Below are 72,089 nucleotides of genomic sequence, written 5' to 3'. Positions count from 1 at the left end.
CCACATCGCTCACCTGAGCAACAATTGCCTTAATTCTGATCAAATTAGCATTACAGTATCAAAATATCTTGACAACTGAGTACAGTAGATCTTGCTAAAAAAAATTGAAAATCTGCCAATTTTTATCAACCTCTTATTTTTTGGTAAATACCAAGCCCCTTTTGTTGTTGTACCTGTAAGAAGATTTGTCTCTATTCCTATATACCCCCCCCCCCTCCCCCCATTTCATGGCCCCATTTTTCTCTAGGGAATCATGGTTTCATCAGACTTAAATCTGCATAACCTTTGCTTTCACACTAAGTACTGAGTTTTGAACCGAACACTTTCCCAGAATAGTTTTAAAGATTTTCTCTTCATATTCCTATGTAAAAATTCAAACCGCCATCACGGTCCCGCCCTACCACTAGGGACTGTGATTTTGCAAACTTTGAATTTACACTACCCGAGGATGCCTCTACACAAGTTTAAACCCTTTCTGGCCAAAAATTCTTTAAAAAGAAGATTTTTAAAGATTTTCTCTATATATTCCTAAGTAAAAATTCATCCCCCATTGTGGCCTCACCCTACCCCTGGACTATTATTTAAACAAACTTGAATCTATACGATCTGGGGATGCTTCCACTCAAATTTGGGCTTTCCTGGCCTAATAATTTTGAGAAGAAGACTTTTAAAGATTTTCTCTATCTATAAAAATTCATCCCCCATTGTGACCCCGCCCTACCCCCAGGGACCATGATTTGAACACACTTGAATCTACACTTCCTAAGGATGGTTACATGCCAATTTGAGATTTCTTGGTCAAATATTTTTGAGAAGAAGATTTTTAAAAGATTTTCTCAATATATTCCTATGTAAAACTTGATCTCCCAATTGTGGCCCCACCCTACCCCCGGGGATCATGATTTGAACAAACTTGAATCTACACTACCTGAGGATGCTTTCATTTCAATTTGAACTTTTCTGGCCTAATAGTTTTTGAGAAGATTTTTAAAGATTTTCTCTATATATTCTTATGTAAAACATGATCCCCCTATTGTGGCCCCACCCTACCCCCGGGAACCATGATTTGAACAAACTTGAATCTACACTATCTGAGGATGCTTCCACTCAAATTTGAGCTTTCCTGGCCTAATAGTTTTTGAGAAGACTTTGGCTCAGGTGAGCTAAAAAAGGTTAAGTTTACAATGCAATAAGTTGTTAAAGTTGGTTTCTGGAAGAAGAGACTTTGAAAATTTTCTTAATAAATATTGAATTTTTTTTTATTTTAATCTTTAGTTTTAAGATCTGTGTACAAACATAGAATTGTGAGCAAATCTCTGTATCTTGCTTATAATTCGAAGCTTAACACTCAAATATGGTTAGTAAATAGAAATTGTAAACAATTATATAAAACATAAGAAACATGCACTATAACAAATAAAGAACACAATTTATTTTTTCGAAATGAATCATATATATACATGTACATGTATATACCTACATATTTCCGACAGCGATATCAAACTCTATTTAAACTGAATAAACTCGAGAAAATGCCGAGCATCTCAACAAAACCTATTGCATTAATATACCATTACGCAAAATATAATGCCGAATTACCGATAGAATGAATTGTATTTCAGTACTTTTTTGATACATCAGATTTTGCTTAATTTGCGCAGGTAAACAGTTAACTGTTTGATTTTTTTGATTTGATACGTAAAAATCACGAAATACAGACGATAGTTCCCAGGTAACAAAGCATAAATAATGAAAACGAAACGAAAATCAGAACAAGCTAACACCAACGTCATGTGTGAAAACTGTCAACGCATTGAAATATTTAGCCTCAATTTTCTTCACAAAATCGGCACAAATACATTTTGCATGTTTCAAAACTCTCCCTTCATTCGCGAACTGTTGCACAACAAGCAAATTCATCATAGTCAGATCGACCCTTTTTCGTATAATGTCATGGCTGCTTTAAACAAAGAACCTCGTTTTAGATGTATGGAATACGAGTCTTGGTAAAATGGGTACGCAAACCTGGGCCGTGGCAAAATAAAAGCCGGGGCAGATCGGCAATCGTCAATTCCAAATACGCATTATTTTGCAGCAATATTTACAGCAAATACAAATATACTGGTCCATCAAATATCCTGAAATTTTAATGAGATTGGCAGATTAATAACTGCCAATCTTTTGTTTTGCCCAGGCCAAGTCTTGTCTACCCATTTTACCGAATGCCGAATCCGAAGCTATTAAACTGATTGAAACACACCTTTCCTTTATTATTATTTTCGTAATAACTCAGATTTGAAACATAATTAGACCTTAATTTTTGCAATTTATATTTTCCTTCCCATAAGGATAATTTATGCTAAACAACGTTGAATTGGAATCAGTAGTTTTTGAGAAGAAGATTTTTTAAAATGCACCCCCCTTTTTTTTTACAGTTTCAAGGTTTTCTCCGCTTTGAATACAGATCTGACTTTTATTTCTGCAATTTATATTCGCCCTCCCATAAGGATGCTTTGTGCCAAATTTGGTTGAAATTGGATAAGCGGTTTTAGAGAAGAAGTTCAAAATGTAAAAAGTTTACAGACGGACAGACAGACGGACAGACGGACGGACAGACGGACGGACGGACGGACGGACGGACGACGGACAAAAAGTGATCAGAATAGCTCACTTGAGCTTTCAGCTCAGGTGAGCTAAAAACAGGACACGAGCCTTGTTTTTATGACGAAGAATTGTAAGCCCTGTATCTTCCTTAAAACTCAACGACTAGCACCCAAATTTCATTTGATCATTAGAAATGCATCCCTTAAGCATTGCAATTAATAAAAACAGAAAAATAAAATTTGACCAAAATCGTGACCATGCCCCTTTGATAATGATATTATTTATTTCCTTATAATGATAGAAAATTTTCGTTTACACCGAAACAGTTTTAAAATAGCGCCAAAACCACCGCCTATTTTACAGCTTATCAGTTTCCCCTAAACACATGTTCCTCCTAAACCATGGCTCAGATAATGGCCCCTTTAGCCAAATGAATTCAGCCACACTTGTCTTTGATGTTCTTATTAGCTCCTAAGAAGTTATCATTGACAAACAAACATTTTGCATTGTCAGTTAGTAGAATACTTATAAAAGATAAATTTAGTTAAGACATAAAGACAAAAAACCTCCATCTGGATGTACATGTATTTATATAAATATATTTGAGAGTGTTTTAATACTATTAATTAATTTATAAAATCTATAATCTATTACTTTTCAACATCAATGTACAATGTACAATATATAGAATAAGGAAAATGAAAACTGTCATACAATCATTAAATCGTGTCTGATCTTTAAAAAATTGCAGGTGCACATCTTCAGATGGTGATCAACATATGTAAAAATGTTCAGACTGTTCCATGCAGTAGTAAAAAATATATAGGGGGGACAAAGTTGCGTCTACAGACAGACAAACAGACACAGTTGGACAGGGTGAAATCAATATACCACCTAAACTTCGTTTGCGGGGGTATAATTATGTCAGCATACATAACAAAAACTATGTAAACATGCAAGATAATTATGTTGACATGCAAGTTACAAATCTTTTAGGGAATCTGATTTTTATACGGGTAAAATCACCTACTAACGCCCGTATCTGACATCATAGATGCAAGTTGCAACAAAATTATGACAACATGCCGCTAATTTACGTCAACGTGCGTGATCATTATGTAACATTCAACTTTTGTTTGTTGACATGCGGCTTATTGATGTGAACATGCAAGTAAATAATGTTAACATGAAAGGTATTTATGTTAACATGCGAGATATTTATGTCAACATGTGCGAAAATTAAGCTGATTTGCGACTTATGTATATCCACATGTAGGCTAATTATGTTAAAATGCAAGATTTATAACTTGCATGTCAATATAAATATCTGGCATGTGGACATAATTTATCTTGCATGTAGATGGCAAAAATATGCCACCTTACAAAGGTTTACATAAAAGTCAGCTAAACTGTTTACAAAGTTTTCGACAATATTAAACGTTTAATCTTTTTACATATTAAAAAAAAAAAAAATAAATAAAAACTAGAGCAAAGCTCGTTGCAAAGCAACGAGTGGGTTTTCCTTATTGTCGAAAGTAACGCTAGAAGTACCTCTCAGAAGCAGAGTTCTTAATCTAGTAACACAAGTAACTTAAGTACAAAAAGATAAAAAAAATCGAATGATTCTTGGTACGACTTAACAAAATCCGAATGGTATTAAGTATGAATTAACAAAAAACATTAACCTTTTCAAGAACGACTTAACAAAAAAATCCGAATGTGTTTAACTACGAGTTAACAAATTCAAATAAACTACATTTAAGGTACAACTTTACCTTGAACTTATATCTATTTTCTTAATCCAGAATTCAAAATTTAAATTTCCGTAAAAATCAATTTTTTAATGCTTATATCCCGCATTCAATTGTCCGAATTAAAAAATGGATTTCAGTTTTAAATTGAGGTTGATCAGCTCTTTTAGCATTTATAATTAATGACAAAATATTGCTCTGGGAAAACTTATGCTTTTGAGCCTTCCTGGCCCCTAACTTAAGGGACCAGCCATATTTTTTATATCAAATAAAAGGTTTCGTAAATATAAACACATTTTGTTCAACAAGTGTTCAAGAATTGTTGACCGTTCAAGTTATATCTGAGACACTGTGTTTTAGGGACCGAACCCTTAAACTCCTTAACAGGGCCACCAACAAAAAAATTTGTTTAAAACATAATTCTGAGCAACTTTTCCTCTACATTGCTTTTTCAAAGGGTTGACCTTTCGTACTGTGTGCTTGTTGCATCATCAATTGTCAGAAACTTATTGATGTATAGTTTTTCCTCTTATTATACCTCTGTGAATATTTTCTATGTAAAATTACTATGAACCAGACAACATTGAAATGGTGAACATTTGAAAGGGCACCGCTGATTTTATTTCAGAGAATTTTGCTTTGACCTTGACCTATAACTTGAAATTTTTCCAGCTGGCATAGAACTTCTAATTCAATTTCATTCCCCCTAATTACATACAGGCATTTTTGTGCAATCTTACCAAGATTAAGCATATCTTGGAAATAATCTTCAGTCTAAAGCTAATTTTAAAAAGACCTGCTATGACCTTCACATTGACTTGGTTCAAGGTCATTTCACGCCATTAACCAATAAGCTCTGTTTAGGTAAAATATTAGCAAAAAAGGGGCTTAAAGGAGAGTATATACATGTATATGCTCTTAAAATATATGGATTTCTGCGTGATCTGATATGATCTTGACACTTGATCTACAAATATTATTCGAGGTCACTGCTTATCTTTTGATCAAAGGCATCATTTGGGTGAAGTATGAGCCTGATTGGAGCAAAATTGGAGATAAGATATACTCCGAACGAGGATTTTTTTTTATATAATTCTGCTATGACCTTCACAGTTTACCTTGAAAATAGGTTCAAGGTCACTACACACCCTTTACTCAAAAGCTCTGCTTATGTGAAGTCTTAGCCAAATAGGGGTTAGTGGAAAGTTAATATGCTCTGAAAAAAGGATTTTTGCATGATCCGATATGATCTTCACCCCTTACCTAGAAATTTCATTCAAGGTCACTGCACATCGTTTAACCATAGAGACACTCTGTGAGTATTAGCCAGATTGGACCAAGAGGAGAGAAGATATGCCCCAGACAAGGATTTTATATATATAATTCTGCTATGACCTTAACCTTATACCTAAGAACATGGTTCAAGGTACCTGCACATCCTTTACCCTAAGGAACCCTGTGGATGAGGTATAAGCCAGATTGGGCCAAGGGAAGAGAAGCTATGCTCCGGTCAAGCAATCTCTGATTGACAGACGGACAAACTGATAACTAGAAGGCGCCCACATAAACATGCTTTGTTATCTAATTTGAAATAGTATCCATGCTATATGCCCATGGTGAATAGTCATCAAAACCATTCATCAGCAGAATTCGATTTCCCTCCTTTTTAAACTAATACGACCTCTGACCTAATCAGATCGCTGCAATAAATACACAGTTTGATAACTCTAATTTGTTTATCATCAAGAAATTCTGTATCGCTGACAAATAAAGTTTTCTTTGGTATAATAAAATACAAATTAACTGACTATTCGGACAATAGCAAGTTTATTGTCCCACTCCATAGCAACTATTTCCCTTGGCTTTGCCTCATGAAATACCGGTAGTTGCTGTCTTGGGGGACAATAAACTTGCTATTGTCCTCATACCCAGTAAATAGGTATATAATATCCCATCCACCTACATTTCATGTTATATAACCTGTGTTTGTAACCTTCAATTTCACTATGTAAAGTCAACACAACAGTCATAGCCGCAAGTTTCACAATTTATATATTTACTGCTTCTCATGTACTTAACATTAGGGGCCTTAATATTGCTTACTAATTCCAACAAGAGGGACCTTAATATTGCTTACCAATTCCAACAAGAGACATCCCTCTAACCAATGATAATCATTAAAATTCATTTCATGAATCTACGCAACACTGATAAACCTTCAAGTACAGTCACTCTCAATTTTACAAAAATATTGACGGTACTTTATCCGAAACTGTTCCTTGTAACTTTAACTTAGTACACTAACATTTTATGAAAAGACGGTTTGTCTTAGAATAAGAAAGCTAATGCAATTCTGAGAAAAAGAATACTGCCAATATTGCCAATATTGCCAATTCCAATGAGGTTTAATAAAAATATGGCCATTTAAGTGAACCCACCATTTCCAATTTCCTTTAGTAAACACAGATTTATAGGGTTCTCCATAGTAAACCAACTTTACCTGACCTTTTAGAGGTCAATTGTTGTTCAAACACCTTTAAAAAGAAACCTTATTCAATACAACATACATCTACATGATATAATAATGATAAAAAGCTTCACATCACTTAGAAATGCCCTTACATGTATACCCCCCCCCCCCCCCCCCCATCTTTTGATTTTCACAAAAAGTAATGGTTTGAAATGTTTTACCTAATTTTATGAAACTTGTAGCAATTTCCTTGAGTAATTTCTCACACATATTTGAAAACAATCATCAATGATTCTAAAATTTGATCTTTATTTGTTAATTGTATGATTTGTATCATTTTAATTAACAAATAGACAGCTGTCCTGCTTGTGATTTCTTGTTTTCATGAAAAAAGTAAGCTAACAATCATATTTAGTGAATATCTAATCTATACTGTTTTCTAGTCTCCTTCTTACCTTGCTAAAACACTAATTTACAACCTACAAGTTAAACATTTGCCTTTAATTAAAATTAAACACACCCAGGTAGCTGGAGACAGATCGAGTTGATTTCCATGAAAAATGTTCAAATTTGACATGTTTTTCTACTTCTTTTATGCTAATATACCTTAGAAAGGTAGAAGTAGGTTGTTTCTGTTCATTTCAAAAGTAATTATCATAGCAGATGTTATTTCAAAGTCAAATGTACATTTACATATCCTACACGTAATCTTAATGCAGACAATTGGAGGGGGGGGGGGGGGATTTTTCAATTATGTAAACACATCTTAATTTCTTTATGAAATAAAAAATAAAGGAAACATAATTGCATACCTTTATTGAAAAACAAATTTTCACAACAATTATGAATTTTTTTAAACAGCCTTAATTTTGTTTTTCATAATTTCTTATCAAACACAAACCTCAACATGGCATGATGCTTTCTTAAAGTTCCATTATTGTTCTTGCATTATCCGATTTAATTTGAATTACCAGTGAATAGTCTGTAGACCACAAGGAATATGCATGTGGATAGAGGTGACAGGTTAACCTCAAGAGCTGACCCACTATAATCAATAGGTACCGGTAAAAGCCATGTGGTGCCATGTGGTAACAAGAGTCCGTTTTGAGCTGAAATCAAAAAGAATTGACCATGCAGTGTAATAAGTATGACATATCCCAATACATGACATAACATTTAGGCAAGACAAGATCAAAAACTTGCATATCAAGTCATAATATAATATTAAAAAATGTTCTTAGGTATAGACGCTTATCAAATTGAGAGAGAGATTGAGAGAGAGAGAAAGAGAGAGAGAGTTTATTACTTGTAGTGCAACAGTCAATAGTTCAATTCGTAAATTACAAAGGAATATTACCCATCCGAACAGCGTCACAGTACATGCATTAGCTTCTGGTATACTATGTTTTATCAACTCTACTGGTTTGGTTTTTTTTGCAAATAAATTTAGCAAGGGTTTTGTTTCATTTCGCAGTACAGTTAAGGCGGTCAATAAAAATATGGGCAAATTTTTGTGATGAAAACACGTATACTTTAGTTAAACTCGCATTTCCTTTTTAAAATCAATAACAGTCACTCAAATGCAATATATTTCTAAAATATATATATAACAGTACAATATTTTATGTTCATAGTGGTCACGTGATATGGCAGTCGCATGGTACAAGCAGATGTATTTGTGGTTTTGAGGTCATTTAAAAAATTCAATATTGCAAGGGCAGAATCATGTCAAAATTCACAACTGAATTATGAAATAACTTGATGTTATATCGCAGATTTTGAAAAACGGTGCGAACTTTTTAAGATAAGAATATTTGTTAGTAGAAACCGTAATTTATAATGCATATGTTGAATAATTTTGAAGGTCACAGGGTTAATTTCATTAAAAAAATAATTAATTTGTAAGATTTTACAAGGATCGTAGGAGTTTTTAAGTTACATTGCATATTTCAAATTCACATGTAAAAGTTTGTCGGGATCAGGTAAGTGTATGCCCTTGCAATTAAGTGATTTATTTAGGTACTCAGATTTTAGATATACGATATTTTATACAAAACCGAGGTGGCTTCTTTATAATATGCATACTTTTAACAAAATGAAAATAAGACTATATAGGTAGCATTCTACTAATAATAATTTTAAACAAAATATTCATTTATAGTTTTCCGTTAATGTATGACATTTATTTTTCTTCGCTATAAAACTGCACGATAGCCTTCAATGATTTAACTTAATGCGTCATTTTGAAGCATATGACGTCATATTTTGTAGTACAGCGAGAACGACATCTCGCTTATTTTTCAGTGTGTACGATATAACGGACATCAAAATTGTAAGTAATAGGATTTGTTGTTTTTAATAAAAATATTAGTATAAGTTAATTTTACTAATAAATAGATTAATAAGTACTTTCGAGGTTTGTAATATACTGTGATGTCATAATGCACATTTCCCGTACTTTTTGTCTGAACGGAGTTTATTGACAGCCTTAACTGTGCTGCGTTCTTATGAATTACATGTTTTTAAAACAATACTATGTGTAATTAGCATAAAACATGTATGAGTAAACTGAATAAAGAATTTTTAATAGATTATTTTTCACAGAATGTGGTACATTACATGTATGTCAATCTTTATAAAACTAGTGTATATTTCGTGCGCCATAATTTGCAAGTTTTTTGTAAATATCATTTACTTGCATGGTAGCTATATATGGTCTAACCCAAATTTTCTTCATAAAGCTACAGCTGTATGTACCACATATATGTTTTGTCACAAGTATGTACATTTAAAAAAAATACCCAAATTCCAACAGTTGAAAGTAACTCGATGAATTTTTCATTCTCTGATAAGTTCAATGTGTTTTGTCCGTGCATATATTATTAGTCTGCTGCAACAGCAGCCAACCAGTGGTAAGTTAAATCCACTAATAAGAAAGTTTGTGGTTTAGGAGCGGGTAAATTGTGTATGCATAATGTAGCTGACACTGACTTGAATGCGACGCTGTCAAGAAAACCACACCAAATAATATCAAGAAACATAAATATTCACTTAAATGTATTGTGTTGTAAAGTTAAGGTTTTAAACACTAAGTCTTATTGCATCTTGCAAAACATGTGATGACTCTTAATCATCTGTTATACATGTATATCTGATATATATGTACACGATGGGAGAAATAATGACGGAACAGACTGGGATTCGAACTCTGAATCTCTAGTCAAGTTCTCTATTAACTGAGCTACTTGTATCTGGCACCGGTATTCAAACCAGTCTGACCATCACATTCCTCCCCCCTTATATGATCTTCACCCTCGAAGATCGATCACCCCTGGCTCTTCCCCTGGTAGGAGTTAACATGTAATTTCCAGGGGTTGGTCACAGCACCAATATTGTAACGGGATGGGAGAAATAATGAAGGACAAAACCGGGATTTGAACCTGGGCCCCCTGAATCTCAAGTCAGGTGCTCTAGCTACCAACTGAGCTATCTGGCACTGGTATTCAAACCAGTCTGACCGTCACATATATTAAGAATTATTTTAAACAATGGTGTTCAATAAAATATAACACTTGCAACCTTCAGTTTTTGTCGTTAATTAATCAATATTGGCATGCAATCAGTTCTTTCCGAGTACCATTTCTCACCAGTGCATTGTTACGTCATTTTATCAACACATAAAATTATATATGAAAATATGATGTAACAATGCACCAGCAAGAAATGGTCCGAGGCGAGAACTGCTCGCACGCCAGTACTGCCAGTATAGTCAAATTAAAAAAAGAGAATATAAAAATTACATTTAAAACATTAACAAGGACAATTTAAGTACACATCATAATTGCTAAACAAGAAAAATTATGTGAACGAACAGGTACAGTGGTATGCATAGTTCTAACTTGTAACCTACATGTACAAGTACATGTACCGGGTACCCGTTGGTCTGCTAAACCTCTCTAATGATACAATGATCAGCATCATAAAAATATTAAGTCATGTTTTAACTCTGAAGTATACCGGTACTATTTATTTACTTGATGTTTAGTCTACAGGGTATTTACGTCTACATTTTGAGTCTTCCGCACAAGAATATATCATATGTTTCTAATTAGATCCTGCTTTGAATTTTGAGTTGAAAATTCACAATCTGTTTTTTTTTAAATAGATAAATTCGGTCATCCTTTCCAGTCTCCCATGAACCTCGAGCGAGAAATATTTGTACATAACTTCATACGTGATGCACATAACATAAGAAAATCTATGTACTAAATATATTTGTATACTGTATATGTATGACTTTAGCCACATGTGGATTTTGTCAATAAATTGAATTGTAATTCAAACAAAATTCTGGTAAAAAGAAACGAAAAGAAAAAACAAGTAAAAGGTAAAACATTTGGGATTAAACTCTGTTAAAAGGATTTATATTGTCTGGACTAATAAAATAACATACATCGGTGACAGTGTACACGTACTTACATGTACATCTATAGACTAAATGTTAACTAGTTTACATGCTGACATTTTAACCAATAAAGACAAGAAAGTTCAAACTTTAAAATGAGTAAAAAGACTTACCTTCTTCAGTAACATCCACATAAATCTTTTAAATGTCCATCTTTTCTCTTTTATTACTCGTAACTCTTATCAGCTTAATATCAACAGCTGATCAATGTAAACGTAAACACTGTGACTGTCAAAATTTCTTCGTAAACGATTTAAACAAGTCTGAAAAATATATCCCTCCTTAATATACAAATACGAAGTAGTGTTCCGGGTACATGTTCATGTGATTCACTGTGGATTGAAAGTGTACATGAACGTACAACATGTACGACGAAAAAATACACAACTTCTCTTCTGCGTTTCGGCATCCATGGCTCTGTTTTTCCCATAATGCCGTTCGTCGCTGTTTATATTTGGGGTTACAGACAAGGTGGGCCACAGATATTTGCTCTGCGCGAACACTTAGCACGTTTAAATAAGTAGTTGTGTATGTTCATTGCATTTATAAATGCTTTAGATAAACAGAATAAAACCGTGAAATTTAATCAGAACAATAACAAATCGTTCGCTTGTGTGTCTATGTAGACAATTAACTCGTTCATGTACGATTCTCGCATATTTGTTTTATGAAATTACAAATAAATATAGCACAGAGCTTGTTTAATTTCATACCAAATGACAAAATTTAACTTATTAAAAGTAATCTAGTTATTTTTTTTTCATAAAATGATTAAATTTTTAGCTATAAGAAAAAGACGTTTTTGAGGTGCTGATATTTTGCATAAAATATCAAAAAACATTGTCAATGATATTAAATAGGCACTTATGAACTCATTCCCGTATATAAGTTAATATGGTCAGAATATCGTTTCATATGACCTTTAATTGCATTATTTGATGGGTAAGAATACTGAAATATGTTCATTAATTCATCGCTCCCTTGCGATCTCATACAAAATACACACGCTTTAGATTTAGATGCAATAGATTAAAGCTCACCACACGGGATACAAAAAACTATGATGGAAAACTTCTGTCCCCTTTGTAAAAGTTAGTTTTCTATCAAATATGTCGACATGCAAGATAAATATGTTGGCATGCAAGATAGTTATATCAATATGCAAAACAACTATTTTAACAAGCAAGAAAATTGCATTCTGATAAGAAGTTAAAAAATACAAAAACTACAAAAATGTTTAACCGCCTCTCATTGTTGCGTTAGAACGCGATATATTCTCATAAATATATTGTTATATATGAATTTTTTTAAGGTTTAGCCATTTATTTATGACAACAAAATTTATTTAGTGACACCATTTCGACATGTTTTTGACGTCTTAAGCACTTTAATATGTTAAAGCCGAATTCCGCAATGTCGCGCTAAAATAATGTGTATAAACTATGACGCCAAAATTAAATGTCGCATAATGTATTGCAACATAATTGTGTTTGGCGAATTCACCATGGCGACTTATCTAAGTTAGAGAGGAATTTTCACTGAAATTTGAACGACTAGAATAATTACATGTAGTTTACCGATAGAATGCCATGATATGGTGAAGGGATGGTAAACTCCCTAGATGCTTCAGAGTTTAAGCTCTGGTTAAGACCATATACATGTATACAGACTGAATTTAACTTATTTCATTTTAAGAAAAACATTTCTTATATCAGGTACTATTCATTTAACAATTCAAAAACTGCATTCTTTGGGTTTTGTTACATGTATATCCTTTTTCGTTACCATCAAATAATCTCAGCTATTAAGGTTCCCAACTTAAAGGTTTAGTCTTTCCTTTTGTTTTACTTTTAAATTGAACTTTAAGAAGTATGTAGAGCATTCGGAAATGCATATTTTTCTCAGTAATTTAATATTTAATCTTTCAAAAGCACTTCGAATTATGTAGAATCATAATTAATTGGGTATATATAAAACTCTGTAACTATACATTTATACAAGAATTATTTGAAACCTAATTAAAATCTACAAAACGTTTCTTCGTTTTGTATTACAAATTTAGTTTAACTAAAATCATGTATTGAATAAAGTATTTACTAAAATAATTTAAAAAAACCTGTTTAAATCTTTGTTGTATCATATTTGTTTTATCTTTGCATTCGTTTATTTACACTTTAAAGCTGTTGTTTTTTTTATTCCTAAAGAATGTGCCACGCCTCTGTTTCTCACGCTTATAGAGCTTTGCAGTTAGCTATTACGTTTACTGCACTATATTATTGTGTTTATAATTGACATTAATTCGACATACTTAAGTTGACATTCCTTGTGAACAGACAAGGAGTCATCAAAACATGGACGCGAAAGCTTCACAAATTATACAATTTCAACATAATAAATTTTCAATATAAAAGATAGCGAGAAAATATCCACGCATTTATCTAAATGCGACAAAATTATAACGCAAAATAATAGTTTGACTTAATCAAAGTCAACAAAGCTTGAAATGAGCGGTTAAATCATCCAAAATATTTCGATTTGTATGTTTTTTCTTTGTACAAGTCGACATAATTTTGACAATATATACATTTTATAGGAAGATGACACTAATCTTAATTTGCCGTTTAGAGCTTAAACACAACATCAAGAGGCGGTTATACGTTTCTGTAAAAAAACACCAAATATCGCTAACGTGACTGCCAACATGTAAGATGCTACCTGTTTTTGTCCACATGCAACTTTGCTACGTCAACACAAACTTATTTATGTTAACATGCAACTTAGATATGTTGACATGCAACTTGTTTATATTAACATAACTTACTTGCATGTTGACAAAAATAACGTACTTGTTCATATTAAAGGGACTTGGACACGATTTGACTTAAAATTTTCAAATTTCATTTTTCCATTTTCAATGTTTAATATGAAAATTATAGAAGTTTATAATGCTATGTCAAAATTTGAAAGTCAAATATCAAGTTATACGCAAGATACAGAGTTCATAAATCTTTGTTTTGTAAACAAAGCTCGAATATTGTAATTTATACATGTGTTGTATTGGTGTAAGTTTCGATCAAATGTATCTTTCTTTTGTTGATAATAGTATTATGAATATATTGAATTAGTTTAAATTGTTTTTACATGTCATGTTGTCCAAGACATGGTAATTCTCTACATTACATTTTTGTAAACAACTACACTGTATAGGACTCGAGCTTTGTTTACATAACAATCAATTCTTACCTCTGTATCTTGCTTGTAACTCGACTTTAACATTCAATATTTTGGTCAATCATTTAAAATGCACACCAGTTAACCATTTTATACATAAAAAATAAAAATAAAATTTTTGATCTCAAATCGTGTCCAACTCCCTTTAACATAAACCACTTACATGTCAATATAAAAAAGTAGCAATAAGCATGTTGGGAGTCACATGTGGGCGATAGCTCAGATCTTCTCTGATTCTTATTTGAATAAAATTTTCGTGCATGTCAACATAGTTATGTTGCATGTTGATATAATTATCTTGCATGTCAACATATTTTTCTTGCATGTTAACATTCTTGTTAGAAAAATAACTTGCACGAAGGAGACAGAGGGATGTCATCATACAAAATGATGAACAATGTTGATAAATTATTCTCAATCTGAACGTTAAAATCTCCGAGACTAATTTTGCTGCATTTTAAATCTTTCCTTGCAGATCTTCTGTTTATTATTTTTAAGTATTCAATCAAAGATTTCACTTCTGCAAGATAATATTCTAATGTATTGACTCTTGTGAAATGGATAATTCTGGGTTATCATACCCGTTTATGTACATGTAAGTTTGTAAGCTTGAGTTGGTTGTCTGCTTTTCTGTTTTCAGAGTGAATAATTGCAAGTTCTGTTAATCCATCACTATGATTGGCAGTCCTTGAAAAAAAAATGAGTTATCAAAATCTTTGTAGAGCAAATATACAAAATGGCATAAAACGATAATATACAATTTTTAATTATAGATTTCCTTGATTATTTTCTTATTATCTATTTTATATCATTTTAATGATGTTTCTGGATACTGTAAAATACAATGTCCTTACATAGTGTTTTGGAAATCGTTTTGCAATATCTAAATAATTCTAGAATTCATTATTGACTTGCAGTCAAGCAGTTACAAAGACTTAAAGTATATCACTTAAAATATTTAGTTAAATGATTAAAACATATTTTTAAAAACTCATAAATACCTGCTTTGAATCTTCTTCTGGTTTCAAAACGTTTCTACAAAATAAGAAAAAAACCCATACTGTTAGAAAACAAGCGACATGCCTGGATTTGTTTTATATAATTATGTTGGTCTTTTTACCATTATTCAAGACCTCTGATTAGCATTCTTTATGTTATTTGTTCATTGACAATTTTTTTCTTATTTTCCTTGGGACAATCTGTTTTGTCCCATACCTCTCAGTGTGTAGATAGGGCTTATTTCTACTCCATCATCGGAAACCATAAGAAATACAAACTTGGTGCTTTATACGAATGTTTTTAGTTTTCTCAGAGGATCCTTCAATACATGTAAAAAATCATACCGAGTTAATCAAATTTAAAGCTCCCTTCTAGTAGTATTGCCCTGAAAGTTTCTCAGTTACAAATGTACGAAAAAACACAACTTGGAAGCATTCATCATAGAAGCATCGGACCACTTCATAGGGAAACGTCTATCATCGCCAATCAAAATGACAAAATCAAAGGGCAAAATTAATTAAAAACCTGAACATTATTGAGTTTTGATACATTTCTTTACAAAAGTGGAAAATAATATAGTTGTAGAATGTCTAAAAATAGAGTCCTTAAGCCCCTACCTTGACATGTTATAGAGTAATTATCCCAGCTCATTGTAAGGAATGCTTTTTATCGCTATACTATAAAACCATAAAAGATGGAGACTTGTTACTTTTGCTTTTTTAAGTTTCCCATACGCTGCCTTTACCCTTGATATTTGAACCATACTTCAAAGACTGCGTACCACTTCCTTGGTCGATCAAAATGGCATTAATGTCCTGGGCTGCATTTTACAATGGAACTTATGACTCAAGACCAAATTAATGAAAGCATATTTATAAAAAACTAAGAAATGTATGAAATATAATCACTGAAATCAAAATAAGAGTAAATAAATGGTTCTACATTAAGTTTGTAAGTCAATGAGCATTCCATGAGACTGAAAATATTTACAACTAATTTGTAAAACGCAGTACCGGTCATTACATTAAATTATAAAATAATATGGGTTATTACCACTTACAGACTACGGAGTAACATAGTAACCATTTTGCAAATATAACCGATAGACTACGGAGTAACATAGTAACCATTTTGCAAATATAACCGATAGACTACGGAGTAACATAGTAACCATTTTGGAAATACAACCGATAGATACGGTCATCATTTCATTTAGTGAATAATTTATTAATATTTTGTGACTTCAATTAATGTTATTCATACCTGCAAAATACTGCAGAAATAAACGACCACAGAAAAAAACATGTAAAATCTTCCTTCACAATTATGACAATTCTTTCAAAAATATTATTTTCAAAAACTGATTGCAATTGCTGTACTCTTTTTTTCTTTTTTTTTTCTTTCTAAATGTATAGCTCATGTATAGAAGTGTGTGCAATCTGATTGCCTCCATCCCAAAGCAACAAACAGTATCTCTCTAAGTTTATACATGTGGTAATATTAGAGTGACTACCAAAAATAATACGGACCAGAAACTTCTATGACTCCATAAAAGCTTTAACTAACAATTAAACCCAATGCAAACTTACCAGGTAGTATTTCCTCATTAGAAATCGTAATTTCTCTTGTTTTGATTGCTTAAACTAACTAAGCTTTGAATTTTTAATGTTTAACACTAATCAAATTTATCAAATCAAAGATGTTTCTTACTATCTTTTAACTTGGACAACAGTCAGCAATTAAATGCATATCGTGTTTATCTAAAACATATATCTAATACTCTGCAATAATTCTTTAATTAATAGCTACATCTTCAGATATTCCATTAATAATTTGAAAATCACTGCAAATATATCTTAACTTACCTTTTATGACCTCGAAGGAAATGCAATGTGCCCTGAATAATATGAAAATTCTTTATGACAGTTTTCTTCCATGCTAATTTCACAAATAATTGTTAAAAATTAAAACATATCCATATCCCATGTTCCTCCAAGTTTAACAGTGATTCTTACAACATAACTGTTTACAACATGCATAAAAATACTGATGTGAAATTAATCTGAACACTGAACTCAGCAACTATACTTATTTAATGGTGATTCAAAAATGTATCATACCATTTCCAATGATTTGTCTACATGGTTCAGTAAGGGATTGCTCTGAAAAATAAATTGCAATATCTAAACAAGTTCATGACCATGTGATATTATAGGGTTGTTAATATTTGTGACAATCTATCTTTGATTGTTTATCTAATATAAATCAAATTTCATTTATGAATCTAGGTATAACTTTTATTCATTTATCTGTAGTATCATGTTTCATTTAATAATCTAGTTTCTAGTTTGATTATTTTATAACACCACTTCTTGACTTTGTATTTTGGAGAGGGTTTATATAGGCTTTGCCTGTTGCCTAATCCATTTGATTACTCAATAAAATATGTTTAAATTAATCTAGTTTCAAGCTTCAAAGACAAGCTAGAATCGAGAGGATACTGTGTATCGGGGTAATTTTGGCCCCCATGTAATTATCGCCCTTCTATGCTTTCAAACAGTTTTCCACCATCTTGAATTTGCCCAAACATGGTTATGTTTGAAGAAAGATAATCTGAGACACTGGCATTCGCCCAGTCCTAAATTTGCCCTCTGGCAACAAGGGCGAAATGAGTGAAAATAAAACATAGGCAAATATTTCCCTGTTTACAGTGATAATGCACATTACAAAGTATAAGCCGTGAAATCAATGATCTGTCAATTGCATTGTACATGATCTTAATTAATATATCATACCAGTTTCTCTATCCGCTGTGTAATTCAAAGGATACTCTTCATTTTTCTGATTGATATCTATCAAAAATTATCATATAAATACAGTTCAGCAAATAATTTCATAGTTCTGGAGCACTTATTGTTACTTAATGAACAAATTTTCATAATGTTACAGGTACATGTATGGTAAAAATGGGATTTAAATACCGGTAAATAGATCGATTACGTTTATTTTAAAAATTCAGGTTTTTTTGAAAAACCATAAATTACCATTAAAAAATTCACATAACAGTTATATACATTTTTTGGTTACCGTTTTGGTGTTATCATACAAATAACTATATATAAACCTATTTCAAACTTTGAGCCCCTTGGTTTCCATAAAAAAGTGCACACAATCTGTCAAGCTTCAAATACAAGCTAGAATCGAGAGGATACTGTGTATTGGGGTAATTTTGGCCCCCATTTTATTTTCGCCCTTCTATCCTTTCAAACATTTTGCCCCATCTTGAATTTGCCCAAAACATGGTTATGTTTGAAGAAAGATAATCTGAGACATTGACATTCGCCCAGTCTTAAAGCAATATGAGCTGTATTTTTTAGAATTTGATTTTTTCTGCAAAAACCTGATATTTTTGTCATTTTATTAGAAAATAACATTTTTCATAAACAAAAAATTGATAATGCACATTACAAAAAACAAGCTGAGAAAAAAAATATCTGTCAATTGCAATTGTAAATGATCTTAATTAATATATCATACCAGTTTCTCTGTAACTCACAGGATACTCTTCATTTCTCTGATTGGTATCTATTAAAAATCATCATATACATACAGTTCAGTAAATAATTTCATAGTTCTGAAGCAGTGAATTGTTACTTAATGAACGCTTTGCAATGAGTTTTGCTCTAATTTAATTTTGTTTTTGTAGAATATTACAAGTACTAAGTAGATTTTAATTTGCTAGTATGTAATTAAGTAAAAACTTAATACAAAGCACATTAGTGATTTCTTATATGGGTTTTGTTGTAATTTCTAAAAAATAAATGGTTAATTCCACGCTTTTTTTTTACTGAATGCATCGATAAGTAATCATAGTTTACAACTAAGTTGTTCATTGAATTCTTATAATTCCCCACATTTTCATGAATAAAAGAAACGTTTTATTTCAGGTTATGGCTTATAAAAACTGATTTGTACATATGAAAAGGAAGAATTAATATTCTCAGTTACAATTGTAAAATGTTTTTGGTTTGATCATCTATCTGTCATATCAGCTGACAATATCATAGTATATGGAAACATTTCTATTTGGGTCCACATTAGCTACCTAGATAGGAACGGAGGGACTCTAAACTGAGGACTAACAAATAAAGATGTTAATCCCATTCTTATTTTTGTAAGAAATATCATGGGGCCCGTTTCATAACGAGGCCTAACTTTTGGGCTTAACTTTAGTCTAGTCCGAGGACTTACACTGAAACTTAGTGGGGCGTATTTTGCATTTCATAAAGCGATGTAACTAAAGGCGTACACTTCAGACTAAAGCTTTGGCATAAGTCCTTGACAACGCAGCACTGCACATGCATAAAATTGTTTCTATTACACTGTTATGTACAGGTTTATGTAGCATGTGAAAATATGATCAATTTTAGAGAAACTAGAATAATTTTTACTTATAAATATTTAAGATTTAATAAATTTTTGTTTCAAACAAAGGTTAAAATGTTTAAATAATATTCCCCTTCTTTCAAGAGTTTACTGGACAAAAAACACATAATATCAAAATAAAATTATACAAATAGATAAATCATTAAACGGAAACCAAAAAATGTTGAAGTGTATATGATTTTCTGGAATACCAGCGCAAGGAGTATTATTTAGTGTCAAAAACACATGAAAATGTATAAAGTTTAATTTAATATTTTTGGTTGAAGTACATTACCTGTGTAATGTGCTAAAAAGAATCATCAATATATCATTTCAAGTAATTAGGTAGTCCAAAATATATGTTTTTTATTACTTTTATCATATTGCAAATTTTGAATTTACAGGGTCGGTGTAAATTTACAAGATGTCATATTGATGTTTACATCCGATTTTCTGACCTTTGTCGCTCTTTGTCATTGCGCATTTCAATTGAAATGAATTCTAGGGGTTATAAAACAAAATTAATGCATTTTTTGGTTTTAATCATTTTGCAATGTTTTGTATTATAGCGCAATACAATGTATTTTATACATGTACATGTACTATAATTAAATTATAATAAGTTACACTTTCTGTATCCAGTATTCAGAAATAATAATTTGTATTTATCATATCAGTTTGAATTGCAGACTTGTCTAAACTCTAATGGGTTTTCATTATTGTAGTTAAAAACCATGTATCAATAACATATCTTCACTTAAAGTAGAATCACAAATTAAAGCTGCTTGGTCCGATTTTTTATCAAATTTTATGCACACTTTTAAACGATGGTTATGCTAAGTATATGTATAATAATAGACATTGCAGTTGTTTACCAGTCAATTAAGCCAAATTTCAATGAAGAAAAATACGTACACAATTTGCTAACAAAATAAACGAGATAAAAGGGTACCGAGTTATTTCGCCTCATGTTAAAATTCACCCCTGACGGCGAGACAGGTATGGTTGTATTACGACTTTGACATCGCTTTAAATAAAGGTCGAAATGATCAGGCAAATTACAAATAATCATGTGTACGTTTTGTTCGCTTATATACCTGAAGTTTGCTTTCTTTAGAATCGATGCATAGCATGCGGGCTGAATAACCCCAATTGTTCGGGGGACGAAACCAAACGGTTTCCTTTTCTAAACATTCCCGTGATGCATTTTGGTTTGTTGTTTCGTTTGCCCAAAGAGAAATAATTTTATTTTATTTGAATATTTCTAACTTTGAAAGGAGACTGATTCTGTTGGTGTAAATAGGAGAAAGTCCATAACTTTTGAAGATAAATGGTTTGTTTAGATAAAAAAAATTATACTGTAATAACGAAAAAATCGGACCAAGCAGCTTAAGTTTATGATTGTGTATTATAGTTTAAGTGAGTTTAATCAGCTTTAATTTTAAGTATTATTTGCATTCAATATTAATGCATCTACAAGTACATACATCGTAGGTTATAAAAATAAACCGTTCATATACCGGTATAAATTTCAAAAAAATATTAGCTATTTTCTCTGGAAGCAATTTTATTGAAAGATTTTTAAAAGGAAACGTTATTACTAAATGTGATGTAAACTTGTTCATGGTAAATAATGTAGACAGAAAAAATCGTTTAGAAAAAAACATTATGTAAGTTTATAAAATGCAACACATAAAATTAAAATCAATTCCGGACAAACTCCTGTGACAATCAAATTCCAGAATTAAAAGCATAAATCGTTCTTTCTCAGTATCTGAATTTGACAATACATGTAACGGCATTAGTAATAAAATACAATCGTCGTTTCATAATATCCTTACTTATGTTTACGTCCGAGCTTACGCCTACTTATGAGTGGACGTAGAATTTTGGCTTAACTTCAGTCGGACGTAAAGATGCGCTCTTTAATGATATGCAAATATTCGAACGTATTAGTCCCGTATTTACACTGGCGCAGCAATAAGTCTGGACGTACTACCCTTTATGAAACGAGCCTCTGACATTTAAAAAATGATGCGCGATCCTCATTTCTGTCAGCTACTGTTTACTGTACTCGGCAATGATCTCGCCACAAATTTTCAATAATTCTGAATTATCTTCCTTTGAAAGAGGATCTGGCCCATTTTAACAAACTTGAATCCCCATTACCAAAGAACGTTTTGTGCCAAAGTTTACAGACAGACAGCATACAGACAGAAAAACGGATGGAATATGAGCTTAAAAAGACTAAGCATTTAAGAACTAGACAACATTGAGATGGTAACCATCTCTAAGGACCCTGCTTAATTTTCAATCTGGCATAAACCTTTTAATTTAATCTGATTACCCATTACATACAAGCATTTTGGTTCAACCTTAGCAACATTAAGGAATTTGGAGATAATCTACAGTCTAAAACTGATTATAAAGAGATCTGCTATGACTTTCACATTGACTTAGGTTCAAATGATAAAGTCACTGGACACCATCAACCCAAAAGCTCTGTTAATGTGAAGTATGGGCCAAATCGGGCTTTGTGGAGAGTGTAAATAGTACTCTGAAAAAAAATTGCATAATCCAATATGACCTTGACCTTCAAACTTCATTCAAGGTCACTGCTCACCCTTTGACCATTGGCGCACTCTGTGAGTGAAGTTCGAGCCAGATTGGACTAAGGGAAGATAAGATATGCTCTGGACAAGGATTTTTCATATAACTCTGCTATGACCTTCACCTTCGATGAAATCATGTTTCAAAGTCACTGCACACCCTTTGCCAAAGGCACTCTGTGGGTGAAATATGAGCCAAATTAGGCCAAAGGGTGAGAGTACTTTGGACAAGAAATATCAGATGGACAGATAAATGGATGGACAGACAAAAGGATGGACAGACTAATAACTATAAGGCCTCCGCAGAGCAGGGCCCTAATTCGGTTTTACCGAAATATGCTGAATACATGAAACATATATTTCAGTTTTAAAAGGATCCACAAAATTGAATACTGAATTGCAATATATCTAAAAATTAACTAGAGGTACTGTGAGCAAGCTCACAATTAATACTCCCCGCTAAGAAAAAATCATTACTCATGTATTTTTTCTATTATAGAAAATATTGGATGAATCTATTTCACTGTCCATTTTCTATAAATAACAACTGCTCTATTTTTTAAAACTGTTAATGCTAATATGAATACAGAAACCAATTTTTATTCTTTAAATTCCATTTCGTTCAAGTTAACTGTTTATGCATAAGAACATTTGCATCCTTATGTTAACAAACATGACTCGAATCATGTCAAGCAGCCATTTAATATAAACATTTTGAATTATTGGCATACTGAGCCCGATTAATTTTTAAACAATAACCTTGAACTTCCTCAATTGACCTTGGTTCAAGGTCATGACACAACCTCTGGTTATAAGCAAACATGATGTGAATTAAGAACTTCCAATATTTGTCCGATAGAATGATATGGACTGGACATGAATTTTGCACTCTTCTGCCAGTAACTTTGGCCTTGCCCAAATGACCTTGGGTCAAAGTCATGACACACCCTAAGGTCATAAGCAATCTTTGTTTAAACTGAGAACTTCCAATGTTTCTCCATTAGAAAGATATGGACTGGACACGATTTTTTTTCACTTTTTCTGCCAGTGACCTTGACCTTGCCTAAATGACCTTGGGTCAAGGTCATGACACACCCTTAGGTCATAAGGAATCTTTGTGTGAAGTAAGAACTTCCAATGTTTCTTCGTTTGCGGGGGGGGGGGGGTATAAATACACCGATAGAAACAGCCCATTGTTAAATTTATCCAAGTCAATGCTGTGACTTTAAATAAGTCTAAGAAAAACCATGCCAGGAAAAAGTAAAACCACAGTATTTATGCATATTTACATGAATTTCAACGACAAATTACCTTTTTTTTTTATGAGAGAACAGATCGCTTTCCCGTGCCTGAATGTTATGCCAATAACAGCAATCAATACTAGACACACTAATACTATTAATATTGGTAACCATACATCCTTTGATGACCCCTCATCACTGAAAAAAGACAGAAAAAACTATCAATGACAATATCCTAGATAAAGATGTAATGTAATCCTTAACATGCTTAAAAACAAACTTATAAACAAATGAATATAAAAAAAACTTACAAATTCAGAAAAAAAAAAATATTTCGTCTGTTTGAATCAATGTGCAACATGCTAGAAATTAAGCTCATAATATTGAGATACTGTTTTTACTGAATATAAGAAAAAAAGACCCAAAGGTAATCATGTATTACGTATCAACTCTTCGTTTTGTCCCTATTATGATATTTTTCAGATTTTTACATTTAACTTGATTATGACATGCCCAATTGTGACAAGGAGCACACGGAGGGTGTGACCGGTCAGCAGGGGATGCTCACTCCTCTTAGGCACCTGATCTTTTCTCTATCTTTAAAGAGGTCCATGTTGCTCTGCTTTGAAATTTGTGTATAATTTTTGGATTTTTGAGATGGTTGACAGTTTTTTATTGTCATATTTTCATTAGGCTCACCGAGAGAAGACAGCATTACCCTCATGAGACCACATTACTATATTACAGTCACGTATTATGAAATTAAAATCATAGTTAAAAATCTTTAATAAAATATTGAATACTGAAATGTCAGTTAAAATATCAATATACAAAACATGGGTTTATTTGAACTTGGAATAATTATAAATCATGATAATTAACTGAGTTTTGCTGTAAATATCAGTTTTCACTCTAGTAGATGCTGTCCTAAACCCAGTAACTGGATGAATATGTATACAAAATGCTTAATATTATAAATAGTTATATAATGATTAATTGGTTTAGTTTTAATAATTCATGTTTTAATTGTATATTCTTATTGTTCTTTTTTTAGTCATGGTTGTTAATTCTTTGGTAATTTGCTATTTATGCAGTGATTCTGGTGCTATGCAATAGTATATGAGGGTATCTGAGGGGTTAAGACAGTTGTCTACGCCTGTCATCAACTAACTCATCTGCAAAAAAAAACTCAGGTGGCTAGTATACATGTTTTATTCAAAACAATCTTCCATATCCCATCCCCAGGTGCAGACAGAATTTCTCCCTGCGAGCATTTGAACAAAATAACAAATCATCTTCTAAGCCACATTGTTTTCATAAGTTATGTTCTATCTTTTGAATATTCATCCTCCGTTATTCATTCCTAATTAACTTTGAATCACCATCTGGCATTTATCAAGTTAATACCAAATTCATTTGGGGCAAATCTGGGGCAAATAAATGGACGATATCAGTAGTACATTGCATGAAGAATTTAATGGTACTAATTGTTTTCATAGAATATGCGCATTAAGGTTAATCAGTCTAAAAAAGCGCAAGTTTTGTTTTGCAAAATACAGTAAATTTCTTATTTTACCAGAGTACATGTACTTAATTCTGCAATTCTGACCTTTCCATCAAATCCCGAGAACATGAAATCGCTAATGCCAAGTTTTTTCCATAGTTTCATGTAGTTTACAATGTCCAAAAACAAAAGCAAGATTTTAAAATTCGCGCGAAGTGAATTTTACGCGATTTTACCTGCAGCTAAAAACGGGGTAATTAAATTTTAATTATGAAAAACACCTTACATGCTGGTCACATAAAATATAATACAAGATGACTTCTTATATCGTCTCTTTACATGGCTCAGACTTTCTCCAGCACAAGGTACTGACCTCGGAAAAATCAAGAATATTAAATTTACATCGAGATCAAGAGTCGCCATTTTCACATTTAAACCAACTACACCACTTCACTTTACGGGGCTGGTTAGGGTGTTTAAAAGACAATCTGGGGCAAATAAATGGACGATATCAGTAGTACATTGCATGAAGAATTTAATGGTACTAATTGTTTTCATAGAATATGCGCATTAAGGTTAATCAGTCTTTAAAAAAAAGCGCAAGTTTTGTTTTGCAAAATACAGTAAATTCCTTATTTTACCAGAGTACATGTATTTAATTCTGCAATTCAGACCTTTCCATCAAATCCCGAGAACATGAAATCGCTAATGCCAAGTTTTTTTCATAGTTTCATGTAGTTTACAATGTCCAAAAACAAAAGCAAGATTTTAAAATTCGCGCGAAGTGAATTTTACGCGATTTTACCTGCAGCTAAAAATGGGGTAAGCTTTTTTAAAAGCTAAGAAAGTCAGCCAGCATAATATTAATATTTAGGTAAAAAAAAAAAGAGAATAAATAAGCTATTGTTAAAAATACAATAAACAGTCAAGCTTTGTTAAATGGGACTGTTTAAAACCTTCGGGATAGCCATGTATTTGAGATATTAAAGGGAAAACTTACAAAATAAGTGGTTGGGACTTACAAATCACTTCGACATATGCATTGTATTTGAGATACAGGTGTTTGGGATATCGAAGATCACCTATATATGTATATAGTCTCCAGAACAACCATACATGTAACAACTGTGTGTAAAATTAGCATGTATAATTATTTTACGACTGAACGTGAAGAAAAAAAAATACATACAGTACTGAGTAACTGAAAATACATGTATAAGCGTGTAATGGACTATACTCCTCATAAAGTAATCTACAGCAACTATACATGCTGTCTTTTAGAAATTGTAACTTAACAACGATTGCTCTCTGCAATTCCATTGTCCCTCATCGCATTAAACCAGTACTTCCAGTATATTCCTCTCCAACATAACATTAATAGTCTTGGATAATCCCATATCTATACGAACCGTGCCTGCTGATGATACCTGTAGACAATCGTCCAATACAGAGGAGTGACTGACAAGGCGCAGTTTGACCTACAAACTAGCCAGTTTCATAACGTATACGAATTTCTCAAACATGTACTGTCTAATTCCTTCCCAGAATTCAAATCCCAATTCCAATTCCAAGCGCATTTCAAGTTTCATACTAACTTAATTAGTAAGCGCCTCAGGACTGACTAATGAGTGTTCTGGCCCTAGCCCTACATTCAAATCTTTATTGGAAGACATGAAATTTTTTATAGATGGCTTTATTTTCTTTCTTAATTTGCAGTCAATTGTATTCAATATTAGCAGAAGGAAAAAAGAAGATATTTTTAAAAACATTAAATGCATAATCACTAAATGACTAATTTGCCTCTGCAAATCGTGCAAATGGTTAAATAGGTATATTTTTTCATTGCTTGACCCTACTTCTCATCACTAGTTGAGGTTATATATTTTGAAAGAAAAAATTATAATAACACAGTCACAAGAAATTTGAAAGTATTTTAACTACAGATACATTGAATGAAACAAAGTTAATATTAAAGTTCATACTTATTCACATCAGTGGCACTTGTTGTCTTTTTTGTCAACCCATAGCAGCCTGGATCTGTACAAGAACAAAAATACAATATCATAATGATTTATTAAGACAAAATGTGCAAGAAGCACACAGGCTATAAACATCACTATCTATATTGTTCAAATACAAAATTTCTTGAATTGAAATTAACATGAACACACTCGGGTGTAAAATGCAAAAAGATTCTAAAGGTTGGTTGCTGGGGTTGGAAAGGGGGGAGGGGTTGGGGTTGGGGGGTTAATGTTGCCATGGTAACTGGGGCTAAAAATGAAAAAAAAAGCAAAACTATTTTGAAACTATTTTAAGGGTTTTGCCTTCTCTTAAAAACTATTAAAGACAAAAAAAATAACCTATGTCCTATTGTCCTATTGTCAATGTTAATGTGTGAGAAGAAAATTGAGGGAGAAACGAATATTTAAAATGTTACCATTAAAACAGTATAAAAAATAAAATCATCTTTATTAAATCTAAATGGTAAAGTATAAAATGTGTTTATCTCCATTAATGTCCATGCAGTATACATTCATCTATGAAAATTGACAGCCGTTGCTACCAGGTAACAAGGCCATGAAGTAGGAAAAATTTTAGGGGATTTTGGTATGCCGTAATTCCTGATTTCAGAGAAGTCTAAGGCAATTGTTTTCATTGGAACATGTAAAGTCATGTCAAAACTTTCTTTAAATACAACAAAAAGCTTTGTTTTACAACAAAAAATGTTGTTGTTGCAATAGAAATTAAAATTGCAGACTGGGGAAATCACAAAGAAATTCCCACTTTTTGAAAAGTCCATAGCAACAATAAATATTTCTAGGAATATTTCAAATATTCTTAAAGTTGCTGTAAAGTTCAGGACATACTGGATTTTTTCCTAACCAATTAATATCCAATATTTATACTTTATTATAGTTTTTGTACAGTTTCTTATTATTCTTGTGTTTTTAGCTCTTGGGGTTAACCTGTCATCTCTACCCGCATGCATATTCCTTGTGTTCTACAGACTATTTACCGGTAATTCAAATTAAATCAGATAATTCATGAACAGTTAATGTGATGGAACTTTAAGAAAGCACCATGCCTTGTTCGGGTTTTTGTTTGATAAGAAATTATGACAAACAAAATTAAGGCTGTTTAAAGAAATTTACAATTGTTAGCAGTGAAAATTTGTTTTTCAATAAAAGTATGCAATTATGTTTCCTTTATTTTGTATTTTATAATTTTATAATTAGATGTGTTTACATAATTGAAAAATCGCTCCAATTGTCACCATTAAGATTACATGTAGAATATGTAAATGTACTTTTGAAAAACATCTGCTATGATATTTACTTTTGAAATGAACAAGAAACGACATATTTTTACCTTTCAATGTATATAATTATGTATAAAAATGAAGGAAAACGTGTAAAATTTGACATTTTTTCATGGAATTTTCTTTCGTCTCCAGCTACCCAGGTGTGTTTGAATTTAATTTAATTCAAGGCAAATGTCAAACTTGTAGGTCTTACTGTTTAAGCATGGTTAAAAGGAGACAAGAAACCAGAATGGATAAGATATTCACTAAATATGATATTAACTTACTTTTTTCATAGAAAAAGAAATCACATACAGGAATACTTGTCTATCTGTGTATTAAAATGCTACAAATCATTCAATAAATAAATAAAAGATCAAAATTTAGTACCATTGATTTCAAATATGTGTGAAAAATGACTCGAAGAAATCGCAACAAGTTTCATAAAAATAGGTAAAAAATTTCAAACCATGACTTTTTTTTATGAAAATCAATAGATTAGGTGTGTGTGTGTGTGTGGGGGGGGGGGGTTACAATGTACATGTAGGGGCATTTCTAAGCGATGTGATGCTTTCATCATAGTAAAATCATGTAGATGTATGTTGTATTGAAAAAAAAAAGTTTCTTACTGAAGGAGGTTGAACAACAATGGACCTCTAAAAGGTTAGGTAAAGATGTTTTACTATAGAGAACCCAATAAGGCTGTGTTGAATAGAGAAAAGTTGAAATGGCCATATCTTTCTTAAAACCTTGATGGAATTGGCAATATGTGGTATACATTTTCTTAGAATTGCATTAGCTTTCTAAGTCGAAGACAAAACTTCTTTTCATAAGATGTTGGTGTACTTATTTAAAGGTAGCACAGGACATTTTCGAATAAAGTACCTGCTAATATGTTTGTAAAATTGAAAGTTGCTGTACTTGAAGACTTATGAATGTTGTGATGATTCATGAAATGAATTTTAATGACAATCTTTAGTTAGAGGGATGTCTTTTGTTTGAATTGGTATACAATATGAAAGCTCCTAATGATTAGAAAACTGACCAGTCAGGAAGGGCCCCGTTATGACAATTAATATAGAGAAATGAAACAAAATTTGAATTTCATCCCTCTTTATATTAACAATGATGAAAAATAAATGCCCGGCATAAGATGTAAAGAACTTCAATATATAGGATCTCATGATTTGTAGATGGATATGGTTTTCATCCAACAAATAAAGTGTTTTTTTCTTGAGCCTTAGTGAGGGGATAAAACACACAAGTTGGATAAAAATCATATTATACTACAAATCATATGTGATTCTATTTATTCCATGTTTTATACACCACAATCAATGTTTACACTGTTTATAAACTCCACATTAAAAAGAATCAAAATACTGATATCTAATAAATTTATTGTAATTCATATATTTTGTTTTTATTTTACAGAATATAAGTATTTGGACTAGAATGAAATATATTCTTTTATCAAATACCATCCTTAAACTGAGGGGTAAAAATATAAGGGTGCAGCTCATTGAATGAGAGTTTAATTTGATTACATTTAAAAACAAATGAAAATTATAAGTAACAACTGTATTTTTAAAATTTCAAGATAATTCCTGAATGTCCAAAATCTCTAAATAGTAACCGTGTATCTGCATAAAACAGGGATAACCTCATGTCTTATAAAAAAAACCTGAATTAAATATGTTTTTAAAAAAAAGATTTAAACAGGTGTTTTATAAAATGCAAGCCCTCAGTGAATGCAAATACATTGTATCACCCAGGGTTGACCTCAACTTCAAAACAAACATCAGTTGCAGACAAAGGTGTTCATTAATCTTCATATGACAGATAGAGATAAGCCTCTAAATTTTCTGCAGCAGGCAAGATAATTAATCTCAGGGGATTAATTGTTCTGCTCTCTTATCCTTTTCTTCTAAAATTACAATAAAATTATTTTTTTCAGAAATGACAGAATGGGGTTATTATCTGATTACCTGTTAAAATTAACAGCATTAAGGCAGAAAAAGAAAATTAAAAAATAAAATAGTGAAAAAGGATATCTTAATATATATCTTGATTTTAGAATTCAAAAAAATTTATCATAAATCATTGTGTACGGTATTTTAACCAAAATAAAGTATGAATATTATATTTTAAATCCATATTTCAAAGAATGTACACAATACTACACATCATTCAAAATTGACCTTAACTTAAAAACAAAGTTCATTTGCAGACACAGGCAGTGCAGTAATTAATCTCAATGTGACAGATAAAGATAAAACTTAAGATTTTCTTCCTGTGGAAGGTTAATTAATCCCAAAGAACAAATATTGCACAGCCTTCCAAGTATACAATGGTAACATTCTCAGCAGTTATCTCTCTTTGCCCATTGATTCTTATGCATAGTTAAGGAATATACCCCACCACCCCAGCTCCAAACCAGAAGACATAGACATATTTCTGCCTACTGAACTACCATACCAAATGTGAACTTGATTGGGCTACCATAAAAAAAGTTATTAGAAAAAAAAGAAACTTTGTGGACGAAAGAGTGACAGACGGACAGACAGACGGACGGACAGACAGAGTGATTACTATAGGGCACCCGCAAATCCTTGCGGGGCCCTAATAAGTGCATGAGAAGAAGTAAATTGTGAAACTTGCAGCTATGACTGTTGTGTTGATTAAACAGAGATATTGCCTATTACCAATGGGAGGTTATATAACTCGGAATGTAGGTGAATGGGACAATATATACATTTTTACTGGCTATGAAGATGTAGCAAGTTTATTTTCCACCAAGACAGCAACTAGCAGTAAACTGTGGAATCAATAGAATTCGTGGTGGCTCAATTTTCGTGGTATTCGTGGGTATCCCTTCCCCTTGAATCCTCAACAATAACAATTTAAGAAAGAGTTATCTTTGTAACTGAAACAGCAAACGACACGTCCACGAAATTACACCCCCACGAATGAGCAAAAAAGTCACAATCCACGAAAATTGGCCCCCACAAATTTAAATGATTCCACAGTATCATGAGGCGAAGCCAAGGAAAATAGTTGCTGTCGAGGGGGACAATAAACTTGCTATAGTCAGAATAGTCAATTAATATGTATAATATTATCCGAAAAAAAAACTTTATTTGTCAGCAATGGAGAATTTTTCTACGATTAACAAGTCAGAGTTATCAGACTTAGAATTTAATGTAGTGATCGGATCAGAGGTGTTCCGAGTTTGAAAAGGAGGGAAATCGAATGCTGCTCGTGAGTGGTTCTGATTACTATTCAACATGGACAGATAGCACGGAAACTATTTTCCGGTTAGATAGAAAAGCATATTTATGCGGGGGCCCTATACTGATCAGTTTGTCTGTCTGCCCATCCATCTGTCTCTCCGTCCAAGACTGCTTATCCAGAGCAAGGCGTCTCTTCCTTTGGCTAAATCTGGCTCATACCTCATCCACAGAGTGCCTTTGGGTAAAGGGTTTGCAGTGATCTTGAACCATGTCGATAGGTATAAGGTTAGGGTAATATCAGAGTTATGTATTAAATCCTTGTCTGGGGCATATATTCTCTCCCTTTGGTCCAACCTGGCTAATACTTCACTCACAGAGTGTCTATGGTCAAACGATATGCATAGACCTTAAACGAATTTTGTAGGTAAAGAGTCAAGGTCATATCAGATCACACAAAATCCTTTTTTCAGAGCATTTAAACTTTCCACTTAGCCCTATTTGGCTCAGATTTCACATAAGTAGTGCTTTTGAGTAAAGGGTGTGAAGTGACTTTGAACCTATTTTCAAGGTCAACTGTGAAGGTCATAGCAAAATTATATGAAAAATACTTCTCCAGAGTGTGTCTTCTCTCCCTTTTCTCCAATATGGTTCATACTTCATCCACATAATGCCTTTGATCAAAGGATATGCAATGACCTCAAATAATATTTGTAGATCAAGTGTCAAGGTCAAATCAGATCACACAAAAATACTTATTTTATAAGAATATATATGCTCTACTTTTAGCCCCTATTTGGCTAATACTTTACCTAAACAGAGCGTTTTGGTTAATGGCGTTTAGTGACCTGGAACCAAGACAATATGAAGGTCATAGCATATCTTTTTTAAATCAGTTTTAGACAATAGATTATTTTCCAAATGCTTAATCTTGGTCAGATTAAACAAAATGCCTGTATGTTAGGGGGAATGAGATTGGATTAGAAGTTCTATGTCAGCTGGAGAAATTTCTAAGTTATAGGTCATGGTCAAAACAAAAATTTCTGAAATTGTTGTTATCCTATTGTCCGTAATTTAAGTGAGCCACTTTAATTAACTCTTTACCCCTTAATGCAACCTTTTGACGCATAGGCCATATCCTCAACACTCTACCCTGGGCTACCCTTAGACTGTTTTCAGATGAACTGAAAACAGCTGGTGTGTGTTTTTGAATTGACTTATTACAGCAAATCAAACACATAGAAAATTATATATCAATGGATTTGTAATGAATTAAAATTTCAATATTCATTGAAAAAAAATTGTTTAGGTCACTTATAAAGCAATACAGGTGCTTACAGGTATATGAAAATAAAACTGAGTGTTCTTCATTAAAGCTTTATGAAGAATAATTTCACAACAGATACTTGATAAACATATTTAAAACTGTATCTATTACAAATAATTATTTAATAATTTTTATAGAAAGATTCCATTATCATCATGGAATTCGTTTTTTGATAGTAAATAATTAAATGTACCTATGGCTGACTTTTCAAGTCATGTCTATCGTTTTCAGACTTATATTTACGTTGGTTTTTTTTTCATAAACATGGTAAATGGTGTAAGAGGATTTGATAAATCTAGCATGTTCACTAAATACCAGGGATGGGGTGAATTACAATGTAAAGTAATTAATTAAATTACAATTACTTGCTTAAATTCTTCAATTAAATTACCATTACCATTACAAGAGTTTTCAAATGTAATTAATTAAATTACAATTACTTTACAGAAGTAATTAATTAAATTACAAATTACATTTCCATTAAAATTTACTTAAACCATGATTTATCTGAATGAATGTTTATTTCTCTCAAACTATATTAATGGTACATGAGGTACAAAATACAAAAATATTTACAAATGTACAAATACAACACATAAACATTTCTGGAGGTATGTCTATAATATGAATAAAATTTCCTCATTATCAAAAAAATTTCACTGTTTGAGAATTTGCTAACTACTCTGATAAGTTACAATTTTTGGGAAAAAATATAAATATGGTTTAATTGTTTATTTCAATACGCAGGTACTGGTAGTCACAATATGGAGGTGGCCCATACCACCTTGATATTCGATAAACATTTAAAAGTCATATACCCTAACCTACACCTATCATGTCTACTAAAATATTTCCTGCATGCAAAACTATTATATGAAAACTTTCTCCTTTGCATTTTTTAACACTATTTTTTTGTCTTTGTAAATACAATGCCAAAGTACAGGTTAATCTCAGGTAGAGGGCAGACTATAATTGTTATCACAACACAATTAACACCTGTTGTTCTTTACCTAATTATCAAAATGTTAGCAATAAGGGAACACACCCTATGGACATGTTAGGCACCAACAAATTCTTTATTTCTTTAAGCTTTACAGCTTATCAGTATGACATATGTATAACATGAGTAGTGTATTTACAGGAGAACTTGTGCACGTACAGATAATAACATTTACTGTTACATACACAGGTTGAGAAAACAAAAGACTACAATTATGTAATACAGTTGTCCCTTAATAACATACTTTTTGAGTTGAATTTGCCAAGATTACAGAGATCTTTAACATTGTCAGTATTAAAAAGTTGAATTAATTTAAACATACACGGTTTTTTATAATAATATTCTTTCATGTATAATCTGCGCAATGTTCTGTATAGAGGACAAACAAATAAAAAATGGAATTCATCTTCAACACTGGATTTGCAATGTGGACAAAATCTATTTTCTCTATTTGTGTTATTATATCTACCAGTTTCAATAGCCAGGCGATGTGACGATAGTCGTAATTTAGTTATATATTTCTGTAATTTAATGGGAATAGATTTTCTTAAATAGTATTGAAGATGTATACCATCGATAAGATATTTGTAAAAAGAACATTTCTTTGAATTTTCAACATTTGCAAAAATATCTTGTTTTGCCTGATCAAAAATTCTTTGTTTTACAAGTTGTAAAATACCATTGTTTATTTTTTGGTTAGACCATATATAAAAAAAAACCGAGGTCAATGAGAATTTTCTTTACATAGAAAACCCAGTTTTTATAACCGTGTTCTTCACAATTAATATACATAACTTCGTAGCAATGTCTAATTATACAATTGTCACTAATTAAGACATTTTTCCAAAACTTAATAATGTTAAACATTCTATAATGTACAAGGGGCACACGGCCTAATTCAGCATATAAGTAAGCAGTATTTGTACTTTTCTTCACTCCGAGAATTTGTTTACAGAAGTCTGTATGAAGTTTCTCGATATTGCAACCTATATTATTTCCCCATAAAAAATAACACCCATATGAAGCCATGCATTTTAGGTTTTTGTATTTAAGGCTATCAATTGCAAAGCATGACTTGATAGTTTATATAATTTTGATAGCACTGATTTTGTTTGTAAATTAAACAGTGATGTTTTAAACTAACTCAATGACAATTGACACACTAATTATTCTAATAAGAAGGAAAATAACTTTTTTTATAAGCAAAAAGGGGTCAAACCAATCATCAAATACATGTACTTAATTAAATTTGGGAAACTTATCATTAAATACTGAATCACTGAAAAAGTCCATTTTGAAAAATATTTGGTATGATGTATATAATAATGGTTCAATGCTTTTTAACTACTCTTCAAACTTGACCTTGTACCATTGTTAGTGTGGGGAAAAATTAGCAGTGGACAGCTTGATATTTATATGTACATCAGTGTGTAATTGAAAGTAATTGAAAAGTAATTGGAATTACATGCCTTTTTTGAAAGTAATTAATTAAATTACCATTACATGTAATTGAAAATTTGGCCAATTACATATTACTTTCAATTACATCAAAATTTGTAATTAATTACACTTAATTACCATTACAAATTACCATTACCCCATCCCTGCTAAATACGTGTGTTGACGTTTTGAAAAATTACAAATTTACCGGTATATTCGTGTATTTAGGGGTTGCAGGTAATGCACACCTTGTGTTCCGTTTTCTGTAACTACAAAGATTTTTCCACAATATTTTGCGTGAATTTGACATCTGGCTTTCATCTTTCAATCTCGCTACCAATAAATCTAGAAAATTCTGCCTCTAACTTGATTATAAACAAAAAGTGAAAACGTGCGATGTCCGCATCGTAGTCCGCCATCTTTGTTTATTGTAGTAATGCATCACACCACCATACACAGGTAAATCACGTGATATCTTTAGAATGAGTGAACAACCATCCGTATAAATGGCCAGGTGTATACCAGTCAATGTTTATAATAAACAACAGGTGTTGAGGGGTCTAATTAAGAGCTGTATATAGGGTGCGTCAAAAGTCGTCATTAAGGATATGGCCAGGGTCGTCAAAACGCGTCATTAAGGCTTAAAGGATAGAAACCTCTAAAGGGAAAAGAGTTAAAATGGTCAATTAATTTTGTCCCGTTTATAGTAATTTTACATAGAAAATAATGTAAACTATACGTCGATAAGTTTCTAATATTTGATGGAGCACAAGCATACAGTCTAACGGAAGGGCGACCCTTTGAAAAGCAGTGTAGAGGAAAAGTTGCTCATAATAATGTTTTAAACAAAAACAAGCTCTGGCAAAAATTGCTCGATCGTACCCAATATCAAACTTGAACTAGATATTATCATGATAAACCTGTATACTAAATGTCATTCCAATATGTCCATCCTCTGCGAAGAAAATGAGCGGAAACTGCAAATAACAGTAAATTTTCCATGTCCAAGGGCCATTACGGTCGAAAATTGCTCAATCTTACCCAATATCGAACTTGACCTAGACATTATCATGATAAACCTGTATATTAAATTTTATTTCAATATGTTCAACCTCTGCGAAGAAAATGAACGGAAACTGTTGGTGGACCGACTGACCAACAGACCCACTGAATGATAGACAGCAAAAAAAGCAATATGCTCCCCTTCTTCAAAGGGGGGCATTATAAAATGGGATATAAAGCTACATCAAACTTGTGAAGCCCAATAATTGTCCAGAAACCAAAGTCTAAACAATTTTAAAGAATCAAAAATATGTCAAAATGCTTGCATATAAGTAAAACCATATATTATAACATTTGAGTTTTGGTGAATTTAAAATGTTTTTCTTTGTAATATTGGACCCCCCACCCCATGTGGCTCCATCCTACTCCTGAAAAATATGATTTTGACAAATTTTAATCTATACACTATCCAAGGTTCCTTTCACTAATGTTGCACCTTTTCTAAGAAAATGTTTTGGGTTTTTTTAAAGAAAAAGAGTTTTCTCTATATATTCCTTTGAAAAGATTTTACTGGTCCCAATTGTGCCCCTACCCTACCCCGGGGATCATAATTTGACCAAACTTGTATCTACCCTACCTGATGATAGTTCACACAAGCTACAGCTTTCTGGCCAGTCCTGTTCTGAATAGAAGATTTAAAATAAAATTTCTCTTTAAATTCCTATGTAAAAAAGTGACACCCTCCCCATTGTGTCCCCTCCTTACCCCCATGGACCATTATTTGAGTAAACTTGAATTTGCACTATTTGAAGTTGCTTCCATGCAAGTTTCAGCTTTTCTGGCCTAATGGTTTTTTAGTAGAAGATTTTCAAAAATTAACTCTATATATTTCTATGTAAAACTTTGACCTCCCCCTTGTGGCCCCATCTTACCCCTGGGGACCATGATTTGAACAAACTTAAATCTACACTAACTGAGGATACATGCATTACGGGAAAGCTTGCATTTGTGCAAATAATGATGGATTTTTTTTTAAATGCCTGTGCAGAGAAGTTACCGCGTATAGAAATCTAAGAGTATTTTTAACTTCAATTCAACTGTTTATTTCATTATTTTAAATTCAATTTTACTTGGTCCCATAAAAATGGGGGGGGGGGGCAACTCCATGTAAATTTTTTTTTTTTGTATTTAAAATTAATAAAAATCATTGCTGCGCAAAAAAAGAGGTGGGAAGTACCCGTGACGTCATATTTTACAACGTGACGTCGATGAGCGGTAGTCCGCATGAGAAAGGTGCTGTAAGTTCTAGTGTTTACATTGTAGCGTTTGTCTGGTCATTTCAGGTTAATCGTGAAGATCATTTAACGCGGTTATACGTTTATCATGAACATCATTTATCCTTTCCTATCGTGTATTAATCCTATCATATCGTGCTTGTATACTGATCTATCGTGCGTTAATCCTATCCTATCGTGCGTGAATCTTATCCTATCGTGTATCTTGTAAAAAATAGCGTTGCGGGTACTGTAACAATATATGTTTGAAAAACTCATAGCAAACTCATTTATGATGTAATTAGGGATTTTTTGGGGTCAAGGTTAAACTTTGACGCAATATATCGACAGAAGGAGTAATATTTTGTTAAGCATTGTAGAAGAGAAAACGTCTGCATTGATGATTCTACGTGATTCCATTCATAAAAACACCAATACCTGTCCCCATTAGGGATCTACAGGGCTGGCCCCTAAAATATTCAATCATCTGTATCTCAATATTTTGTAATGCATTATAGAAGCAAAGTTGTTGATCGTAACAATGGCTGTTTGAAAAAAATTTTGCCACACCCATTTATGACATAATTAGGGATTTTAAGGGGCCAAAGTCCTTAAACTTAGACGCAATATATCATTATCTAGAGAAAGAAACATGTTTTGTTAAGTATTGTAAAAAAGGAAATGTTTGTATTGATAATCTAAATCGATTCCAAACACCAATGTCTGTCCCCATTAACGATCGATCTACAGTGCTGGCCCCTAAAATATTCAATTTTTTTTATCTAAAAAATTAAAAACAATTTAAGGCCAGACGACACGTTCCTCGAGAATCTTTTTTGTATCTCCTCGTAATAAAGAGTTCCAATAAAAAAATATTAATTTTATAATTACTTTAAAAATGATCAAGATTTACTTCGTTGTGGTTATATGTCTAGATGGTCGAGTGGTTAGAACCGTGGCCGCTCACTGTCAGAAGCGTACAGGTGCTAGAGGTCGTGAGTTCAAATCCCGCCCCGGCGGAGATATAGTTCTATTACAGTGAATTTCGCTGTGCTGTAGAGGTATTTATTTTTATATCAGCAATTCAAGTGTATTTTCAAGAAGATTATATAGGAAATTTCATACTCTAGTATTTTGCAGAAATGCCTGGTAAGGTACTCTAATTTTTTGCAAGAAGGCTTGTCAAAGTAGTAGTAAACCATTAACAGATTGCTGGAAAAAGTTATCTAAAATTGAGGAACGTGTCGTCTGACCTTAAGATGGGTTTTTGTAAGACCTTTTTCATGTTTTTAACAAAAAGGGGCTGGCCCCTTTATTTACGGGCCAAGATACTCAGAAAGTTTATTATCAATAATTTTAAAACGAATTTTTTTATACCATAGCAACAGTTCTCAATATATTTATTTTCAAATTCTTTATTGCACAGTCATTATATTGTGTACAAAATTTGAATTAAATGAATAAATAATATTATTTTCAATTTTTGTTTATTCAACATGGAAACAAAATATATTTTACCATAATTGTTTTCGTTTCTCTTAAAAACATTTTTTTTTTATCAATATATTTCCTTGGAAAACCCAAATTGTCTACATTACTCACAATATGTTCTCAAATATGCATCAAAATGCCAATTTCAAATCTTTACCCTATGTTACCATGGCAACAGGACAAATAAATGGTGGTAGTTGTTTTAACTTATCAAAGTATATCAAACTGTAGAGTATGAAGAAAATGTGTGACTATGCCTGGTCATCGTATTTTGATTCACACATAGAATTTATCTTAATTATAAAATAGTACAGAATAGTCATGACCAGAAGATAGACTGCTACAATAATTCTGAAAGTTTACAATGCAATCCAAATTTAGCTATAAATTGGCTTGGTACCCGGTAATTTCTCCCAAGCAATGCCTTACCATTACATTGGCAATTGAAAGTTCTCAACGTGGAATCATGGGACCAATTTTTGTGGGTTAATTTTTGTGAATTGTATATTTTTAAAGGTTTACTGTTATTTCAATGATTTGCATATTTTTCACCCTCAACTAAGATACCTAGAAGAAGATATATTTTGGTCTCTCCAAATGATTTATACACAATATTTATTCAGGGTTGAAAGGCTTAAAAAATATTTAAAACTTTCAATAATTTGGCCAATAGATTAATTTGTATTCATTATTTATATAAAAATTGCTGAATAACAAATTCATAATTGTGCAAGCTAACTTTATGCTCTTAAATTTAATTTGATAAGGTTACACTCAAACAAATCAAGAGGCATTGGGGCCACACCACTCACTTGAGCAACAAAAGCCAGAACTCTGATTAAATCAAATTCATGGCATCAGAACAAATACTGTATACAGGGAAATATTCGCCCCCGTTTTAGTTTTGCCCCTTTCGCCTTCGTTGTCAATGGGCGAATTTAAAACTGGGCGAATTCCAAGGTCTTAAATTATCTCTCTATAAATAAACCTATGTCTCGGCGAATTCAAGACGAGGCAAAACCGTTTGCAAGTGTTGTAAACAGTATCTTCTCATTTTTATAGAGTATATCTTGTTTATTAATAAGAAGATTTTCAAATTTTATTGCACCTCAGTCTTAATTTGTTAAACAATAAGTCATAAAACAGCTATTGTTTCAGTGTTTACGTAGAACATTTTAATAGATTTTTTTTTGTTTTTATATCAAAATTCAAATCCCCATATGGATTTTTAGAAGGTATCTGGTCCATAATAGCCCCAGATTCAATGAATCTAAATGAATAACAGATATGTATGGGCTTTATACTCAAGGGCCATTTTCACTAAAAATGTACGCCCAGCGTAACCTTACACCTAGCCTAAATTCGGACGTTAGTCATTTATTTGGACTAAGGTCCATTTCACTAAAAGGCGTAACTTTGCGCCAGACCTAAGTTAAGAAAAAAATCTACTAGATGATTTAGTCTACTTTTCCTGTTCTTGAAGAGTTGCCCCAATGCACCCATCTATTTTTAATCTATCACAAATCAATTCTAAAAAAAAAAGTCGATAGGCCTGTACAATCACATGAGTACCAAAGCCCATACACTAACTTGTCAAGCAGAGTCTCATATATACATTTAATTAAGGTTCATTCTGGATAAAAGAATTATAATAATACTGTAATGACGACAACCTTCCTGCCTGAAATTTTTGTAAAAGGGCTACGAAATCTATAATTTTAGCAAAAACTTATAAAGTTCATAATACTGTGCATGACCTGACATTGAAAAGGTACAAGAGAATAGATGAAAATAATTTCCCCATATTTGTAAACTTTCAAGATAAGTTTTATATGTATAAGTTTTCATTGATAAACTTAAACAAGGTGGCTAGTAGACATGTTTTATTAAAACAACCTCCCATTCCCCATCCCCAGGGGCAGACAGAAACTTTCCCTGTGGGCATTTAAACAAAAAAAACATAAAAGAGAACAGCAATTAAACATTAAAGCTTAAAATTTCTCTTCGAGACGCGATCACTTCTGTTCTAGCTATTGAAATTTCATTCTTTGTACAGAATTTGTACACCAATTGGTATTTATACCAAAATCATTTTACATGTACTGATTATCAGTGATTTTGGTTAGCCAATTAATATAATTTTACTATTAATGAGACTATTTATTTATATAAAGACTTCAAAAACTGTTTTTGTTTCAATAAATAAACATATATAACATATAAGCATTAGTGTTTTTGATCATACAACTTCTTATTAATTACATTATATTTAATGATTAATAACTCCATTATGAAGAAGCAAAGGAAGATAACTACATTACGAAGAAGCAAGGGAATATAACTTAATTAACTTTCACAATATCTTAACTTTCAATTGATACATGTGCAGCTTTATTATTTCCCTATTTCTAAATACACGTGTATGTGAATTACCAGGGTATCTCATTTATTGCATTGAAATTCCTGAGCAGAATAAAATAACAAGACAAATATACCCCCCTCTCCCAGTGCTAGACAAATATACCCCCCCCCCCCTCCCAGCGCTAGCCATAACACTTGCCTTACATGTAGGTGGCATGAAATATTACTAAAGATGACAGCTTAATGTGTTTTTTTTAATGTGCTGTCAGTTTTTATTCCGTGTCAGTAGACCTTTTTTAAACATTTTCTTTACATTAACACTAAATGACCATGCTTTTAGCCACACCTGCATTAAGAATCCCAACCCTATACACTATATGAGTGTTTTGGCCCCGCCCTAGATTCAGAACCCCTACCTCAGGGGACATGAAATTTAAAAAAAAATAGTAGATGACTTCCTGGTCTACAAAATTATGAATTCAGTTTTCCCTACAGGTGTGTGCGAATAGAGAAAAAAAAATTATAAACATTATATGCATTAACACTATTAATACATCCCACCCTAAAGTCAACACCCATTGTCTAGGGGACATCAAATTTACAATTTTAATAGAGAACTAATCCTGGTTAACATAATTATGAAGTCAGTTTTTCTTACAGATGTGTGAGAGTAGAGAAGAAGATTTCTAAACATTTTATGCATTAACCTACATGGCCATATTGCCCCCCCCCCTACAGCCCGTAAACCCTGACCCAAGGACCATGAATTTCACAATTTAGGTAGAGGAATTTGTGGACATCATAACTATGCATTCAGTTTTTTTTCCCATATGTGTGGGAGTAAAGAAGAAGATTTTCTAAGATTTAATACAATTTCACCATATGGCTACACTGACCCCACCCTTGGGCCTAAATCCCTGTCCCAGGGGTAATGAATTTCACAGACTTCATGGATATCATAACCAAGCATTTAGTTTTTAACAAATATATATGGGACCAGAGAAGAGGATTTTATAAGTCTAATACATTTTTACTATATGGACATATTGGCCTCACCCTAGATCCTGAACCCCTAACGCAGGGGCCATGAATTTCACAATTTTGTTAGAGGGCTTCATGGACATTAAAACCATGCATTCAGTTTTTTCCTCACATGTGTGGGAGTAGAGTAGAAGGTTTTTGAAAATTTGGCTTTTTTGTGTATTTGGCCCCGCCCATGGCGCCCTGGGAGTGGTACAGCCATGAATTTCAAAATTTAGATTCTTCTTACCATAGAGATGCTTCACACTAAAACGGTAACAATTGGCCTTGTAGTTTTCAAGAAGAAGTTAAAACTGTAAAATTGTTAACGCACAATGCATGACTTACAATGCACGATGACGGACAAAGACCAATTGCATGGAGTAACTCTGGTGACCTAAAAATACCTATGTGCTGCAAAATTTGTTTTCAAAATTTTTCAATTCCTAATGATTAAATACATCTTTCTACCAAAGCATCTCTTAGTATTTACTTTTTCCTTTCAAAAACGTGATTGTCCCAATAGACCTTAATGCAATCTTCATTAATTAAATACTAAGGTTAAGGAAATGACATTTTTGAAAATTTCTCATGTTTTACTCTAAATGTTTTGAATTAATATCAGAGTATATAGATCTATTCAATGATTGATATTCAAGATAGGAAAATTGGGTTTTTAAATGGATTGGATACCTTAAAGATTTTTCACTATTTGTTATAATGGGAACACATATCTAAATTGTTCGTATTATGTAAAATCTGACTATTTTAAAGTGTTTATAGATAAGTTTCCTTAAAAAACAATGCTTCAGCATACATTACATCGATTTTTTTCTATTATTTTAAAGAGCTAAGTCATGTCAGTGGTGATGATTTGGGCTTAGGTCGAAACACTGTTTTTCACTTTCGGTTTGCCAGAGTAACTGCATAGGAGAGTTGATTAAAATCAACTCCCAAAAATCACATTGTATTGGCAATATCAGAAGATGCTTTCAGAGAAGTTTTTTTTCCTGGCAAAATAGCCTGACCTTGGCTCAAACCTTATTATATAACCACCACTGATCATACTTTGAGCAAAGTTCAACTTCTTGCCTTGTCTGCAAATGTGATTTGTACTTTAGAGTTCTTGTTTTGATCCAAGGGTAACTTCATATTTATGGAAGTGCCTCTGGAACAGCCCCAAGCCTGAACTTGATTTTTGCTTGTGATGTTGCATATTACAGCAGTCTACGTTTGTGGTATAATAAAACGGTATAATAAAACTTTAATTTTATGACAGTCTGGACAAGAATTATGCATTTTTTTTAACAATGACCTTGAACTTCCACAAATGACCTTGGGTCAAGTTGATTAACACCCTCAGATCATAAGCAATCTTCATGTGAAGAAGAAAAGTTCAATGTTTCTTGAACTTGCTGACGTGATTTAAAATTTAAAACACCCCCAGGTTGTAAGAAATCTTTGTATGAAGTAGAAACTTCCTATATTTCTCCATAAGTATGATATAGACTGGATGAGAGGGCAGAAACAGATGAAGAGACTGTAAGTTGAATGGACAGACAGACAACTGAGGAAGATTCCTATATTTTCCCCTCAAACGTTGTTTGTGGGGAATATAAATATATATTTTTTTTTAACTTTGTCTTAATCAACTATAAACTTTCTTGAAAATCTATCAACATTGGTCAATATTATATCTGTTGTACATGTTGTAAGTTCATGAAAGGCAAAATTCCTGGATCAGTTGGAAAAATAGTGAAAAGTTTAAAACATAACAGTATTTGAATATGTATATCTACACAATGACGTGTACTTATTACCTACAAAGTTTCAAAAAATTTTGTGCAGCAAATCCCGTTACTAAACAAGGGAATGAACATGTCTTCACTGACTCGTTCTTTTTAATATTCCTTAATGAAATAAACTGAGTTGAAAATTGAAGTAACAAAGTCATATAACTTACATTTAAAGGCATCTGTGGATTGATATCCCACTGGACATGGGTTTTCTGCAAATTGTGTACAATTTGCTACAAAGCTTTGTTGAATAATATTTCCACCTAAACTGTATTCTGTGCAGTAACCTGCAAAAAGATAAGTACAACAATTCGTAAAATAAAGTTACTCTATAGCATGACATTAAATTAACTTTCTGATATACAAGGTCATATAAATAGTCTTTTTGTCTTTCTTATTCTAGGGTAATAAAAATGATTAGTAATATTACACAAGTATTATACAGTGTGAGGCTAAAATGTGCTTCTGATCCGATAATTTACTGAAAGCATTTGTGGTATATTGGACAAAAAGCTGCATCATCTCTTTGATCTTGGCAATAACTTGAATACATATAGATCATCATCTAATTCTACAACTTTATACAGCTTCAATAGTTTGGAAATATGTGACAGAAGGGCAAGATGATGGACAGAAGGGGGCCAGGCAAAACTGCCTTTTTGAAAAAGAAATGATCATTGAAACAAGAAGACATGTCATGAGGCTTTTAATTTTTTATTTCAACCAAAAACACTTCTTTTAATTTAATAAAACAAATTATTCTAAAAGTTTGTAACACTGAAATATGGGGAAAATGTTCAAGCATATTGAAGGCATTTAAGAGTTAGTAAGGAAAACTTGATGTGCACGCACATGTAATATATCAAGGTGCAGCCAATGGTATACATATACAAACAAATGTCAAAACTGAGCTTAATAACAGATATACATGATATACCAATAACATACATACGTATATTATAAAATGTGTACTTGCAGAAGGCTGAATATTTACAGTTACTTTACTTCTGATAATCAATCTTTTTAAAACTAGACTTGTATTAAAGGACAGTTACGTTTTAATTCAAATCCTTAACATTCTGAATGTAAGTCTGATATACAAACATATCTTTTTTTTTACATGTTTTATGAATTCAAAAATATCTTTTAAGCATGCTTAAGCATCCAATTGATACATAATGTTGGTATATCCCTATAACTATTTTTAGAATCTGTAGGACAACAGAGTAGTGCCTTTTAGCAAAATAGTCCTTTTACTTGCAGAGTGCATATACATTTATTGGGACATTTTAAATCAGAATGCTTGACACATGTCAGAAAAGAGGATTTGCAATGTTAAAAACAAGTGTCAAAATTGAATTATCATTTGAACAAAAGAATTGAAATTGTTTGATGTACACCCTTTCCAAAACTGAGAAATTCCCTACTTTTACTTTCGTTTTCAGAGTTTTTCAATACAGACGCATTTTGCTGGAAAACGAATCTGACTTCAAACCACGTAATTTTAACAGGAAAGAGACAATTTGATGAGCTTTCATTGAAGAGGTCCCTCGTTGCTGAACGAAAATTAGGGCCGGAGCTAATGAACCATAACGTTAACATTACCGCTTATGGAAAATGCATTTATTTAGTGGACTTTACCCATATATCCTCATCTGACGCAGCAACCAAGATAAATCATGCATACTCTCTCCTTTATTTCTTCATTTTTTTCCAATATTGTATGTCAGTATAAGTGCTCATATATTATATATTTTAAAATTAACATTACTGTAACAGGATATAAACATGTAGTTTGGTCAAATAATCTATATAATTATAGGATTTTAGATATATTTTTCAACAACAAAAATTACTGAGGAATCATTAGATTTCGTGGTGGCTCAATTTTCGTGGAATTCGTGGGTACCTCTCATCAACGAATTAATATCCTCCACGAATTAATAAATAAGTTTTATAAAGTTATATTTTCTTTGTAAGTTTAACAGAATAAACGAAATTACGTCCCCACGAACCCTTATAAAATTTAAGCGATTCACGAAAATTGGCCCCCACGAAATTTAATGATTCCACAGTATCAGAAGCAGATTTCCAATACTGTCAATAAGTTATTTTGAGGCAAGGGTATGGTGAAAATTATATACATATGTTATTGAGAAGTGTCTATAACTAGATTGCATGCATATATAGTCTTATACAGTATTTTTAAAGGATTATTATGTTAAATTACTTTTGTTAAATTACACTGAATTACTTATTATTATGTTATAAACTACTTTTGTTAAATTACTGTACACTGAATTACTTTTGATGATTTATTTTTCAGACTATAAGTACAGCCTACTCCGAAGATATTGAAATTCAGGGGACCATGCAAATTATTTCAATATATCCATATTTCAATATAAGCGAAATTAACTAACATGAAGCCACCATTTTTGAAAGTTCAATCCCGATGTAAGCATAGAAAACCAAACCCGAACAAATTATTTGGTCATCATTCATCTACCGTATAACGGGTATTTTCTGCGGTTGTTTATTTTCTGCGGTATTTTGCGGATAAGAAAAATCCGCAAAAATTCAAAACGCAAAATATTCTTTTTGAAAAATCACTAATTTTGACACTATTTAAAATACAAGCTATAATTTTCAAACGTGATCAGTCCTTTATTAGGGGGCTCTGCGTCGTATTTCACACCTAATTATCTCATGTTACCTGTGTGATATCAGTGATAGCTGAACAGATATAAGGACTGTGTGTTTAGTCAAGTATGAAATAAAAATGATCTGAGAAAAGTTCACAAGCAGTATTTAGTAGACTTGTAAAACATTGTCTGAAGTTATGGATAAATCTACAACACCAAATTCGAGCAAAAAACGTGGTTCTTATTCGACCCATTCACCCAGGGACCGAGCCATAATCGGGAACTACGCCGCTGAACATGGACTTGCCGCAGCTATGAGTAAATTCAAAGTCGATTATCCAGAATTAAAAGAGTCCATGACAAGATATTTTAGAGATTCATATAAACGCGAGCTTACAAACAGAAAAAGAAAATTAGACTGTTAGACTTTGATTGTTCTGAAGAGTGCCAAATCACAGAAATTCAAACTAAAAAATGTGGTCGTAAAACTGTATTGTCAGACGATATGGATCATCAAGTTCAGATTTACATTATTAACTTGCAAAAATCTGAGGGGGGGGGGTACTGAACACGGCAATAGTGCGTGCAGTAGTTTACGTTCCCTAAGGCAAACTCGGTAAACATATGTATTTTTTTTTTGCAGTCTAATGTAACCGCAGAAATTGAAAACGCAGAATAGAATTTGATACTTTTTAGGGGTTTAACCGCAAAAATTTCATGCCGCAGAAAATACCCCTTATACGGTTTTACAGTGAACAGATTACAGGGAATATTAGTCCTTGAAAGTTTGATTAAAATTATAATTATCCGAAAGTTTTTAAGTTTCATTTTGCTACTATCTTAAACCTCATCATAATCTCCGATCGCATTCTTTTCGTTTTAGAAAAAAAAATCACCAGACTCAAACGCTTCAAATATTGCTGAACGCTGCTTGTATATCATCGTAAGTGTACTCGCAATAATCTCAAAATCCTTAGCTATTTCGAATTTAGGCTTTGTCCTTTTATAAATAGCCATAACTAGTTGGTATTTAGTGTCCGGAGATAAGGTATTTCTTTTCCATGGGGTTTTCATATTACGTCTAGCCTCAATACATCCGTACACGTAAAAACAAAAAATTCAACAGTGAATAAATTTTACTTTTAAATAGAAGTTCACACTTTTGTATATCAACTGGTCAGTCTGGCATAATTATTGTCACCAACCGTGAGACAGCCGCCAGGGAGTATTTCAATATAACCGTTATAAAAACAATTAATTGTCACCTATGGGGACCGATCAGTGGCTTCAATATAAGCGATATTTCAAAATAGCCGATTTCATTATATCCGTTAAATCAATGCAGAGAATATGAAAGACAAAAACTGGGGATTTATGTCTTTTTCAAAATAAGCGGAATTTCAAAATAATAGATTTCAATATAAGTGGAGTAAGCTGTATGTTCTTCACCTCTAGAACCTATACTGATATGTATTTGACAAACTTCATTTGTTTACAAATTGTACTTGATTAACAGGTGTCAATATTCTTAATTTGTTTACAGTATTTCAGTGTTTAGTTTAATGTATTATTATATAAAAAATGTACTGGTGAATGGGGTTACATGATTAATCATAATTAAATAAAAATTTCTTCTTGTCTTGCTCAAAGTGATACATTTTTCCCAAAGTTGTCCATAGTTCTATATTTTGTGATAAATATTTGAAATGAATATAAAGATCCTTCATAATTAACATTGTAGCAATCCTCTTTGGAAAACATATCTCAAATGAAAATAGGGGGTTACATTATGCTGCCTTAAAATGAGCTAATAAATCAGTTCTTACCTAGCACTATGATCCTGCTATAGGCGCATACTTCCAGAGTTTGATTGACATATGCATTGATGACACAATGGTATACCAATCTATCAGGTTTATCACATTGACTTGCATAAGCTGTACAGTTTTTCCTCACTGCAGCCTTCATCCATTCCTCCTCAGTGTCAGGACAGTCATCTACAGCCTGCACAGTTGATGGAGATACTGGGCAGGAGTCACTTATAGCTGTTGATATCTGAAGGAGAAAGAGATATATACCGGTACATGTACAGGTATATTACATGTAAAATACAACAGACTGGAAGTGTATGATTATTAAACCCTAAGGCTTTAATAGTCCTTTTAAATTCTTACTAGACACAGATTCTCTTCTCAATACAATTGTATAAGAAAAGAATTATAGCTATGTATCATAGCTGATTTATCTAGTCTTAGTTTTGATCCAATCAGCAGTCGCTAAATATTCTATTAAGTGATGTTTTTAATTGTTAAAATAATTTTTCTTAGTTCACAACAACGTCATTTTTGATTGACAGCGTGGTTAGCTAAACAAAAGAGAGTGCAACACTTCTGATCAGCCAATGAAAAAGTAGGTTTTGTTCTATTAGTAAGTCACATCATAGTATTAGTATAATTTATGCGATTAAGAAGGGGCTCTGTCCCTTCGCTCCCTCTGCCCTCTTCTTATGCGCTTACATATCTAATACTTAAAGTGAAACCATGTTATCCCATGTATGTTCTAGATGTTTTGACTTCATACATTGAACACAAACTTTTGGTTGTGACTTTTTGTCATGATATGACATTGTATTGTGTTATATGTTATTGTAATTGATCACATAATACAATATCATAATATATAAAACAATATTATATTATACAATATCATACAATACAATTTCATGTGATGTGATAATATATCATATTATAAACCATTATTATGCCTTCTGTCAGTTGTCACTATATATTCAATACTCATCTGTTTCCGCATAGTATTACATGTAAAGGATTTATAGAGCGTAAACATACTATGCTGAAATAGAGCACGGCAATTGTTTTCAACGAAAATCAGCGGGATTCGAACTCACGACGCTAAAATCTTTCAAGCTTGAAGCCCAACGCGTTACCGCTACACTAAATTAGCCATTATTATATTTTACAGTATTTAGGGTGCGTCTTTTTATTCAAGAGTTATAAATCTGTATGATTAAGGTATCTTTTGGAGTTCCTTGGGATTTCTGTGGGGTTCCCTAGGGTTTATAGAGGTTTTTAGAGGCGTGTCTGGGATACCAATGAGTCCCCAGTGGTATCAAGAATTTTTAATTTGAATTATTAGGCTATATCCTTGGGGTTCCATTGGGTTCTATGGGGTATCAAGTTTTATGAATCTGTATTATAAGGGTATCCTTTAAGTTCCTTGGGGTATCCATGGGGTTCCGTGGGATACCTAATGGTGTCTGGGATATCAAAAAGCCACGAGGGTGTATCCAGAGATATAAAATTGTGTTATTAGGGTATCCTTGGGGTTCATTTGGGTATCAAAAGTTATATTACTGGGTATCCTTGGAGTTCCTTGAGGTATCCATAGGGTGTGTCAGGGATAACAATGGGGTATCTGTATTATTACTACTAGTATTAGTCATAAGAGTACTATTAGGGTATCCTTTAGGTTTCTTGGGGTACCCATGGGGTTCCCTGGGATACCTTGTGTTTTAATGTCGAGGATATCAAAGAGACCCAAAGAGTATCAAGAGATATAGTGTATCCTTGGAGTTCCATAGGATATCAAGAGTTATAAAATTTATATAACCAATACATGTATAAGAGTATCCCTAGAGTTCCTTGGGGTATCCGTGGGTTTTGTCTGAGATACCAATGAGTCCCTACAGGTATCAAGAATTTAAATTTGTATTATTAAGTTATCCTTTAAGTTCCTTGAGGTATCCTTGGGGTTCTGTGGTGTATCAAGAGTTATGAATCTGTATTTTTAGGGTATTCTTGGAGTTCCTTGGGATATCCATGGGGTTCCCTGGGATTCTTAGAGGTGTATCTGGAATACCAATGGTCCCCAGGGTTAATAAGAGTTTTACATTTGTATTACAATGTATTAGGGTATCCTTGGGGTTCTATGGAGTATTAAGAGTTATGATTCTGTATTATTAGGGTATTCTTGAAGTTCCTTGGGATATCCATGGGGTTCCTTGGGATTCCTAGAGGTGTATCTGGAATACCAATGAGTCCCCAGGGTTATCAAGAGTTTTAAATTTGTATTACAATGTATTACGGTATCCTTGGGGTTCTATGGAGTATCAAGATTTATGATTCTGTATTATTAGGGTATTCTTGGAGTTCCTTGGGATATCCCTGGGGTTCCCTGGGATTCTTAGAGGTGTATCTGGAATACCAATGAGTCCCCAGGGTTAATAAGAGTTTTAAATTTGTATTATTAGGGTATGGAGTATAAGAGTTATGATTCTGTATTATTAGGGTATTCTTGGAGTTCCTTGGGATATCCCTGGGGTTCCCTGGGGTTCTTAGAGGTGTATCTGGAATACCAGTGAGGCCCCTGGGGTACCAAGAGTTTTAAATTTGTATTATTAGGGTATCCTTGAGGTTCCTTAGGGTTCTATGGTGTATCAGGAGTTATAAATCTGTACTATTAGGTTATCTTTGGGGTTCCTTGGGGTATACCGTAATTGGGGTACCAAGGGTAAGGGGTGACCCTTGCACTCTAATGAGACCCCCTTGGGTATCAATAGTTATTAATTTCTGTCATTGGGGTATCCTTGGGGTTCCCTGGGGTTCTTAGAGGTGTATCTGGAATACCAGTGAGGCCCCAGGGGTACCAAGAGTTTTAAATTTGTATTATTAGGGTATCCTTGAGGTTCCTTAGGGTTCTATGGTGTATCAGGAGTTATAAATCTGTACTATTAGGTTATCTTTGGGGTTCCTTGGGGTATACCGTAATTGGGGTACCAAGGGTAAGGGGTGACCCTTGCACTCTAATGAGACCCCCTTGGGTATCAATAGTTATTAATTTCTGTCATTGGGGTATCCTTGGGGTTCCATGGGGTTCTTTGGGGTATCCTTGGGGTTCCTTGGGGTTCCTTGGGGTTAAAAGATGTGCCGTCATCATTTAGATATATAAAAAGTACTAGATATATATGACTGACATCAAGCAATTAAAGTTATTCTGCATTTTTCCAAAAACACTCTATTATTGACGGTAATTTTAAAGTTAAAGTTTCTTATAAACTTTTGAACAAATTGATTGAACATTTTTCAAAGAAATTCTACATGAGAATCACAAAAACGCTTTTTTAAATGACGCTTGATAAAGAATGTACAAGAAAAAAATTCAATGAGATTTCGTCTGCTTAACATTTCAAGTTTTCTCGGTAAGGCCAAACGTCTTTCATTTCTTGAAAAGAACATAAACCTTTGTTGAATTTTTATTGTACAACAACTTGTTGATTAAATAAATAATCAAATCAATTGATTTATTTGAAAAAAAACCCCAAAAGCTTGCTTTTCCAGTGATTATTTATAGGGACTTGTCAACACTCGAACGTCACAGCTACTTAAATATAGCAAAGCATGTCAGTATATTCAACAGTCGGCGTAATAATAACAATAGTGTTATGTTGTGCATGTACTATGCCTAAATAGTAGTCGGGGTTTGATACATAGTGCACGAGCTGGATAGTACATGCACAACACAACACTATTATATAAATATCATATTAAATAATATCGTATGATACGATATTATATAATATTACAGTATCATATTATACAATTTCATGTCATATAATTCTATATTACAGAAACTTATATCATATTTTACAATATCGTATGATACAATATTATAATATATACAATATTGTATCATAGGATACAATGTTATATTTTGCAATATCTTATGTAATAGTATCATGTGATAAAATAATAAATTAATAATACAATATAATATTATACAATATTGTATCATAAAATACAATACTATACATAATGATATCATGATACAATATCATAACATAAAATATCAATTGAAAAAAAATGATACAATATCATATAGTATCATATAACTTTTTTATAATATTACATATGATATTATATTGTATCATTTTAAACAATATTGTTTCATACCATACAATACTATATCATAGGAATCATGTTGTTTCATTTATCAACAAACACATCTATCTATCGAGCAGGTTTGAGTGAGAAGATTTCTTTAGCATCCTTGATAATGGAGATCAGGCTCTGCATCTGAAGCAACCTCTGTGTTTCATTTATAATATAGTTCAATCAACTATGCAAGCTATCATCTATAAAAATGTGACCTGTTCCAAAAAAAATAAACCTCATCCAGCATCCGAAACCTATGGCTTAGATTCAGCATTCAAGCCTGTCAGGTGCATCAGTATACATAAGACGCATCTCCATGCTAGTTTGGTGAAGTTCAGACCAGTAATAACTAAGATATCATCATCAGAGGACACTAGCAATTAAAACCTTAACCTGCTCCAGCATCCGCAACCTTTGGCTCAGATTCAACATCCATGCCTGTCAGGTGCATCTGTATCATAAGACACACCATCCATTCAAGTTTGGTGAAGTTAGGACCTGTAATAACTAAGATTGATAATGGAGATATTTAGCTCTGCATCTGAAGCTTCCTCTGTGATTCATTCATATTACAGTTTAATCAACTATACAAGTTTGAAATAGTACTATTATCTATTAAACATGTGACCTGTTCCAAAAAACCATATCCAGCATCTGAAACCTAATCATCAGAGGGCACCTGTTTCAAAAACTTTAACCAGCTCTAAAAACCTTAACCTCATCCAGCATCCGATACCTATGGCTCAGATTCAGCATTCAAGCCTGTCTGGTGCATCAGTATCATAAGACGCACCATCCATGGAAGTCTGGTGAAGTTAGTACAAGTTATAACTAAGATATAATCATCAGAGGGCACCTGCAACAAAAACTTTAACCAGCTCCAAAAACCTTAACCTCCTTCAGCATCCGAAACCTATAGCTCAGATTCAGCACCCAAGTCTGTCTGGTGCATCAGTATCATAAGACACACCATCAATGCAAGTTTGGTGAAGTGCGGACCTGCAGTAACTTAGATATTGCTATCAAAGGGCACCTGCAACAAAAACTTTAACTTGCTCCAAAAACCTTAACCTCCTCAGCATCCGAAACCTATAGCTCAGATTCTGCACTCAAGCCTGTCTGGTGCATATGTATCATAAGACACACCATCCATGCAAGTTTGGTGAAGTACGGACCTGTAGTAACTTAGATATTGCTATCAAAGGGCACCTGCAACAAAAACATTAACCTGCTCCAAAAACCTTAACCTCCTCTAGCATCCGATACCTATAGCTCAGATTCAGCACTCAAGCCTGTCTGGTGCATCAGTATCATAAGACACACCATCCATGCAAGTTTGGTGAAGTACGGACCTGCAGTAACTTAGATATTGCTATCAAAGGGCACCTGCAACAAAAACTTTAACCTGGTCCAACAACCTTAACCTCCTCCAGCATTTGAAATTTAGGACTCAGATTCAGCATCCAAGTCTTTCAAGTCCATAAGTAGGTCCAGATGCACCATCCATGCAAGTTTAGTGAAGATAGGACAAGTAACAGCTTAGATACATGTACAGGACCTGCAACAAAAACTTTAACCAGGTCCGGACGCCGACGCCAACACCGACGCCGAGGATATAGCATAAGCTCCCCCTGACTTCGTCTCGGTGAGCTAAAAAAGGTTTTGTGGGATCAGGGCTGTAATTCTAATATCCAATCATTTAGTTTATTTTAGCAGGCAAAGAGCTAATAATCATCTTTTATATTTTAATAAGCTTATCAATGATCTGTCCATGCTTGAATGGTTGTCTCTAAAATTATGTAGACTCAGTTCCTTTTGTACAATTAATAACCTAAAAATACCTGAACCTGAACTTTATTTATTTTACAACGATTGATAAACAAGTTCTACAACTTATATTAATATCTCTCGTTGGCATGGATGTTAGAGTGAGGGGGTCATTGGTGAGGGAAGAAGCCGGAGTAAACGGAGAGAACCCACGTGTCCAAGCGGGCGACCGCCATACCCTATCACATACAACCACTGTCTATCACGGGGATCAAACTCGGGCCGCAGCGGTGAAAAGCGAGTGCATTGTCCACTACGCTACTTGGACACCTAATATATATGAATAACTAAAGTGTTTAATAGTTTGGATCTAATCTTAAGCATATTATAGATTAAATACATGTATAGTATAAATCTGGCTAATGCACTAGAAACTATCAAAGAAAGAGAACACAAATGTAAATTAAATTCTTAATATTAAACATGATAAAAAGAAAATGATGAGCACTGACATATATTTGAGGACTATCGACCAACCTTTACTATCTATGATATAAGACTTTAAACTTTTTAAATACCGGTAGGTGAATTTTTTTTATCATGTATCAAGTTTCTGGCATACTTCCAATACAAATACATTTAATCTGCTCAGGTACTGGTACTAAATACATGTACCCAGTACTGCTATTATTAATTCCATCTCTAGCTTTTTATTAATACAAGATAATATTCTCTCTTAATATGCTGCATTCTTTAACTGCAACAAAATAATACATGTATAGTCAAAAGAAAACTTCATTTTATGAAAGTGGGACAGCAGGCACTTGTGAGAAGAGGGGATCAGGCTCAGGCCTAGAAGGTTGTCAGGGGAGGTCCAGACCCCCAACCCCAACCACCCCTTCCCCCAAACACACACCTATCTGAAATATCTTTACTTTTATTAAATTCACATATTAGTAAAATTACTAAATAAAAAATAGGCAATGTACATCTCCTGGCAAACAAAAGTTTCCTTCTGACCCCCCTGGAAAAAATTATGGATCCATGCATGGGGACGTCCCATCTATAAGTGCCTTTGAGTGGAAGTCATATGTGAATACTTAATAACAGAAATGTAGAATGAGTTGTATAAAACTGTTAAGCAAGTTACATGTAGGTTGCAATTCATGTACATGCCCTGTATATACATGTATAGCTGCACGATGGCTGTGCATTCCTTTATAGCTGACCAGTCGACTCTTGTAAAATCTATCAACAAATGACTTTACATCACAAATTGAAAAAAGGTTTTGTGGGATTAAAGCTGTAATTCTAATATCCAATCATTTAGTTTATTTTAGCAGGCAAAGAGCTAAGATGTATATCTGAATAATCATCTTTTATATTTTAATAAGCTTATCAATGATCTGTCCATGCTTGAATGGTTGTCTCTAAAATTATGTAGACTCAGTTCCTTTTGTACAATTACTAACCTAAAAATACCTGAACCTGAACTTTATTTATTTTACAACGATTGATAAACAAGTTCTACAACTTATATTAATATCTCTCGTTGGCACGGATGTTAGAATGAGGGGGTCATTGGTGAGGGAAGAAGCCGGAGTAAACGGAGAGAACCCACGTGTCCAAGAATTAGCTAAGCTAATGTTACTTAATGTAACATGCAAACTCTATGTAATTTTAACAAGGAAGTATATTTTGAAAGCTGATGATACAGTGCAGTCAGTTGCCACAAATGTTTTAATAAGGGACAACAACCTTACAGTGATATTAATGAGGTTTTAAACAAGTGAAACTACACATGATCTGTTAACAACTAACATAACACAATTGCTTGAATATATGAGACCAACTGTCTTTATATTTCTAGGTTCTTTGGTAGTATTTTTTTCTTCTTTTACACAGTTACAAATCATATATCTCACTTAAATCTATTCATTTAAAACTGTCACAACTGATATTGAGGCTGTGAATCTATAGCATAGCACTCATTTTAAAAGGAATAAGAAACAAAGGGTACTAGGCTGACATTCTTTTTCACATTCTGTATATGCTTTTCTTGATGTTCCAAAATAGCATTGTTGTGACAGTTTAAGTGCTGAGAATGTTGTGCTGAAGTCAGAGACATCAATAACATTTGTTACTTATGTCTCTGGCTGAAGTTTTCTGAATTTGAGAAAAAAGTTCAGCGTAAGTGACATCGAACACAAAATATAGAACAGGGCCAACAAGAATACCTGCACACATCCATATCCAATCATTAGGAACATCGCCAGATTTATTCGCATGCGTTTCCGAGAGTTGTAAAATCCATCCATTCTTCATTTAACGTGTAGTCGTACTATCTAAAGCTTGGAAACCTAATGGAACAATATTACTACATGTGATGGAAATGTTTCGGTTTCGGAAACTGGCGGAATCATCCGGAACACCTCGGGCCTTTCAAAGAAAGTGTTCCGGATGAGACTTCCCTAAAAGGCGCATCTAGTTACCCCAAAAGACACAAAAACCTTAAAAATGCCAAACAGTCACACCAAAGGAGCATGTAATTACATAATGATTCATTAAAAGTACATGGAATTGACTATAATAGAGGTTAATGAATATTTAGGATAATAAAACATTATTTTTACAAAAATCACATCGACAGCAAACTCATGCGATTCCAAAAAGTATCAGACTGCTCGGAAACCCGACTGCTCCGCATAAACTACTGGGTGCGTTTGAGATTGGCGTTCAATCTCAAATGCACCAAGTAGTAATAAAATCAACCGGCATGCGTCTTTAGAGTTTTTATCTAAGGGCAATGCGGCATCTCTTAAACTTGTAAATGCAAAAATGTTTCAAAATAATGGATAGCGTAGATTTTAAGCGGATACTGAATCAAATATCATTTGCGCCGCTAACTACATAACGTTATGTTATTGTAAATAAAATAAAGAATATATAAAATTAATATATTGACAAATAATGAAAAAAGGGTAATTGTATATGACCTTAAATATTCAGGTTACGCTATTCCCTACATATTTGTTATAATGATATGAGACAACCCGTCAATAATGCACCCCTACGAACGCACCTGTCTTTCGTTTAGATATTTCACGCATGATGGAACCCTAGTGACAAAAAACTAGGCCTATGACAGAGAGATTCTAGTTTTATTTCAAAAAACTAAAAAACAAAGTTTAATGAATGTTAACAGACGGAATCCGTTACCAAAACCCCTAACAAAGTATTTTATAAGACTCCACAAATAGGCGAATTCCTCTGAGACGACACACCAACGCGGACCAGGTACGAATAGATATTTTTTTCTGGTGCACCGTCTATTCACAACAGCAGTGATTGGATCCGGTCTCGCTGGCCCTTTGTTTCTTTTTTTTAAGCATCAGCTTCCTAGAACAAGGCAGAAACTTGTTTACATTGGCAATATCATAATCGACGCGACGAGATACTATGAAAAAGAAAGCACATACATGTATGTTTTTCAAAAGCCCTGAAAATCGATCGTTTTATTTTAGTTGACAGTAGAAAAACAATAAACATGTATATTTGTATATGTAAATGATTAATTACCAGATAGTTTAAAGAAAACAGGTCAGTAGGGATCTCATGCTACAAAATGCAACGTGAAATCGCACAATTTAACTTACCTGTGCAGCTATTGTGTTTTTTTACTGATCCCGTAATTCGTTGAACCATGGTACGTAAGAATGGGATTTCTAATCTTCAAGTTCAACACTATATAATGGAAAATAGAACAAAATAATTAAGGCATAAGTATTTAAACTGCATATATTTCACAAAATACTACATGTATATGATTAAAGTATGAACGAAATATAACTGTTTCGTGCTCGGATCTAGAGAGAAAGGGGAGAGGGTCGGGTTCCGGACCCCCTACCACCACTCCTGGAAGATTCAAACTTCTTGAATTCACACAGTAAAATTAGCGTAAATAGACCCCGGAATCCTATTGCAAACATGATTATACCCCCCCCCCCCCCCCCCCCCGGGTGATTTTTTTTTTTGCGAACTAAATTAATAACATTTGAATAGCGTTTTAATATACTATTCCTTGTGTATTACAAAACTGGAATCTACTAATCTATTACATATTGCACCATGAATGACTCACGCCAAAAATTATGTTTATTATTTTAATTATTTCTCTGCCATACAAAACCAATTAAAAAGCCAAGTGCTATAATTGCAATTCATCATCTCTAGATCTACAAATAAATAAAAAAAAAAACAAAAAAAACATCGCAATATATAGCAAACAAGATCGAGTTTTTTTAGGGTCAATTAAAAAAAATATGTTACATATCACCATCGGATCAGTGATTCTTACATGTGCAAATAAAGAGAGTAAAGCTGGCAAAACATCGCTATATCTTCAAATTATATATCTATACTTTTGTATAACGTCTCAAATGGTTACTAATTGTATATTCGTTTAAATTTATAATATTACATACCCATTTGTGAAAAACTTTAGTCAAAAAGGATCGCACGATGTGGCCACGTGTTCAGAGGGACAGGCATGCATTTTCTTCTGATGAATGCAAAGTATGATACCTGAAATGTTTTAACAAGTTATATAAAAATAACTAGAAAGTATTGACTTTTTATGAATAAAATTAAAGAAACATTTAATTTTCAATTCGTCTGATTATTCACGCAAGCATGTTATTTATATAATTGTCATACTGCAAATGTTTATACATGTAACGTACGCACTTTTCATTCCTATTCCGTGAACTAGGAGCATCCTTCCCACACCCAACGCCTGTTCAGCTGTACAATACGTGTTTCTGAAGAAAAAAACATGTCAAACATATTAATTAAATTGCCACAAAATTCAAGCAAAAGAAAGAATTTTCCTTGTAATACTAGATTTTAGTCGCACATCTCTCACTGTGTTCGCTTTAAAAATCCATAAGCCAAGATTTTAAATGTGTATTGGGACCCAGTTGCTTTTTGTGAGAAATTAAAAGCACCGCACTGTTTGTAATTCAATAAATAGTTTCAGTGTGGTCTTCTCGGATTGCAAGTAAGAGCAACTCGAGAAAAAACTTCTATCTATGTGCTTTATATACAGTGTTCCGAACGCGGCAACCCAAGCATGCATTGCGTAATATATTACATTTGACAGTTCACATTGTTACAAAAAAGAAGACTGACACATACGCGGGGGTGTTAAGGAAGCATATGGAATCTGAGTTACATGTAATTCCGTGAAATCACAAATCTTAGTTATTATGTACATATTCAAATATATAAGCAACGAAACGTAGACCAAAAACAAATAAAAAACACTGAAGACAATTTTTGCCAGAAATTAGTTTGTATTACGTAGATTTACACATTGATGACGTCATGACTAAAAGCTGAATGTCGTGTGAATTTGATCGGAAAGCATCGTAAACATATTCCAAATATAACTAATCTAAGAACTCTTATAAAGTATTGTGGTGTGATTTATTGAGAATTGAACATAAGAATACTGGGGGAGATGTTAGTTTAATCAATCATTCGCTAAAAGGTATGTAAATTTGCTTTTATTTCTCGGCCAGGCGTTCCTCTGTCGTTGTTTACGATATAAAAATCTGACTAGAACAACACTACCCCGTTTATATTGAACTTTAAATTTTATACGTATCGTTAGTTTGATCAATGTTTAAATTGAAAAGTGCTGCTAGAATCCCATGTTGTGTGTTGTTTTAATGCAATTTGCCGTTTTCCGTGCAAACGTAAAAAAAGTTGGGAAGGTTTTACGAGAACCGGATGAATAACTTTTTGATAAGGAAAAACATAGGATTCTAGCAGCGGTTTTGATTAAACTGAGATGTTTTGCCTTCACTTCGTATGTTTATTTTATTTTGGAAACCGCGGGGTAGTGTTGTTCTATCACATTTTATGTTAAGGAATATACGTAAGCTATTTATAGTTGTCACGTGATAATGCACTAATGTGGCAGTGATGTACTACCCGATTTTATTGCACTGACATCTATTTTAAAGGATAATACTAAGTTTTTGATCTTATTCTAAATAATTATTTAATTTCACGATTTTGAATACAACAGTCAAAATAAGACGGCATATTGGCCATATGCTTCCTTAACACCCCCGCGTACATGTTGATATCAAATTACAGAAAAAAATCATTCAGTATTCCCTAGACATCTTAAAGATAGTCCAAATACAGTTTAACGTTCATGATCAATTTAATTTATACTTTAGAATCAAATTAATTTTATATTCTCTTGTAGTATACAAGTATGATGTAATATGAATATCAGATAAGAAAATAAATCATCGATCACCTTTAAAAGTTTGGCGAATTGATTTTGCTTGTGCAGATACCTGGTTGCTAAGATGCACATGCTTCCGACTTTCATAAGTTAAAAGAAATTGTTTTACTTGATTGTTTATTGATTGAATTGAATATACGGAAGGAGTATATGTTTAGATTTAAGATAAATATACAATGTAATAAACATGTAGTTTTGTAGTCATTTAAGAGTTTTCAATACTAGTACATGTAGATATGCATTGTTCCCAGCTACAGTAACAGCAATCAGCAGCTATCTGATGTCTAAAAAACCATAAAGTTAATTTAGACATCATTTTATGTATTTAGGACTTGTTAAGTCTGTTCTCGAATTATACATATATGTATAAAATCATCCGTTGTTATTATATCTAATCCTCACTTACAGACTTATCGCGATTTATCTGTGTAAAAAGAGATTTGAAAGGTTTTTCGGCCATTTAAACGCCGGTGTAATGAAGAATAATGACCCCCGTAGAATAATGACCGGGGGTCATTTTTCGACGTAGAATAATGACCCCCCCCCCCAGCTGAAGAATAATTGGATTTTTCTGAAGAAAAAAGACCCAGGGTTTAATTTTCTTCATGTTAAGCAAGAAGAAATATGACCCCCATAGAAAAATGACCCCCCCCCCCCCCCCGTAAACATGAATAGAAATTGGTTACCCTGTATCCAAGATATGCATATGACTTTGAAATTACTTAATTTTTCACTCTGTTCAACTGATTTTGAAGCTATTAACAAGTTATTTGTAAATAAATCGCTGTATATAGTTTTAGATATCCGTAGCAAGCACACACAAAATACTCTTACATTGCCACAAATTGAATGTTAACAGTTACGTCACTTCTCTCGTCGACATACGACGGGAAATGACGCAAATAAAGAAAAATTCATACACAATGAGAATATTGTGTGATAATTAAAGAACAGTAATCATAAGAATAATTGTTGTAATAATATAAGCAATATTCATTGGTGAATGAATTGTCAATCTTGGAATGATACATGTATATTTCTTTAAGGAAAAAGACTAAGGGGGCAGGTAACGTAGGAATATGAATTCTTCTTATTTACATTTCTTGAGGAAAGTGATTTTAAAAAAATCATTTTGCGTTAGTTTTGTTTTCTTCTACGTAATACATGAACATCAATATTTTAAACATTTGTTGTAATGTTGTATTTGTGATCATGAATATACTTTATTCTTTTAGAGCAAATGTGTGAAGAGTACCTGATCACTATAGTAAATCTTAATAGATAATAAACACTGATCGATTTTAATAAGAAAAGATTGTTTCTAAAAGCGTTGATAACGGTTAGGGCCCATGTTAGGGGTTTATATCTCCCTTGATTTTGATCACACGATCTTTATTGTATCCAAAGTTACCAATGCTCATACAAACTATTGGTACATTAATCATCTTGATATTAACTAGACTTACTGAAGTATGCCGACGATAAAGTAAAATATATTTTCTGTACGAGTACTCTCAGTACTTTGACGATTTTCCTTATTGGCCGTTAACCTCTACTGGCGTAATGGCTGCTGTCAATGCCTACTAACTTCAGCTTGGTTATAATGCCTAACAGTGGAGTAAACTTTTTTATAATTTTGGTTTCATCATTAATTCTGGGTGATGCACTTGCATACCCATCAGTTTGTAATAGTGGAAATCCTCAATGCAAGTATAATTCATGAACAATTAATATGAAGAATATAGACGATGCGACGGCGAAGCGCGAAGATGCGAAGACGAAAGTGCTAGGTTGCGAAGGCGAAGAAGTGATACTACTATCGCTTCTTCGCCTTTGCAACTTCGCAATCTCGCCTTCGAATCTTCGCACTTTTGCCTTTTTAGTTCACCGAGACGAAGTCAAGGGGAGCTTATGCTATACCCCCGGCGTCGGCGTCCGGAGCTGGTTAAAGTTTTTGTTGCAGGTCCTGTATCTAAGCTATTACTTGTCCTATCTTCACCAAACTTGCTAACTTCACCGAACCTGAATGGATGGTGTGTCTTATGATACAGATGCACCTGACAGGCATGGATGCTGAATCAAAGCCATAGGTTGGGGATGCTTGAGGAGGTAAAGGTTTTAATTGCTGGTGCCCTCTGATGATGATATCTTAGTTATTACTGGTCCTAACTTCAGCGAACATGATATTGTTATGTGCAGTATTGTATATTTTGATATGATTGTATTGATTAACATATGATGATATGATTATCATACAATTTTTTAACAGGGAATATACGATATTGTGTCAAAACAGAATACATGAATATATAAGATCATAAAGGATGGTTTTCATATAATATGATAAAGGTGGTCTCATAAAGGTGATGCCTCATAAAGGTGATGACTCGTCTCGGCGAGCTTTGTAATCTGTGATTACCTATAATTTATAATTGCAGAGCTCTCTATCGTTTAAGGGTTCAGAGGCATATTTTGGGAATTTTATTTAAATAAAATTAATAAAATTAAATTATCCAGGGGGATAGGATCCAGACCTCCTCTCCCCTTTTACTGCGTGAAATTATTAATATTAAATTTTCCGGGAATACGGACCCCCTCTCCCCCTCTAGATCCATGCATGAGTGTCGCATAATGAAATTAGAATGTTACTGTGTTTGTTCCACGGTAAACAGACGGCTGGTAAGTGACAGGAGTCTGGAAGTGCATATACATGTATACACATTATGGTGGACATTAAATTTTATGTGGAGTAGATAATGATTAGGCATAGCTAGCACTGGTAAACATATATGCCACATGTACACATTAAAATATTTATAAACATTCATAGTAAGCGCGATGGCCTAGCGCATGCGAACCAATAATAGCCTGGATTAATCGGAAAACCTTGGCGAGTACGGTGCCTACATTAAATTCTATGTAATCGACCAAGACTTGCTGAATGCAATCAAAAAAGGCGAAAGTGCGAAGTGCGAAGGCCAGATTGCGAAGTTGGGAAGGAGCGATAGTAGTATCACTCCTTCGCCTTCGCACCTTCGCACTTCAGGCATCACATCTTCGCGCTTCGTCGTCGCATCTTCGCACTTTTGCTCCTTCGCCTTCGCACTATCGCCTTTGCAACTTCGCATCTTCGTCCTAAGGTCGAAGTGGCTATATCGGAACACCATAGATATATGTAAATGTAATTTTTAAAGGGGCATGGCCACGATTTTGGTCAAATTCTATTTTTCTGTTTTCATTATTTACAATGCTTAAGGAAAGCATTTCTACTGATCAAATGAAATGTGAGGGTCAGTTGTAAAGTTATAAGCAAGATACCGGGCTCACAATTCTTTGTCATTGAAACAAGGCTAGTGCCCTGTTGTTGTTTACATAGGTTAAATTCAATATACCAGTAAAAAATCTTTTTTCAAGCTGATTTGTATATATTCCTTGTAAACATTAAAATCGGAAAAATAATTTTTGAATAAAATCGTGACCATACCCCTTTAAGATGACAACCATACCCCTATGCAATACGTCAATGTCTTGTTATAACGGAAGTATTTTTATGTTCTAAGATGCTGTGGTTTCATCAATATTCGTTGGATATCAATTTTCGTGGATTTCGTTTTTAAGTTTATCCATGAAATTAAATGTTCATTGAAGTGCAGTTTCTACTATCAATTTGTATTGAAAGGATCATCGGCCTTGAATTTACGTATCCTTGAACATGTGACTTTCACTTTATCCACGAAAATTGATACCCTTGACTATTAATGAAACCACAGTATACCCCTTTTTTCACTTTAAGTTTATTTGAATATAAATTATAATTCATGTTACTTTCTGTAAACTGCAGCAGTAAAAATTACAATAGTGTAAAGAGTATTTCACAAATAATAAAAAAATATACTGAAAAACTTTAATCTACAAGGGGGTCATTATTCTACAGGGGTCACTTTTCTTCATGTGGAGTGTGATCATTTTTATGAAAATGACACTTATTCTTCAGGCAAAGGGGTAATTTTTCTACGTAGACTAATGACCGGGGGTCATTATTCTACGTTGAAGAATGACCCCCGGTCAACAACAACAAAACTGGTTACATGAGATTTAAAAGACCTGTTCAAAGTACCCTATATATTTTGATATGCATACTGAGTAAATATTCTACAAAAAGGTATTCCTACCTTAGCAAAAGTGTAAACATTAACTCACCAATCAATGATTTTCTAGTTGTACCCTTAAATTAGATTTTCATTGAAATAAGTGGATAATGAATGCAAGTAATAAGTGTATTGGCGAGGAACTAATCAAGAGGTTGTAAAGTACAAACACTCTCTTTAAATTATATTGTGTACTAGTAAATTTGAATATCGATATCTAACCCCAAATGCCCTTTTAATCAACCTGTTAGTTCTAGGTGTTTGATTACCTTTCATGTTTATTGAAACGTTAACTTTGTGTCTATCCTCCGAAAACTCGTGTAATCCAATATCATAATAACATAGGATTCTTTTTACCACAACATCTTGTTCTTGATAAATTTGTATTTTCCTTTTGCCGATTTGTTTTTGTTTATTTTTTTTTATTTTCCCTGTTTGTTTGTTTTGTTTATTTTTTTAACGGGATCACAATACTCGTATGTATAAGGCAAAACAGGTAATGTATGCATATGCAAAATCGAATTCACATTACAAACTTCCTTTCTGAAACAGGGTTTCCAATACATTGTATATGCACATGTGTATGTACATGTGTAAGTACATGTGTATGCCATGCTTTCATATTTCTACTGAACAAGTGTTACACAACATCTGTAAACAGATATAGCCATGTTATGACCTTGAATTGTTAATATTACAACTTGGTCACTATGATACTTATGTATACCTAGATACTGCGCAATGAATTGTGGTAATGATATGATTAACAGAAACAATTCTGTGACTCTTGTAGCACTGCGCAGTATTCCTAAATATTTTACAACCAGGTGCAGAATGCGGGCACAATAATATCCAAACTGGGAGTTTATAAATAAGTTGTCATATTTGGCGATTCTGTGTCTGAATCGATAGCTCTGGTACTCTATACTGACTCATATATTGCATGTTTTATATATTCTTTGTAACCTTTTAAACCATGAACTCATGTATACTTTTATATATGACCTTTTAATATTGTACGTAAGGCCTTGATACTGCAAGTTGGCCATGCAATGCTTTTTCCATCTATCTAACCTTTATAACCTTAAAGCCATGTATTAATGAATGTATTATGCTTAAGCAATGCCCCATACCCAGGTGGGGGACTCAAAGACCTGGAACTCGGAGACTCAAGACCTGCATTCATACTCTTTGATAGACAGTTCTGACAGTTTTGTTACTTTATTTAGAATTAAATAGAACTCTGGTAATTGAACACCAAATGTTCACTCATGATAGATGGGCCGAACTATTCAGTCAGTTGTAAGTAAAATTTCATATATCCATGTAAAATGATGTTAAGCAGATCTTTGATTTGGGCTGCTAATAATTGTTGTAACTTTGACAAAACTACTAGTATACAATCACGCTTGTTAATAAACTGCTTGGTAACCAACAATTGGATTTTGTGATTCCTAAGTTTGAGTTGATCCTCAAGAAGATCAAGAAGACAGAAGGCATACACATCGTGGTTTAGCTAATATGAAGGACGATCATCGCATTAATTCATTTCATATAATTAAAATAAAACTGAAAAAAGGTGAACTGAACAAATTTTCATATACCTAAATGATATTATTTGCCCACTGCAAGTAAAATCAATACAGTGTCTTACTTGAAATTGTAATGGATGAAATCTTGAAATACATATAAGTAGGTGCAAGAAGTAAACATTATGTAGAGTGACAGCGCTCCTGCTGAACCAACATCATAAATCGGTGTGGTGTCTATATTAAGGTATACAAACGATAATGGACCACAGTTAATCATACCTTTGTCTAGATAATAAAGAAAGAGGTGATCTCACTCTCCTTCTCTCTCGTTCCTCACCCACAAAACTCATGTCATACAAATACATTTACTGGGCTCAATAAAGCTGTCATTTAATTAATTTACATATATTAGTTTAGACATCATCCGTGCCATATGGTTGATGTCTCAATCAGTATGCATTATAAACACAGTGGTTCAATTTAAAACATGTACAAATTAAGTCATATTACAGTAAAATGTAAAAAGGGGCCACAATTATTTACAATCATTATTATGGCTCTTAAGTATGTACAGGTAAAAGAATTGTACCATTCTGTGTAACAAGGCACACCGTTTTGTACACATGTGTACATTTCCTTTCCTTACCTTGACAGATATGTCATCTGATGCTTTTCATACAAAGCAGTCGCGAGTAGTAACTCCTCTGATGTCAAAAAAGAGAAAGGGGTAGTTAAACATGCAGACAGCAAAAACAAACAAAAACTGAATAACTGTAAATTAATGAACCCCTACAGAGATATCTGAGTGATTCTTCAACGCAAATTCGATTAAACGAATGTTTATCTATGCTATTTTGTATTTAAATCTCCCTGAATGCGTCTATTGAGCAGTAACTTTAAACGAATTATTATATATCTACCGAGAGTGTTAGTGTAAAGTATGAAAAGAATAAATTAAATAGGGTGTATGTAAAAGGAAAGTACGTACAGGTACACCACCAAGTTTTGCTGATAAAAATGATTCAAACATATACCAAAGTCCTAATTTAATCAATTTGAATTCATGACCTCTCACGAATTTTGTAAGTGTTCTAAAAAAAGGACTGTACTGTCGGAACGCAAAGAATGTATAATGCTTAACCTTGTTTATTGTAGGTAGAAGACATTCATAAAGGGTAAGTATAACCACGACAACAATTTGGCGAAGCAGTCCTATTCTTATACGATCATGCGACAAACATCTACAATGTAACTACGCTTCTTTGAATCGTATGGTCTATCATCCCAGTCCATGTTTACTAACATACAGTCTTAAACAGTAACATAACGATACAGTGCGATCATTCAGTGTAGTATTACAAAAAATGGCAGAGTAAAGTTACTTGGACGTCAATATTCGTGGATTGAGTTGCAAATCTGTGACTCGAATTTGATCTAGACTCGTGTCTGTATCGATTGATTGAGAAACGATTAATTCATCTGTATTTTGAGCACAGTGATTTCCCCATACCGTAGGTACTGCATAAAACAACTGAGTCAGTAGCAACTGTATGCCGTATGTGCCGAACGTGAATTTTGATTTTGTGTCTTAAAGGGCTAGTGCACGGAACAACCTTTACAATGTTTTATGTTGATAAACTGTACCGATATAGAATATGAACATTTATCTCATACGTGATGTGTATATTACCCGTGTGATAAACCTTTGCTATATCAAACGGGGGATGCTTTATCAAATACATGTACTTCCGGTCCGAACTATTTTTGACACAGCCCGTCGCTTCAACCCTTCAGCGACCTAATTTCGAAGATTTGCTAGTACTTTTAACATAACTATATCAACAACAAAAATTGATATAAAATGGATTTTGTCAAAGACTTAAATTACAATTATGAAGGAAAACACATAATTGCGTAGCATAGGCGTCGGCACCTGGGCTATTGGGGGGGGGGGGGGGCTTTGCCCTCCCACTTTTGAAAAGTTATACATAACTGTAACAAGAAGACCTTTTTTTCTTGTCAAGCCTTTTTTATAAGTTTAGCACCCCTTCAAACTTTCATTTTGCTTTGTGTAGTTTATAAAACTGCAAATTACGTTAGATATCAAGGAGTTCATCCTGACGACACGATGATAACAGAGCGAACTGGCTGTGTTTATATACAAGAACTTACCGAAATAATGTTTCATAAGACTTTGATTCCACCACAAGTAAGTATCCTTATTCACTACTTTCGAATCATTAGGTTGGTGTTTTGTTATAAAACACCAACAACTGTTCCTCGTTCGAGTCAATATTCAGACTAACAAGCATTCGCAACTTTGTGTATGTCAAGAAAATTGATTATTCAAGTCTTCTGATCAGTATTTCTATTTAAAGAAACTAAGGGTTAGTAACCCTAACCCTAACCCTAACCCTAGCTTCATAATTTTAATCAAATTGTATGAGATAAATTTCGTCAGGGAAAGTTACACAAGACGCATTAACAACTGTTACTGTAGGGAATGAAAAAATGATTTTTTCAGAGACAGTTTAGTTTCTTACTGTAACTGTAAGATGTGTTTACTTACCATAAGAACCTAAACTAACTCTGAAAAACAGTGAACAAATCTTTTTTAGATTCCCTACTGAACAGTTTGTTATGCGGTTGTGTTTTCCCACACTTATTTCTACAAAGAATTATAATTGTATTTGAAACATCGGGTTTTTTTTTTTTACATTGGAGCACAGGGGCTCGTCACGAAGTTTTTTCAATCTTTTATATATACCACCTCTATACTATAAAATACACAAGGGAGGAATCAAAACTCGAAAAAATCGCTACCTCCCAATTTCAGTCGCCTCGTATTAATTCTTCTCGGACGTTAAACCCTGCACTCTAGGTATCATTAGATCGGGAAAGGACCATAGTTTTTAGGAATACCTGCAAAATTTAAACATCGGCAAAAATTTTAGAAGTTTTCACGCATTTTCTTCCAGTTTACTCTCCGGTGACACTTTCTTCGATCAGATGTCGCGCTCTCATTGGTCAATTCAATGTTGTTCAAGATAACCCGTACGCGGACTTGTATTTTAGAAGGATTTTCAAACGATATTCAAACTTGCTTTGATGCTAGAAATACATAGTCACGTCCTACCGAATGTCCGAAGTATGGTTAAAATATTTCTACATAAATATGAAAATTAATACATATACTCACCACGTAATAAGAACTTCTTCACTCATCATTTGAATATCCCTCTAAAATACGAGTCAACGTACGATTTATCTTGATCAACAAAATTAACCAATGAGAGCGCATGAATAAATTGGGTGCGCGACATCTGATCGAAGAAAGTGTCACCGGAGAGTAAACTGGAAGAAAATGCGTGAAAACTTCTAAAATTGTTGCCGATGTTTAAATTTTGCAGGTATTCCTAAAAACTATGGTCCTTTCCCGATCTAATGATACCTAGAGTGCAGGGTTTAACGTCCGAGAAGAATTAATACGAGGCGACTGAAATTGGGAGGTAGCGATTTTTTCGAGTTTTGATTCCTCCCTTGTGTATTTTATAGTATAGAGGTGGTATATATAAAAGATTGAAAAAACTTCGTGACGAGCCCCTGTGATTGGAGCTGTATTTTTGACCGACTTTTCCTTACATTCAACGGTGCATATGTTCGTCTCTAATTTCCTTTTACCATAATAAAACAAGATCTGTTAACATGTATACTGTTCGCATATGTCTGGAATTCAAATTGTTGAGGGTAAAAAAAAAGGCACGTTCAATGTAGTGGAAATAATATCTTCACTTTCTTGTACACAATTTTTTGGTACCGAACATACTAGATTCGCCTATCAGTGTAACAACACATTTTTTATCCTTAGTTATGAGTTATTAGATTTGAACGTTACCAATAATCGAAGTTAATTTAAACGATACAAAATCTAAACATTGTACATTTACCTTGAAGAAAAAAGAGAGAGGTAGAAAAAAGATATGGGTCCAGAAGCTATGAAACATACAGGCAAGTTTAACAGGTAAATAACCTACCGTAAATAAGTTAACACGTCCTCGCCGTCTAGTCGCTTTACTAAAAATGATATTAAATGTATCACGTATATCTAGCTAGAGATATTTAAATATCCAATAGCAAAATCACCGAGCAGTGACTTATATATAATGGTGTTTATGATCAGATAAGATTGTACCCATGTATATCCATTTACCCCACTTGTTCAGCAACGTATATACATAAATTCATGTCGGAGATTTATAGTTTATATCTGTCAAACAGGAGAGATAATTTTTGTTTGTGAATTGTCCAATTAATAATCATATCATTTGGGGTTTTTTTTTCAATGCTTTATTTCTGTAGATTAGAATTTTTTGAAGCCACAATTCATTGTGTTAATGAACACTAAGTAATGCTTTCACGAACCCGTGGTTTTATGTACATGCACTTCGCTTCTGGACGTATATCCTCTTTATTTCCTTTAAGACCTATTTCATCCACTAAAACGGGTTTTATTACATTATATGCAACTTGCATAACTAAAAAAGTAACACATTTTTTCCTCTCATTTTTTCAAACCTTTATTTTTCTGATGTTTTTTTTCCCGCGGTCCGTTGGTGTCTTATAAGTTTCCCATTACGTTTCCATTTTCTTTAAAATTACAAAATGAACTAGTTCCAACTGAGCGCAACGTCTACATTTCGACAACAAGATACAAATGTACATTTCTTCAAGAATTATTAAAATGTGTCTTAGTTTACTTAAGTAGTACAATGAAAACAATATCGTGAATCAGGAAGGTTTATCACAATAGGGGGTCTCAGTTCATCATTTAAATACATAAAGAATGATAAAAAAAGAAATAAATCACACATATAAACAGTGTCGATGTAGCAGCATGTTAAGATATATAATTCTTCAGTATACCCTACTCTCATACCCAAAACAATTCAGCGCAATAATCAGCCGAATTAACAGAGTATCAAAGTTCAGAGAAGGAATTGATGATTGGGGTGGGAGGGGGGCGGGGTGGCTACATTCCTGATTCACAAAGTGAATGCATGTATAACGCATGAAACATATACGTTAATGGACGTTTTCTTGAAGTAATTACATATTTCAATGTATACTACAACCCAAGTGGTCATAGTGGCGCTGCAAGTGTAACCTATTATTGAATTATCATA

The 72,089-nt window shown here is 33.0% G+C and overlaps 1 protein-coding gene and 1 long non-coding RNA gene across 3 annotated transcripts; both read right to left on the bottom strand.

Moving 5' to 3' along the window:
- Positions 1–12,194: 12,194 nt before the first annotated feature.
- On the bottom strand, positions 12,195–57,350 carry LOC136271704 (uncharacterized). 2 transcript variants are annotated; one of them, XM_066072129.1, is made up of 11 exons: positions 57,142–57,350; positions 49,013–49,241; positions 44,709–44,828; positions 27,282–27,336; positions 23,866–23,993; positions 19,058–19,105; positions 18,316–18,372; positions 17,641–17,682; positions 17,386–17,417; positions 15,523–15,556; positions 12,195–15,208 (listed from the first exon to the last, which is right to left on the bottom strand). In XM_066072129.1, the coding sequence occupies exons 1-9, from the start codon at positions 57,220–57,222 to the stop codon at positions 17,389–17,391; spliced, it is 789 nt and encodes a 262-aa protein (XP_065928201.1). In that variant the 5' UTR covers positions 57,223–57,350; the 3' UTR covers positions 12,195–15,208; positions 15,523–15,556; positions 17,386–17,388. The 2 variants fall into 2 exon arrangements, with proteins under 2 accessions (XP_065928201.1, XP_065928202.1); XM_066072130.1 differs by lacking the exon at positions 19,058–19,105.
- A 436-nt stretch (positions 57,351–57,786) lies between these two features.
- On the bottom strand, positions 57,787–67,275 carry LOC117691494 (uncharacterized). Its single transcript, XR_010709141.1, has 5 exons — positions 67,186–67,275; positions 59,651–59,724; positions 59,389–59,488; positions 58,561–58,648; positions 57,787–58,303 (listed from the first exon to the last, which is right to left on the bottom strand). It is a non-coding gene; the product is annotated as an uncharacterized lncRNA (long non-coding RNA).
- Between the last annotated feature and the right edge of the window lie 4,814 nt (positions 67,276–72,089).

Source organism: Magallana gigas, chromosome 9, assembly GCF_963853765.1.
Source record: "Magallana gigas chromosome 9, xbMagGiga1.1, whole genome shotgun sequence".
Taxonomy (NCBI): Eukaryota; Metazoa; Mollusca; class Bivalvia; order Ostreida; family Ostreidae; genus Magallana; species Magallana gigas.
This window is presented reverse-complemented; position numbering and strand designations above follow the sequence as displayed.

Bases quoted from the DNA above. Each gene is read 5' to 3' on its own strand.
- LOC136271704 (XM_066072129.1), bottom strand. From the start codon at position 57,222: ATGGATGGATTTTACAACTCTCGGAAACGCATGCGAATAAATCTGGCG. The intron at 19,106-23,865 runs GTAATTTGTCGT...GATTTTTAATAG, and splicing joins TTCTCTCATAAAAAAAAAAG to ATACCAATCAGAGAAATGAA. The intron at 17,418-17,640 runs GTATGATACATT...CATATTATTCAG, and splicing joins TAGACAAATCATTGGAAATG to GGCACATTGCATTTCCTTCG.